General features: G+C 43.0%; 1 protein-coding gene across 1 annotated transcript; it reads right to left on the bottom strand.

Annotated features, from left to right (window-relative positions):
- Window positions 1-11,582: 11,582 nt before the first annotated feature.
- On the bottom strand, window positions 11,583-14,210 carry slitrk5 (SLIT and NTRK like family member 5; the record flags this gene model as incomplete). Its single annotated transcript, XM_079296722.1, has 1 exon — window positions 11,583-14,210. The coding sequence occupies one exon, from the start codon at window positions 14,208-14,210 to the stop codon at window positions 11,583-11,585; it is 2,628 nt and encodes an 875-aa protein (XP_079152848.1).
- Between the last annotated feature and the right edge of the window lie 57,879 nt (window positions 14,211-72,089).

Raw genomic sequence — 72,089 nt, forward strand, 5'->3', positions numbered from 1 at the left:
GGTAGAGCTGCGACACTGGAGCGGGAGCTAGTCTGTCTGCGGCTGTTTACCACGACAGCCCTCTGCCAAGGATTTTCCGAAAGGGACACTAGTTTTAATAAAAAATATTAAATTCTAATCCATTAGCGTGGCTCGCGAGCTCGGGCGGCGCTTTATCAAAGCATTGGAATAGATGCATGTTCCTTCATTATCGCGGCTAGACCATTTCAATGAACAGGGTCTGGTCCTCCTCGCATGCCAGGGTTACGTTGGAAAGCCCCTGCCAATATATGGCTTAAAAAGGTTGTGTCAAGGACATCTGGACCACATGTGCCTCCAGAGCTATGAGGTTATTTTGACGTCCCGAATCAATCATGCCTTGCCTAAATGACGATTCTTTTAATTCATTTTTCATTTTTAGCGTGACATCAATATGCGTAAGGATTATATGGAAGCTCACGTCATGATGAATGTGACAGCCACCGGCTCTCTTTTCATTAATTGCAGGTCAGAACCCCCATTTTGAGAGACAGACTTGATAACTGCAGGCCCGGCTGCTCATTAGTCTCCAGATGTGCCGGTTTACATTTGCACTATCTTTAGAATGAATATTACATTATATAAGTAAGCAGTGCGGAAATGGCCAGAGTGCTTCCTTTTGTACCCTCCGGGCAAATGACCATCAGTCGTGTTTGTTTGCAAGAGTTAGCCCTCAATGTGATGAGCATGGATGAAGAGCAGGACATCGATAACAGGAACTGACGGTGGAGTGGATAATTCGCCTTAAAAAGGAACAAAGGATCAATAAACCCCCTTTGCAAAGAGTTTGTTCACGAGGAAAAGAGGTTCAGGCATCCAGTGCAGGACCATCAGCTTGTACGGGTGACACAAGGACACCAGGGAGCCTCATCTATCAGGTTGGACTCAGAGGCTGATAGAATGGATATACTATAATGGAAGTCCAGGACTTTTCTTTTTTTCATTCTAGGCTGCCCTGCTGATGCAGTGTTGTGCCATCCCAAAGAAAAGTTACTTTGGGAGGCGCGTAGCTCAGATGAAAAAAAAAATAAAAATGACCCAATTTTCAAACAGTTCATGAGTTGATATGAGAATAAGACACTATTTCGCCACATTCATCCTCATTAAGTCTCAATGAAGGAGATGTGGTGGAGGGTATGTTTTTATTCATTTTGAATATGCACTGTCATCTCAGGTCTGTTTGATTTTGGAAAGCATTTGGAGGTTATTTTGATATCTTTTGTGATTGACACCATACCTGACATGATCTAAATTGCCCTGACAAGGTAGATCCCAACCATCTGGAACTCTGAGCAGGTTAAAACAAATGCCATGAATGATTTAGACACACTCCTTCTGACTATCCTACCGTCACTAACTTCCTCACGAACTTAAAAACAAAAAGAATGAAGAAATTAAAGGTGGAACAGCTTGTTTCAATTACTGAGCAACATTATTTGTCATTGTTTTAATTGCATCTTATTGATAATTCATCACCCATGAGGCTGGTTTATACCAAATTAACCCGCTAGCAGTAGGGCGTGAGGTTGATAATATTGATCAATCACTGATTTTGATCTGGGGTACAGCAAGATCCTCTATGGGAAACCTGTGACTTTTCCAATTGCGCTACTATTTGGTTACAATTTCCACATTGCATTTGTGGTTAGTGAGGTGTTCTGCAGGAGTTATTGGTGCATTAGTAAGAATGCCGATCAGATATAGACCCATTCCTTGTCCGAATCTATATAGTTTCCAATCTCCAGTCATTTCTCTCAGGTATTTACTAAATATATCAGTATCTACATTCAACACATCCCCATTTTAAGAGACACTAAATAATACCAGATTTTTTGTCTGTCTACATACAACGTTTCTACTACATCTAAAGCAGCTGTAAACCCTGCTGTAGGAATAATTATCTAGAGGGAATCAGGGGGTGTCATAACAGACTACATGCTGCTTTAGAAGCTATTCCACCTCAGCTGGGAGGAATTTCAAGGCAACATGGGGTAAGTGAGTGTGTTTGTCATATTCAGCATGAAAATGGTCAGAAGTTAAGGCAGTTATAGATTCAACGGCTCCGGCAAGTTTTTGGCAGCGGATGCGAACAACAACTGCTGTGCCCCTTGAGCAAAGAGCTCCCAGTACTGACAGTGTGGTTGTACTGGGAAACTGAGATTGCACACCAGGCTTTTTTTGATGACAAATCAAATGCATTTTCGGTGGGAGGAATCTATGAAAGTAAAGGTTAAACGGCCCATTCCCAACAAAGCATCTCGATGTTTATGACGGTACAATCCCCATTGTTGTTCCGAATGAAAAGGCCTTTTCAACGTCAACCTTTCTTCTCCCGTAGATACAGCGTGATGAGTTCCATTGATGAGCTGTGGCTTCAAAACAACTTGAAAGAAAAATCTCATTATAACGAGATTTTTCTTTCAAGTTGTTTTGAAATCATATATGATTTAAAAAAAGAAAAAGTGAGCTATTGAGACCTTGAATCAAAAACTAGGTCTCCGCGATAACACCCCAGCTACCGCGGGTCTTGTGTTGATAACAGCCTTCCTTGCTTTAATTATTACCACATAAGTATTCTCGGAGGCAGAAATTGATTCTTTGAATTTTCACATTAAGTTTGGAACCTACAGGGACCCCGATTTGATTTCCACAGCATTTAAATATTATCCTCGTTTGAAATCAAGTTTGCATTTGAAAGCTATTAACAGGTTTTGGAAACACACAAATGGATGTTTAAGGCATAGTGGTCTGTAATTATATCGATATTATTTATATTATGTATTATTTATTTTAACACGCTGTGACTGTAAATGTAATCACTTCAGTCAGGTACCTCGACAGGAACAATGGACATTGTGTCTTTGTTGAAAGAGGATGGTACTGATGTTTGTTTGGTTTCAAAAATGTGTATTATTCATGATTATTTGTTAAATCACATTTTCTGATCAATATATCATGAAATACCACTTTAAATATAAACAGTTGTGTCCATATTCCCCTGGGAAAAATGTATTTATAACTCATTTTCAAAGGTGCAGGTGGTGAATAGCAATTTTCTTGACAGTTGCAAATAGTTTGAATGTACTTTTTTTATGATTATTTTCTTGAGTGTCCTTTTAAAATGTTGCTCTTGCTCCATTTTAAATTGGATCCTTCAGCACAAAGGTCGTGCTCTCTTCCACTCACAAAAGAAACTGGCCATCTGTGAACTGGCCATTTGTGGAGCCATTAGCAGTTAACGTTCAGTCAGCAGAAAGAGGAAGAGTAATTTGGGTTCACTTTAGTAATGCACTACAAGTTTAAACGGTCTTGTCTTGCTAATTAATGCAATTAAATCCAGTTTTTACCTACCTCCAGCTCAGGACTAGCATCCACCCTACTTGTGCTGACAGTTAGATTCCCAGCCTGGAACATTTGCTAGCAGCAAAGGTAGTATAAAAATGAGAATGTCAGCCTCAAGAGCAAAAATGGAAAGACCTTTTACTGCTGGCCAATTAAACCCTTCTTTATTTTCTACAGAGGGCATTTTATGTGGAAAAACAAATTCCTGCTAAGGTTATATCTACAGAGGGGGAAATTGTTTGCACCCATGGAAAGCATCTTTTACCACAGGTCACTGTATAAAGCAATTTACAGCGCACAGGCATTTTTTCAAATGGTATCGTTGTAAAGTGTCATGCACAAAAAAAGAGACTTTACAGTGTCCTTCAAAATGTCCCTCACGAAATAAAGCCATTCTTCGCTCAGAGGAGACACGTTGCCGTCTCCAGTTGGTTAGATTGATTCCTCCCTGCTAATGGTTTAATTTTGGCATAATTCAATAACCACATTCTCCCAAGATACCTTCCACATTTATATGGAGTCTATAATAACATCTCGGCAGCGAGATGAGTTGGGAATCTCTGGTGGTTTCATTTAGTGCTAATTCCTCCTGTTAACACACTTTAACATGTCAAATGAGATACGCAGCGCCGACGTGTTCCCACTGTTTGCATCGTGCCTTGCTTTGGACCAGGTGAGTTGGGACGTTACAGGGTAGAAAAGCTGCAAAGTTGCTGCATTAAACGAGTTAATATTTCAAGTAAAAAGCGTTTAACTACTCTGATTTCTGACACAGTGTGGAAAATGGAGCGCGCAATGCCGTGAAAAGGATGCGTGGAAGTGCTAAACGGAGTGGTGATAAAAGCCCTGGAGTAAACTATTATGAATTACCTGTAAACAAACAACCCCAAATAGCAATGCGATGCAATCCAGAACTGGCGGGGAGTTGCCGTTGAACATTGTCACGGATCAAAGCAAAATGCCACATTCTCAACTCTACTCCTGACGCGTCAAATTAATAAAAGTCTGAAAAGCTACAATTAAATAAAGTATTAAGTAAAGCTACGTGAAAATGAAGGTCACTGAAGGAGGTTAAAGAAACTTCATAACTGACATTACTGGCTTGTAAGTGACGGATAATTGCTGCGCAAGGCATCGCTTTTTTGTTTGCTTTTTCAATCCCACCATTCAACCCTTGTTCATTTCACCACACCACTCTTCTCCGTACATGTTGCCTACACACACACACACAGTGCCAAGAGCATCACAAGTAGCTGACGTCAACACTGCTGTAAGAGCGCTGAGAGGCCCCTCCACAGGAGCCATTTTTCAACAAGCACACCCACACTCTGCCAACTTCAGTCCAAACACAAGCAGACTGTCACTCAGTGCACTCTGGGAGGAGGACAGTTGCAAAACAATAGTTTTCCCATCATGGCGAGCCCATTTTGGATGGTTGAACCCAGCGACGAACTTCATCCTCTTCAGCAAGTCAGTACTATTCTGTGGCATTTCCAATAGCCGCATTAGTATGTCTCCCTCAGAGAGAGAGAGAGAGAGAGAGAGCGAGAGCGAGAGCTGCTAAAGTGCATGCACTGCAGAGACGGACCCACAAAGAACGCGCACGAGCCGCCCACGTACGAGCCCTATCTGGCTCTTTCAAACCATCAGCCTTGGAATCACACAGGCTTCTCCAGCGAAACCAATTCTACCAATAACAATAAGGGGTCTAATTGCGAACCAAACTCATGCTCGGTAAACACATTTCCTTTTTACGGAGAATTGGGTGAACCCGAAAGGCAAACAATATGTTACGCTGTGCTTTAAACGCTATTGGACGGCATGACGTCAATCAAACAGCCTGTGGTGAACAAGTCCAAGATGTGCGTCACGTTTGGTGATTGCAGGGCAGATTGATGAAATGATTCATATAAGTGCACATGACTACGTGCACAGCATGGCTCCAAGTGGTCCCTGCACAGATTTGACATGTTCAAATACTTTTACAGCAAAGAAAGCCTGGATTCAAACTTGGGGGCGTTGAGTTTTAAAAAGGCGAGGTCTGATGAACGATGGTGTTGAGTAGCATTGTGGGAAGTGTAGGCTCCAGTCTTTTCAGAGCCTTACCTAGGGATGACAATTTGGGAGATCTCTGCCTCCATTTCAACCACTCTTTGTACAAATCTGTTTTTTCTTCTTTCTTTTTTTTACGTGGACACGTGGTACTGTAAATAGAGTATTGTACATGATGACATTCATATCACACAGAATAATTTACGACTTTCATCTGCATAATTACATCATAATCTACGATTCAGATTGGACCGGGGAGGGGAAGAATCTCGCTCATGCTAAACGGCAGGTTCTTGAAATTTCCATTATTTCCATAAATGGCAGTATGTGAAGGGAGAAATCAGCCACTTTGGGTGGGGGGAGGAGAAGCTCTCTCTCTCTCTCTCTCTCTCTCTCCCCCTCTCACATAATTACATGTTCTATATGTAGTGGTGTGCATAACACCCTATTTAAATAGAAGAACATTTTTTTCAATCACTGCTGTCGGATGAAATGATGGAAGATCAAAAGTTCAACACATGAAAAAGAAATTCCACCGTGTTTTTTTCTGATAATCTTGTGAGCATCATATTTTACCATTTCATCGCAAGAAAAAAAACACTTTGTAATAAAAACAACATAAATGGATGAAAAACATCATAAGACACCGAAAAGGAAAATCTTTTCTTCACTCAAACAAGACACAATTTCCAGATTTAAAACCCAAAAGAACTCATTAATCAATCCAAAATCATATTTAGTCGCCACATTGTGTCAGCATGTGTATCAAAAGAGGGGGAAAATGCCCTCTCACCAATTAAATAAATAGAACAAAAGCCAGCCAGTAGGCATGTTTTTTCAGCAGATGGCCTTCGAGTCTGGATACATACTGCACTTTTATACGCAATGGAATATTTCTTGAAGTTAATTCAACACAGGCTGGACAGTGGGAGGCTGATAGGACCAGAACGTTGATTATGAACGGTAAATTTGGGGATCTAGTTGTGGAACAAAAATAACTGCAGAAACTGATCGCTGCTAAGATGAGAATGAATCATTTTCCTGGACAAATGAAAGCTGAACATGCCCGTCTTTACCCCGCATTGATTGGAAATATCTTCACTATTCATAAACTGTGAGTGCCTTGTGTTTACGTGAGTGCGTGCTTGATTTATACGCATTTTACTGTGATTGAGTCCTTGACTGTCCCTTTAAATGTTAACGGCTTTGCCATGACTTTTCATGGACAACAACACTTCATACATAATGCATTTTGACCACAAAGCAATCCCAGCGACCTCACGCGGCGATTCGCACCAGGAGCAGACGCCTCACCTGCTGCCGGGTGCTACGCCAAGCGTGACAGAAAAGTGATCAGCGAACGTGACAACGCGGGGTAAGAGAAGAGGCGGGCGGGGGGCAAAAAAAACCCGGTTGAGTGCTGATGAACATTTGAGCATTTTCTACATGCCTGAAGGAATTCCATTAACCATTCTGATTAAAGTAATCACTGGAGCCATCGGTGCCTGTCAGATGCCATCCCTGCCCTCTCAATTACCCAGATCTCCTTGAACTCAATTGCTCGCATCATCATGGAGTCTGGGTGGCAGGCTAGAAAGGAGAGCGCGCAGAGGACGAGGCATCTCTGGCAAGGAGGGTTGGGGCGGTAGGTGAGGCGATGCTGGAGCATATGGAACACGTCCACCCCCTCTATTTGTCTCGGTACACATATTAGCCTAATTACCGTTTATTGTTGCCACGTCGGCTGGTGCGGACCAAATGTGGAAAAACTAAGTGCACCGGTTTACAAGACAAATACTCAGCAAGTGACTCTTTGCACGTTCAGTTGAGCTGTATTTACATCTACAGCTGCCACTAACACTTATGTTCATACCTATTCATCTGCAGATTGTTTCCTCGTTTGGTTTTGTTCAACAACATAATACGTTAACGATCATATTAGACAAAGAAGAGAAGCCAACCCTGAAAGTTTAAAAGCTGCAAGGGCCTGAAGGGGGCACCACTTAAACGTGAGGCTTTGTCTTGTACAATGTCTTAAACAGCAGTAAATCAGCCCTTTGCGTGTGTAGCGTCAAGCTGTTTTTATTTACCACAAACACCGAATTCTGCCAGCACCATCTGATGAGCTACAAAGCACAATTCTGAGCAAAATAAACTGTTAACTCAAATCCAGGAAATGTTTAATTAGCCTGGCATGTCCAGCGTCAACCGTTTTTTTGCTGCTTCGAAGTTAAGCTGAAAATAGCAGAGTGATGAGCCAACACTTGGAAGCTTGGACGGCTTTCACGTGTTGTACAATTCCACGATGATTAACTCTCAAATGGTGCGGAAGGAAGAAAACATTGGAACACGAGCTGCCCATTGCCGTCCCCCCCCCCCCCCTGCTACCTCGCCTCTTCATCTGAAAGCAGTTGGAGTATTTCCTTACTTTCCTGAGCTCGGGGGGCCCCAAGCACACACTTGCACGCCGTCTTCTGAACTTTCCCTGTTTTGGCTTAGTCATCGAGCAAAGAGCGAGACTGCTGTGACACATCTGCACCCCCATCACGCCTTGCGTTGCATCAGCCACGCCTCTGATTCAGCACAATGGGTTGAGCCCTAAATCTGGGGGGGGGGGGCTCTTGTGCAGCATGAGGCAACACGAGGCGAGGCATTTCATCTCAGAACTTCTTTTCCGAATACAGATGTTGACCACTGCAGGAATCTCACTGTTTGCTTTGCAGGGCGCGCTGGGATCATTTGAACTGCATCAAATGTGATTGGGGCGAACTAAAGAGAGCTAGGAAGCTTATGAAAGGCTATAAATTGAAGAACCCAAGAAGGCATAATAAACTCTTTGCCCTTCCTTGATGCCTCCATTTGTGTTAAGACCTTAAGAGCCCATTGGCTGATTAAACGCATTATTTCAACTGGCAAGACATCCCCCCCCCCCCCCCCCACCCTTCCTCTCTCTCTGCACACACTACATCCCATTCTGCAGTGCGATGCTTCATGCACCCATTACTCTTGGCCAATGTACTGGCCAATGTTGTGCCGTGTCATAACAGTGATAAATATCCACGCTGGGAGTTTGGGTGAGCAGAATGTACATATACGCACAGATACAGTAATAACAAAACTCATTATGCATGCATGATTCAATGATTATGTAATTGTGCTCAATCCGGGGTTTTTTTTCTTCTTCTCTTACTGGAGTTCTGTGAATTTAGCCAAATCATCCTGAAGAATGTAATATTGTAGGAAATTAAAAGAATCTGACATTTTATACATTTTGTCATTGCACGGATACATTTTTTTTTCCATATTGGCATCAGGAAAAATAAATAAAAATCCACATTGAAAAATGTCAACACTGTGCCATCCCATAGGCCACCAATGCTGGCCAACTGCACACACTTCTTGGCTGTGATTCACATCCCCTGCTACATGTATGACACATCCACAGTTACTTGGTTCCAGGACTCCTTGTCTCCCAAATGGTGCCTTCTGTTCTCATTCTGGGCCTCCATGAAAAGATCCACCAAAAGAAGGACCCTGAGCAGACCGGTTTCATTTTCCATCTTTTTCACTGTAAAAATATAAAAAGGCAGCTGACACACCACTGATATTTATCAAAGATGACTAATTGCAGCTTATCTTATTATAAATCTACAATAATCCCGATAATTCCCTGAAAATGAAGAAACCGATTGACACTGACACAGCCTCTCCAGAGAGATCCCTGCCCGTCTCAGTTAGGGAACATTGAATTCCTAAATGGTGACGCTCGCCGCACACTGAAGATGGTGGCACAGTGCATCCTTTGCATTTTTAAAGACCTAATTTGCATATTGTATTTAAGTGGGTCAATTGAAGAGTATCTTAAAGTCCAACTGAAATGAGGGTGCATTATTTTTCTTTTCTGCTACAGCATGGGGAGACATCTATCCATGATATTTTCTGTTGTCATGATGGAGACCCCCTTTCCCTTTATTTGTCTGCGTCGTTGAAGACCTTATTTTGACACAACCAATCAAATCTTGCAGAGCAGACGGTCACACCACAGCCTGCAACACATTAGCTGTAGCTCTGCCACATTAGCTTTCCTGCTAAAGTCTCCTCATCCAAACACAAACGCACCTTCGCTTTGTTGTTTGTGAACGAGCCACCAAACAAACATCCGCTGGGGGAGATAGCTAATTAGCTGCTCAGCTGCAGAGCATTAAAGAGAACGGAAGCGCACCTGCAAATGCCACATCGGTCCAGTCGGACGCTGAGGTGGATCTGACTCTTTAATACCACTAACTGTCTTCCCGTGACATGTGGGCTACAGGGTATGTTTGTTCACTTTGTGTCTGTTTCCCTAAGGTGCAACACTGCTGTCAATTAAACACGGCGAGGGACACGCCCCTCAGGCCAGCTCAGCCGAAAAAGAGCATTTCTAATGTTTCCCCAAATACCTTTTTTTCATCATTTTAATAATAAAACTGACATTAAAACACACATAAAAAAAAGAAAAAAAACATTTTGACAACGAAAAGGGATGAGTAAATGTGATTTCAGTTGGACTTCAACAAACAATGTAAACAAGCGCATAAAAGATAATAAAAAAACATGCACCATTTTCCAAAATATCGTTTCCTAAGTAAGGAATGCTGCTGAAAGTATTTACTTCTGAAACCAATTGAAAAAAATAATAAGGGATGAGAAATGGCTGGACACCAAGCCCTAAATTCAGAATCCCGCATCGACCTCCTGTCTTAATCAGCGTGCACGTTTATACCCATTGACTTTGTCAAGATTGCTAACATAGCATTTAGTTTCAACTCCAATGATGGTTACATAAATGACCAAATCGTCATCATTTGCCAGGCAGGAACGTGGATGCTGTTGTCATGGTATAATTGCAAAGGGACAGCCTCAGATAATGCTCATTGATTGAGACCCATTGATTCTAATCCGCACTGAGACACTAGCTGCCCCTCTGAGTGAGGCAAATAGACTGTGCCTGTATCGGCTTTGTGAGTCCACAACATAGCAAATTCTTACTGGCCAATGTATTGCTGTTTGATTTCAAAATGAAACAACTTTTAGCCCCAGGGCACCCGTAATCCACACCGTTTTCTTCATTTGTGAATGTGAAAATAAATCGGACCGAACCCAAATGGCCTTTATATTGTCACGAACCAGCCTCAGTTTCCTCATCAGCACATTATATGAACCTGACATCATGTTTATTCGATGACAATAACATAGTTTGGTCAATATAGTGCAATAAGTGCAAAGCAATCAAAACAAATAAAGTTGATAAGGGATAGAGAATCTGCGAACGCTTGTATGAAAATAGGTGTTACATTGATTAAAATATCAGTATTACACAACATAATTAATACTTCAAATATCATTTATGAATTTTGTTTTGTTCTACATATTAAGAATGAATACCCATATTCATTTTTAATACAATAATCTCCTTTATGAGAGCTCATTGAAGGCTAACCCGCCTTCCAATTCCAAAAAGTGCAGAAAGCATACAAAGACACTTTTTTTTTTCATCTTCTTCAAATGACAGTCTTTTTTGAACATTCGGGGTGTGCCACTTTCAAAAAAAGCCACTTTCACAATGCAGAGCTACAGTAAATGAAACTACAAACATAAGCCTTTCCAGAGGATCATGGAGTATGATGACACAGGTAATATTGATGTAGAATCAAAAGTTTTGAAAAGACATGGCAGATTATATCAATAAATACTTACTTACAGACTACAGCAGGAAATAGTCCTACACAGTTTCGATGATCTGCTGTACAGTGTTTTTGTCCAAGAGTGTGGTTTTATAAACATTTCTTTTCTGATTCACAATATACCTTATGTATGGTTATAATCCTGAAAATGAAGCTGTGTAAGATTTACCTGTACACTTACATTTTGTGTGTTATTCAATCTTCACCATAGAAAAATAGATTTTGCATCATCAGTTAAGTAGAGCAATTTTGTTCATCCGTGTTTCAGAAAGCTGTATCCATTCCTGTAATGTCATGTTTCAGAAATAAGAATAAGATTGTTCGGCACACCCCGTTACAACTCCTTTTGCTTGTGTGTGTCGTGCCAAGGCACCCAATAAACTGAGCCACTGTTTCAAGGAGGGTCAAGAGAAAAAAAATGCTTCATCACATTCATGATTCTGTTGCTCAGAACTGGCTGAAGGTGGTCTGTTTCTCAAGAACTTCGAGGTAATCGGGCTCAGACTGCAGTTTAGCTTTCAGCTCCAAATACTCATTTCTGTTGGGCTCAACATAAACAGTACTGGGTGCCGTGCCATAGAGCACTGTTTCTCTTATCCTCTCCGGGTGCAAGAACTGACGTCTGACATCAAAATTTGGGTTGTACGTGTACGACACAGGCCCTGTGTACTTGTACTCTAAATTGCCGCCTGCTGGGATGGACGGGATTGACGGATGGGGGGGCTGCTTATCGTGATCGAGGATGCCTCTGAAGAAATGGTCTGCATCCGGGATAGGGGAGGGGTTCTCACGTGGCTCGATGGTGCTAACACTGTACGCAGGACTCCTCATCGTACTGCTATCCCTCTCATCATCCGGGGTACTCCTGTACGTGACTTTGAGCTCATGGAGGTCACGGTAATCCTCCACTGTGTTGCCTTCTCGTGACCTGTAAATGGGGTTTTTGCACATATGGCCCATGGGGTGGGGGATATACTCATAGACGTGGCCGGCTGGGGCCTTGATTTTGGGGCCGGAGCGGTTGCTGTAGAGGCTGTACTGCAAGTTAAAAGAGCTGACATCCGAATTGTTGGTGCTAGTGCGGTCACTCTGGGACTTTTTGCGCTTTTTCATCACGACTACAAACAGCCCCGCGGCCACGAAGACAGACATGATGAAGACGAGCAGGAGGCTGAGGATGAGGACAGAGAGGGGGACGGTGCTGCTGGGGGTGTTGAACTTCTGCGGCGCGCCCGTGGTCACGACCCTGTCGTCCATGGGCTCGTCCGTGGGGGGCGTCGGAGAGACGTTAGCGTCAGAGTAGTCCGGGCAGAGCTGCTCCGACTGGATGGAGCGCACGTCCATTCCTGTGTGGCGCCGTGGCGTTTCGCACACGATCTCGTTGACCACGGTGCCTGCGCTGAGCTGCTCCAGCCATATCTTCATTCCCACTATGTCACAGGAGCAGTCCCAGGGGTTTTCAAACAGATCCATCTGCAACAGCAGCTTCAGCTGATCTAAAACACCACTCACGGGCAGGTTTTGGAAATGGTTGTTGCGAAGATTGAGTCGAGACAGGGAGAGGCTGGAAAAGATGCCCACGGGTAAAGTTTTCAGAAGGTTGTTGTTGAGGAAGAGCAGCTGGAGATTAGGGAGGTAGCGGAAAGTGCCCGCATCGACATCCTTGATTTTGTTGTACTCTAAATAAAGATACTGCAAGTTCTGCAAACCAAAAAACATTTCTCCTGTAAGCCTGTCCATGAGATTACCATTCAAATACAGCCTACGCAGGTTGGTTAAATCCCCAAAAGCCCGGTCGTGGATCAGACTTATCCTGTTGTTTCCCAGGTGAAGCAAATCCAATCCAACGGCATCCACGAAATCTGATCTCCGCACCACAGGGATGTAATTTCCAGTGAGATACATTTTTTTAGGATTGTATGGCTTGGGTTTTAGATCAGAAATGCTTTCAATCTTTCTCTCTTGGCAGTTGACATTCAGCCCGATCTCGGATATCTGCAGGTTGCACGTGCAGGCAGCTGGACAGTCCAAAGGCACAGGAGATTTGGTCTGAAAAGCAATGATGGGGCCATAATTGTAAGGGTTACCGCCAGGTATTCGGGACGTGGGCTTTAACCTAGTTCTGTTAAATTGCCGTGTGCCCTTAGTCGGCCTAGAGGAGGACCTAAAAACAGCCGAGGAGGTGGCGGAGGCGGTGACAGCAGCAGGTGTGGTATGGTAATATCCATTGGTGCTGCTAGGGGGTGCAGGCCTGATAGTGTCTTCCAAGGGTCTTCTTGGGCAGAGCTCCTGCTTGGACACCTCATCCAGGTCCCTACCGTGGAGCCTGAACGGAGTCGAGCACACCACTTCCCCCACCAGAGCCGTGTAGGCTATACTCTCCAGCCAAGCCTTCAGAGCAATCAGCTCGCAGGAGCAATTCCACGGGTTCTCCTCCAGTTGTAATTCCACGACTTTGTCCATGTGCTCCAAGAGGCCGATGTAGGGGAACATCTTTAACCGGTTCCCCCTCAGGTCCAAGTGCGTAAGGGGGACATTCCGGAAGATATTCGTGGGCAGAGCAGAGAGCAGGTTGTCGTTTAAAATCATCACTGTCAGTTGGTGTAGTTTGCTCAAGGCATTGGGCTCTATATTGTTGATGTAATTATAATCAATCTGAAGGTATTCCAAACTCTCCAGTCCGACAAAGGTGTCGTCCCTCATGAACTCAATCTTGTTGTTATTCAGGTGCAGCCTTTTTAATCCCTGGAGTCCATTGAAGGCACCTGACTCTATCTCCGAGATATCATTGTTCCCCAAGTGCAGGATGGTCACTCCTGTGTAATTGATGAAATCATTGACTGACAGCTTCTTCAGGAGGTTCCCTGTCAGCAGGAGGTGGTACACGGAGAAATGGACCGGGCTGATCTCAGTCAGTCTGATGATGCCCCGGTTCTCGCAGCTCACCGTCAGGATCCCTTCCTTCTCCTCGCACGTACACAGGTTCCGACAGATCTCCCCATAATTGTCATACATCTCGACCAGCCTCAGAGATGATGCAATCAGAAGGATTATTTTGAGGATCCAGATATGCATTTTTCCTGGGAGAGGATGCCCCAGCTCACTCAAGTGCGATATGAGGTGTCATCTAAAAAGGAGGAAAAGAAAAGGACGGGTTCTGTTTTATAGAGCATTGAAAACAAAATCCAACACATGTGACTGTGACAAAATGCAATCACAGTACTGAACAACTGACAGAGCAGACCCTGGTGAACAAGTATCCATAACAAACACACAGGCAAAGACAAGTGGACCCATTAATGTTTGTTCATTATGCAGATGTGTTGTGTCGGGACCGTTGTTTTTTTTTGGGGGGGGGGGGGGGGGGGTTGAGGGCGTCAGAGAAGAAGCGAGCTGGATGAATGTTTAATAAATGCATACTTAAACGATAATATATAATCAAGCAGATGACACAGCTACCCGCGGTGGATGGCCACTGCGCATTTTTGATAGCTCGCCTGAATTCCAATCTATCTTGGGAGGGGACAAAAAAAAACCTTCGCCATCCACCGCGTGCAGCCTGATATATCTGGTCATTTACTTATTCAATCTCTTGAGAATTCGTTCTCACAAAGAAAAAAGATATATATATATATATATATATACATATATATATATACATATATATGCATGTGTATCACATCACTTCGTGTGACGGATGATGTTGCGTTTTTTCCCGATTTAATCATTCACATAAACTAACATTAAAATCCCAAAGATGCAACTCCTGTAACCGTGAAGATTTCTCACTTACCCCACATACCCGACGACTTGGTAACAGTGGGGAAACTGTCGGATCCCTTCTCTCCACCTCCGTCCAAACAACATAAGACCGGGGATTGTATTCGCCTGATTAAACCGATCCCGGGTAAAACGATGACGCCAAATGCAGGCTCTCATAAAGGAATCGTGTGAGAGAAGCACTTCGTGATCATCTTAAAATCCGGCCTGCGATAGAAAATGTGAAAGTCAGCCTACAAGGCGACAGTCGCAGCATTTCATGTGCCCACGGGCGGAAAAAAAAGAAAAAAAGAAACGAGAGGAGTTGATCAAAGGCAAATCAGCAAGCGCTGTTGATCTCGTGGCGGATCTATGATCGAAATTGCATTTTGACGGGGAGTAAATAATTCTATAATCAAGTATTCACGTATGGCATCTGCGATATAGAAGGCTACAGATAGTCCCTCTCTCCCGTTCTCTCCGCCATAGACGCGTGAGTGCGCGCACTCACACACACACGTTCTGTCTGTGTGCGCTCCTTAAAAGAACACAAAAGCCTACACATCGACCCAGTGAATCTCCCTAAATATGCGCGTTTTAACACACGAGAACACGCACGACTGTTACACACGATTGGGGCGCCCGCTTTCATGTCATTCCGTCTCAGACCTGAGTGTGTGTTGCCATAAAGCGAAGAAATACCCATTGCCTCTGGACATAAAATAGATAACTTGGAAGCCTGTGCGTCTATCGCCGCCGGCTATGCCCGTGCGGAGGCAGTGCTGTTTTTCGTAACGAATACAACTGTGATGATATATATGTGAGCATAAAAAAAACTGCAGGTTTTGTATTGCAATAGCAGCCGCAGACAGCTTGCTTAACGGCATCTTAAAAAACGGGATCAACTTCGGCAATGCAACGGGGGTTTGGAACTAGATTTCAGCACCACGGACAGATCCCCCCCGAAATAATGTTAAAGCACATAACGCCTCAGCGCAGACGGGCGTTAGAAAGAGAGAGACAGAAAAAAAACATTGTCCTCTTACCGTGCTGATCCCGGTAAACGGCAAAGCATCCCGAAAATCACGACTGTGCCTGTCTTTTTGCTCCAACCTCAGTGGAAACATGGGTATGGCTGATTTCACCGCCCGCACTCCCGTCGGGTGTCAACAAAATATAAAAAAGAAACACTTAAAGTCAAGTCTCCTCGGTGTTTAGCTCCATAAAGCAGGCATCGAAGAGCACATATACAGTCTCATTCAGGCCAATAACGTGACTGCCCGCGCGGCAAAACGGGCTCCTGTATTCTTCCAGCAGCGACAGAAATTAGCAGCAGCAGCATCTCGGAAAAACAGCCAAAACCAAAGTTCGAACATGGTAAAGAAAAGGGGGCGAAGGAAAACTCGGTAATCCCACATCAGACGAGACTTGCCGCATGCATTTTAACTGTGCCTTTCATCCATGCGCACTGGCGAAGCGGAGGAGAGAGGCACGGATCCCCTTGTCTGCTGCCAGTGGTGCGGCTTACCACTGTATGTATAGATCTGTCCAAGGTCTCTTTTATTTCAATTGCCACACTGTTCAGATCGACCGGAGATCAGCGGATATGTTCCTCCAGACTCTGATGCAGGAATCCGATCCCCCTTTTCTTTTTGCTCCAGCCCTGCATTGCTCATAACATATCCGACAAATATACACACGAGCTTTATCTTCCCACCAACGTTTCAACTTGTGGAACTTGATCTTGGTTGGTGTAAAAAAAGCAGCGCATCCCCTACAGCGATCGGACTTAATATGAAACAATTACCGTAGTATATGGCGGGCGAAATCACTCGTAAAAACGCATAAATCCGCCCCCAATCTCAGGACTGTCACAGCACGGAAATGAAAAGCAATGTAATGCGTGCAATACTCTTTAAGGGGGTATGGTAATGTGGAGGAGGTTGGGGTGTGTGTGTGTGTGTGTGTGTGTGTGTGTGTGTGGAGGGGGGAGTGGTGGGGCTGGAATGGAGAAGAGGGAGGCTGGAAGAAGACCCGTAGAGGGCAGCACAATGATGATGAAAAAGGCAGCTTGCGTTTCCAGGCTGCACTTTGTTATTTGGTGTATTTCAATTCAGCAGCAACAGCCATTTGATTTGTCACTCAGAGCTGTTTGCCTGTTTTCTACCAAGCTGGGGCATCTTATTCCCATTCCTTAGAGAGCTAAGACACAGCTTTTTTCTTTGGGTTTTGAATTCTTCCCAACGAGCCTTTTAATTTCCTCGGAGAGAAGCTGTATATGGCCCGACGCTCATGCCTCTTCATTGTTCAGTCTGGAAAGACATTCCATGAACAGCCTTCAAAATGATTGCAGAACTGCCGGAATACATGTACTTATTATCAGCACGTTGTTCCTACCCTCGCCCCCCTTTATGTGGGGTGACAAACAATCTGAATACCTTCGACACCGCGACTTGCCCGAACAAAAGGAACATCCTCGTTTGAATTGACCGCATCAGCTCACAGTGCTATAGACGACGCCCACGAAGCCGACCTTCAACCTTTAACTCAGCAGCGTAGGTATTAAACATTGGAGACAAATAAGGTCAAGCAAGCACTCATCCGCGCACCTCATATCTCTTTGTGGACGCTTCCAAAACACAAGGATTAAGCCAGTCGTCCCAGAAAAACACACACACTTACAAGAGATCTGCATTGAAAGAAATGAATGTACTGCACGCAGGATTAGGCTTAATCCAGTTTTGCACCAAATACTCTCGCCCGCTAATGCCGCCATGTTGCTGAAAGCTCTCTGTATTCGACCAAATCGTGGCTTATTGTTGAAAGAGCAAATCAAGTGGAAGCCACGGCTGCCCTCTCACTGTGGGACAAGAAAACTTTAGAAGCACTTAACTAAAGCCTGAACAGAAAATCGAATTAAATCTCTTATATGGTGGGGCCGCCATGTCCAAAGAGATGTCCCACTTAGTCAGTATTGTGTGGTAATAAGTCAAATATGCTCTCTTTAGCATGCGCCAAGCGTCAATAAGCGGATGTGGCATCCATGCCGCCTCTCCCAACTCTGGCGCAGAGATGCTTTGAATTATCTTAAAGTCTCTGTAATCGTATTAACAGTGGTCTAGCCTGTGGGGATGGACAAATGGGTATCCGCGGAACTCCGGCTAGGATACAGACATGGGATGCATGCAGGGTGTGTGCTCCCTCCCTCTGCAAGGGAATGTGGCTGGCTCCCCTGAGAGACATCGTGGCATCAAAGGGAGGAGAGTTAGCTTGGTGTACTGCTGATGGGAGAGGTACATACCCTCGATAAAGTAACATCTGGGTAATGAGGGCGTGTTTTACAGCTATAACTTGTATAAAAGTGTGTCTGTACAGGGGAATGTTTTCACGTGCACCCTTTTTTCTGTGCACACAAACATGAATCTCTCCCTCGCAAAGGCTAATGGGTTCCTCCAAACACAAAAGCTATTATCATAGATCAGCTGCATTTAACATGTCATATTATAATCAGGTCTGGCACAAATTATGAAGTAATTAAATGCAAATAAAAGTTCATGCCACGTAACATGCATCTTTGCATGAACCTGTCTTGATGTATTTCTTTTAACCATGTTGAGAAGGATTTCAGTATTAGCATAATAGCTATGAAGGGATGCTACGTTAGGGTCAAGCAGTTGATATCCGTTCCATTTCTAACATATTTGAGCTTTATTTTCTGTTTAATTTGGCTCCAGTTTGCCGGCACATTGGCAATGGTTCGTTACTGTTGGCACGGCAACCGCTGGTGTGACTCTGCCAGACAAGCATTATGAATGTGAACAAAGGTTTAGTCCAGGTACTGCAGTTAGAGAGAGCTCCATCTTCACAAAATATGCTTCTCGGGAGGCAAGTAATAAACTCCATCTCTGACACTGAGAAATAAAAATGTGTTTGAACTCTATTCAAAGCACGGAAGTGAACTATGAACATGGGATTCTTGTGAGCACATGCACAATTCAATATTAATATGCTTTTGTGGAATGAATTCATCGGAGTTGTGTTGTCGGAGATATTAAAGACAAATGATTGTGGGAGACAGGCTGGGAGCCAGAAGCAGTGGGCAGGGGGAATAATTAAATGTGTCTAAAAGAAAACATCTCAGTGGGGACATACAATGCAGCGCCGCACCATTGGTTGGTTTCGCAATTTGTTTGACAATGCTGTGTTTGTGAACAAATCTTCCAGGAACTTAATGGAATTTTACAATTCTGCTTGATAAATTAATTGGGGCTTAGTGTGTAAGCGTGATTTCTTTTACTCAACCTTTATCCATGTAAGGTCAGCTTAAACAAAAAAACAACCTCTTAATCCTGTCAGACCTGGAATCTGATTTCCAACGATCAAGTATCGTGGCTTTATGGAACGATATTCCATATTCATGGTGATAGAAAAGCTATAATCTAAAGGCCTCAACTGTTCTACTTGTTTCTAAATCATCATGCAGAACTTGTGAGATCTCATCTGGCTGATAAAAAGATGCAGTGGCGGATTACGGAACGTTTCTCTGTGAGAAATTGCTTTACATCAACAATGACTAAACCCTGGATGCACCACTTGGCCCTGTAATGGAATGAAGGCTAATGAGAAAACCAAGAACGGATGCTTTGGGAAAGTGAAAGCGTTCTATTGCTAATTCACTCCACCAATCATGCCACCAAATGGATTTGGTTTTTTCAGTGCCACATCGAATGCAACTCGCATGAAAGCAATACACAGCATGTATTTCATTGTGGGAACTCTATTTAACATATGCAAAGAAATATGAATAATCTGTGACTTAGAATGCCTCTCTACCTCCTTGTAAATAATAGTGACTGATCTTACAGGCAGTCCTTGAACATTATCAGATTTGATAAAAAGCTTCATGCAGCAGGAGCAGCAGATTGTTTGAGATAATTAAAGGTGATATTCAGCACTTTCATTCACCAAGGCTGTAAAGAGTAGAACCATACGAAGCTGTTATAAACAGAAAAAAAAGATGTGGTCGTGGATGGTTACACATTGAGTGGAAAGGGCTATTAGAGCCTCAACAGGAAGTCGCCAACATGTATCACATCTCGACAGAGTAAGATGTTATTTATAAGCCTAATCTGTCTAACTTTTACAACACCAGTACAGTTACTCAACCTGGAATATTTGCAATGGTTATAAAAGCTGTCTGAAATGGAGTGATCTTTACCTGCCTGGACAGCATCACTAGTATTGTTTTTACCGTGTGAATCTGTGTATGTCATAGTGGAAATGTGTGTGTAGCAGAACTACCACAGAGGCAGTTTTGAGTACTTTGCCAGGTGTTTTTTGTCAACGCGATAGCGTCACCACGAAGCGAGATGCAGACACGAAACTTATAGGTGTGTAGTTGTAGCCTATGGTCCAATTTGGCGTAACAAAACTATAGCGGTCTCTAGTTGAGATCAAAACGAAGGCCAGGTTGGAAGATGGTTGTGATCTGAGCAAGGATGCCAGAAGTAAGGGGGTAGGCAATGGAGAAAGGGCCAATACACACTTTACGCCTTTGGGGCTGCGTTTGGTGTGATGCTATTGAAAGATAATATTATATAGTTTATAATGTAAAATAAGACAAAAATAAATCCAAGTCTTTGTATGACTTTTTTGCGGCAACCCTATCATGACACTTTAAATCCACATTGTTAGCTTTTTCCATGATGCTACCTGTCGAAAGGCCTCTAATCAAAAAGCACCAGAGCTAAAGCCTGTGCATTCATCACAGCTCCGGATGATGTAGCGCTCCGGTGTGAGTTCCCGCCAAAGAGCGAGAGCACACAGCTGCTCTGACTGCCGTGATTGATGGTCAAAGCATGACGAGGAGTTGCAGAGGGAGCCCTTCCCTTTTGTTTCTCACCACGGCTGGGCTTGGGCCTGTGCGAGCGGGGCATTTAAAAATGTTGAACCTGTAACATGCAAACTTAACCAGGGGCTTTAATGATCCGAGCTTGCTGACATGCGCAAAGTGCATCCTTGCTGTATCAGGAGGATGATGGGATTGACTTATTAGCTCCCTGCGCAGAGGAACAAAAGCACTGAACCATAACCAAGCCAAGTCCATTCATTTGACTGTATAGTCAGCAACCATGAAGGCTTTTAAGGTTATGAGTGCACTTTAGGCTTGATGCACAGGCAACAAAGTATACTTTTGCAAGTTTAACTGACCAATCTGTGAGTTAATCATTCTGTCACGAAATCAATCATTAGGAAGCGGAATCCATGTCAGTGCTTTTAAGACGGCTCATTATTTAGCCGCACTCTCTAAGGGCGGATACAAGTAACACGATCCGCATAAAAGAGCTTGGATTTCACTCTCAACTCCAAAGCACTTATTGCACAGCGGTGTACTGCCTGTCGAGAACTACCTTGGACCGAGTCTTTTGTAAGTTGTTGCAATTACAAAAAATCCGAGAGGGAAAATACCACCAAGTAAATTCATTTGAATATGGACTGTATTTTTAATAACAGCAGAGCAAAGGTATCCTGCCGTGCAGTGAGAATGATCTCCTTAAAGCCAGGCATGCAAACAGACAATGAAACTATAATGTCGGCAGAGCATATTTTACAGATTGCGGCTCGATCGGAGGTCCAAATCATAAATGTACATAAATGTCAAAAGGGCTGTGATTTTCTGTTTTTTATACATCTAGCGGGTAAAATAAAGTATTGAACACGTCACCATTTTTCTCAGTTAATATATTTCTAAAAGGTGCTATTGACATGACATTTTAACCAGATGTCGGTAACAACCCAAGTAATCCATACACACAAAGAAAACCAAACAAATACGTTTAGGAATTGAGTTATGTGTAATAAAATGGAATGACACAGGGAAAAAGTGTTGAACACATGAAGAAAGGGAGGTGCAAAAAGCCAAGACACCAGCTGAAATCTATCAGTAATTCGAAAGCAATCCCCAACTCATGGCCAATACAAAGGTGTCCGATTACCAAGGTGTCGCACAAGAAACATCTCATGATATACCGCTGGGAAGTTAATGGGACACCAGTTTCCAACACATCCTTACATCTAAATACGACTCAATGTTTGAATTCATCGAGAAGCTTTCATACGAGGCATACCATCGGCAGGAAACACATTCTACAAATACATTCTACTCACAAAACCATAACTTGGAGTTTTTGTACACATTCAACAAAAGGTCAGAAACAATTCTAATTCGTTAGCTAAACAGGTGCTAGTCAGCAGGGGTTTTTTTTAGGATTTGGACAGAGCCAGGCTAGTTGTTTCCCCCTGCCTCCAGTCTTTATGTTAAGCTAAGCTAATCTGCTGCTGATTCTAGCTGTATATTAAGCGTGCAGATATGAGAGCGATATCAATATTGTTATTTAAGTATAAAGCTAATAAGGCCATTTGTCAGAATATTGAACTATTCCTTTAAGCAGGGAGAATAGGATTATCCGGGACAAGGTAGCTGTAGAACAAATTTACCAAAGTTACTATGTCAATAAATAAGTAAAACCCAAAGAGAGTAAAGTCAAATGGTTTAAGGAAGGCTTAATGGTGTATTCTCTCCAAACCATGTCAATGAGTGTGCCAGAAAAACAAAACACACACGGCATCAGTGAGAATTCTCCCAATCAAGTCACAAGTGCAAAGCTCTACTCTGAAGAGCTTCCACGAAATCTAAAAGGAGCGCTGCCACTTCAAGGAAGCCCTTCAGGGTAGAAAACAACAGGTGCAAGAGGTGGATGTGAGGTCACATGTGGATCTATGGAAGCTGGCAGCCTCTTTTTTTTACACCCATTTATCTAAACAAGCACTGACTGGGACTTTTCTCTTTTTTTACACAGAACCACATGCATGTGACCGAGTGAGAGAAAAAGCAGGGACGGCAGTTGAAAAGGAATTCTAATGCTTTTTAGAGCACGAGATAAACTTTGTCGTGCTGCTTCTGTGCATCACGGGCAAAGTTCATTGATACACATTGTGTGCCATGCGATGCTTGAATAAGATTTTACTTTTCTTTTTTCAGCTCTAGCTAATCATTTTGACTGCACTTTCTTCCATTTCAAATTAAAAATCTGCTGCTGGATTCTAATCTTTGAGCGAACAAGCAAGGGGAAGACGGGGCGAGGCTTGCCAAGCCAATTAGGCTGGCAATAATGGATTTGCAAGTCACTAGAGGAACCATTTGCCCTCTATTTAAATAATCTAGATAATTACAGTATATTCAAAAAAATTGGAATGAGAATATCAGCATGTACAGATCAATTCAGCTAGTCGGTTTCTTTTATACGTCTCGAATCAGAAGTCAGCCGAAAATGACAGACGGCTTTTGGTTCGGAGCGCTCTCTGCCTCGACGTGTCAGCATCCTAGACAGTTCCCTCTAACAGGGAGACAGCAGAAAGGGAAGTGTTGGCTCCAACCTTCTGACACAAACTCAAAAACAACATTTCCCCTGCAATTAGCATTGTTTAGCTGCTCGACTGGCGCGACTTCGACAACAAAAGCACGTCTTTTTGCTTTGGAAACCGAAGAAGCTTCAGGTGCTAAAACCCGGTTCCTTCACGCTTTGATGATCAAGCTGCTTGATGTTCCATCAAATGCCACCTTTGTCACTTGTTCTACCTTCGGGTTAGATCTCTCAAGCCATATTAAAGCTTCTGTCTGCGCTATCCTCGTTTTTTAAATTTGTCCTTGTGCCGGTTTTACAGACACAGTGAGGAGTACTGGAGGCGTCGCAGCAGCAAGTGAAGGTTGAAAGATTGTGCGGTGGCTGGGAAGGGCCCGACAGTCTGGGCACTGGATCAGTCAGTGGATTTGGGGACTGGCGGCTGGTGGCTAAAGCTGTCCCCTAGGTGCTCCGAGAGAGCACCTTGCTTTCGTACTGAAACCAAGCTTGTGTGTGTGTGTGTGTGTGTGTGTGTGTGTGTGTGTGTGTGCTTCGGTCTGGGCATGTATCTGGAATCAGGACTTTGTCTAGCCCCTGGTGGACTCCCTGATGGCCTAGATGGAGAGCCGAAACAAGCCGGAGACTCCCATGGCCTAGAAAAATAGATTTCACACAGTCAGTGCTGTAGTGACAAGATTACACGAATACAGCATTACATTAATACGTGTGCTTGAAACATGCTTAAATTACACGTTTATAACACTTTGGCCTTGTACTTCTGAATTGTAATCCCTTCAAAGCTGATGAAAAAACACAAAGACCACTATTTTGCACACTAAACAAAAGAAATAAGAGAAATTGAGACACTAATAGCATAATTTCAGTTGAATTTCACTGGCAAAACTGTCTACAGAAGACAAACTTCATATTTTTCATGCATGTTTCTTTGCCCAGAATGCCCACACAGAAGGCCACAGTCTCTCCTGCTCTATTGACAGTAAGAGCAAGATATGCCTCCTCATGTTTGCTTCACCTGCTTTGGTCTACTTCCCTGTCAGAATTGTGTGAATGAATCCCTGTATGTGTGCTTGTGTGCTGGCATTAGAGCACTCGTGTTTGGTTTTTGCACCTTTTGTGAATCAGACGAATGGATTTGCAGCACTTGGAATCAGCATTCTTTCAGCTTGAACTGGAAATACTGGTACAGAATATAAATATCAACGCATCTCTCCCTGAATCGTTCCATTTACGTTGATTAAATGCATAAACAAGAAATCACAACAGCCTTAGCATATTTGTTTTTCTCTCAACGACAATAAACAACCGGCCAAAAAAAAAGAAAAAAGAAAGAAAATGATAAAAATCATCCGAATAAGAATTCTCCGTTCTGCAGCAACAGACAGTTTGTTTGACAGATGTGATGAATAATTACTCTTCAGCAAACAATGACATAGTCCGGTGCGGTTAATGTTAACATCAGCGACGAAGAAACCGCGTGAGTCATGCTCGTGTTGTTTCCAAGTGGTTGTGAGGTCTCCATCAGCATACATCACACTTCCCTCCACCGGACGTGCCTCCACAATCTCACTCGTCAAGAGTCACTCGTCACAAGAAGAACGGGGTAATGTGCCTCATAAGTCAGCGTCGATTTCAATCATTCAGGAAAAGATCTAAGGGGGGGGGAGAGACCCCTCAGATGCTTCCAAACACTGCTGCATTATTTATAGCACTGAGACTGCAGGAACGTTACTCGACGCAAATGGAAGTGTGTCACAAAAGGAAGCTTTTGTTCTTGGTTGGGGGGAATGTTTAAATTCACCCAGGTACACAGCAACTCTGCACCATTGTCAATTATTTATTCAGCACGATTCTTTCCACTGTGTGGTGTTCCCAGTTTGGTGTGGAAGACTTTGCCCGTGATTGGAATAAGTGCTATTTTGAATTCAGTATGAGTATTTTTACATTGCAGTTGTTGCTACTCTTACTGAAGTAAAAGTACATTAACATTATCTGCAAAATGTGGAAAAATAATCAAAAGTAAAAGTACTCGTTTGGCAAAATGTGTCTTTTAAAATATGTCACCGGGTCTCTGTAATACATATATTACATAAGTGGGTTATTTTTAAGTAGGTTTTTGGGAACCGTAAGCCTTTATTACAGACAATGGAGAGGCATCGGGAAATAAGGGTGAGAGGTGTAAAGCTCCCTGGCCAGACTGATCAGGTTTAATCGACCACAAAAAGCTCAAACACCTGTGTGGGTGTGCAGGGACTTTAATCTCCAATAAAAAAAACTGTTGATAATGTCTCTTTCTAATGGTTCACAGATTCATCAAAGAACGTCCTCCCTCTCTGGCCAAATTTGATGAATTCCTTATTATTTTGGGATCTCCCAAAATCCATTATTAAGCGTCTCTCTTTGTGCTCCCTCGCCATGCCTGCATTCCCTCAGAGAGAGCAGCAGTAACTGGACTTAGTGAATGCACAGCATATGTCCATTGGGGAGAGCGACATCTTGGACACACTACAGACGAACTATGTAGCTTTCAGTCCCCGTTGACGGGTCACAATCAGTCCAGAGCAGCTGTTTATTCTGGAAGCTAGGTGGAGGACGGGGCTGTCATTGCGTTCCAAAGCCAGTAGCTGGTTCGACTATTTGCTGTCACACACGATGTGTGTTCTGACAAAGAGGCAGACAAATACAATGACCCCTGGATCGCTAGTTGGCAGCAAAAGAGATCAAATTGCACTTCTAAAGGGGAGAGTATGGTCGGAGTCAGTGGGGGTTTGTAGTAGCCGCCGGTTGGATTCTGGGAGCTTTGGTAGGCCAGCATGCAACAGACTGGAAACCAAAGGGAGCTGATGTAAAGTTTTGTGTTTGGCCCTGCTGTTGTTATTCCCCTAAACTCATTTTAGCATGAGAAGATTTGGTTCATGAGACAGTAACTTTTCCCGTTGGGATGTTAGATTTTCCTGTATATCCAATTCAATAACATTAAAAGTTATTTCGGGGTGGCATGTAGCCTTACGGTGATAAGATATATATATATATATATATATATCTTATCACCGTCTGAGCACAGACTAAATACCAGGCGAAGTGGAGGATAACGAGGCACAGGTGAAACAAATCAGAGTGAGGCAAGCAATCAAGCAGCCTGGAAACACCTGTCGCCTCCACCTCTATATGTTCCAGTGGTGTGAGCTGAGACTCGTGATTCCTCCCCCCCCATTCAAAAGATACATTTTCCAACCTTCCCTGCACGCTACTGTTGTTGTCCACAACAGTTGCCACAGGTAGGAGAAAGTACCACTTAGCCATATGTCTCTTTATTGAAATTGAGAAAAAAAAGAAGGAAATGCATCCGTTGCCCGTTTTGGACCCACTGTCAGTCTCGATCACTGCCGTTTTGTCTCTCTCCCTGGTAATAAAGAGGGGTTAAAGAGAGAGTGAAAGGATGGGAGGAGAAGGTGTTTCCTCCTCCCAGTGGTAATTACATATTGATCCAAGTCACCGAAGATCTAAACGGTGACACTGCGTTTCGTTTTATCTTAAAAAGGAACTTGTCTGTTTTCTTTCTTAGTCCCCTTAATTTCTGGCTGCGAGTGTGTGAGGGGAAATGATATTCAGCTAATTACATTTTCATGGAGCCGTCCCTCTTCCCTTGTCTCCCGCTTTCAGGTCTCTGTTGTTATGGACTTTACAATTACTTGATAATTAAATGGTGGAGGTCTTTCTACTCTCTACTGTTTGCAAAGTCCTTTATTCGTTCTATGAGGGAGACTTTTTAAATTACCCAGCCACTCCGCTCTCTCTCTCTCGCTGTCTTTCAGACTTCACTCGCTGTCTGTCCAATGATCCAGAACAGCCTTCAGTGCCCCCCCCCACACACACACACCCGCTGATGAATTAAAAGTGTTCCTTTGGCATTTGAGGACTTGGTGGAGGATTCAAAGGGAGGCTAATAAAAAAAGAAAAAAATCTTTGAGAAAAGCGACAGAAAGAGCCCCTCCATGGAGTGCGCTTGTCGAGCTAAACTGAATATTTTTTTTCAAGATGCCAGACGATATTAACACAATGTTAACGGCAATGGCATCTCAAGGCCACCAGCATTCATGGTACAACTTTAAAAGCTTAAATGGTGCAAAATAAAACACATAACGTTGAGGTTATTAAGCATTCACGTGGTGTGGCTTTATGTTGTGTTCCGAGAGCTGCTGACCGTTTCCATCCAGTTTTATCTGGTGAGGACGAGAGAGACAAAATGAAAGAAAAGTTCTTTTTTAAATTCAGTTTTTTTTTTCTGCCAACAAAACCTGCCCTGCTTGACCCTCGGTTATTGTAAAATTTCAATTATATGTTTTATCTCACACATTTATTTCACAACACTCTCCAGGGTCTGACTCACTCTGAGTTTTCTTTCCCATCGAGCTGACTGAGGTGTTGCATCACAAAGCCATGGAGGGAAAGCATTTGAGAGAATAGGAGGAAGTCCGAGCAATAAAGGCCGCGTAGGTAAGCGGTAGAGTGGAGTGCACAACAAATAAAGGACTTTCTTCGATTGCTGTTTAGCTATACCGTCAGTGACACTCAACACTTCCTCCACAGATGTTTCAAATGATGAAATTCCTGAAATATAAATTTCTCCGAGGCCATTATTGGAGTACCAGCTTATATTTAAGAGCTTGAATTACTGCATATTGTACCCGTTATGGTGTGAATACTAAAGCTCTATTTCATTCAAATGTACCTTATCTAATTCTTTATCTTTCCATTGCCCTCGCCGAGCCCTAAGCCTTCTTTCCATCTCTCTCGTTTTTTACACACTCCATCTCAATCTTCTTTTTTGCTTGAACCCCATCACCCTTCATTCTAAAAAAAATTGATTGAATATCCTTGTGATACTGTCTCATATCATTCTACCTTCACTGTTCCGCTCAGCACCTCGTCTATCATTTCCAGGACTCGAGGGCCAAAATGAGCCATATTCACTAATATTAAAGTCAATGAAACTGCATAATTCCCCCAAAATTGGAATTTCTTTGTATCACAGGGGCCCCGAAATTGCAGGAGCAGCCAATCTTCTGACATATAAATTGCGAGAATATATTTTTACGAGACAAGACATCATTCACTGATTGGTTGAAGTTACTTCCAGGAGAACCTTTCCAAATTGGTGGCCAGCGCATGCTGTAGATAATCTGTCTCATCTGGTCTGTGCTAGCTCATAGGAAATTGACCATCTTCCCACTGTTCTTTCATCATTCAAAACGTTGAAAGTATGAGATTGGTCATTAAGGTACTTTAGTTTCTTATAAACGTTACATGGATTGACAAATCAACCGTCTTTGCCTTGATGCCTTTAGACTTTTGGGCAGACAGTGTTCAAGGCAGATTCTATTCATTCGCTTTATTTGCTTGTTCCCAAAAGGAAAGCTAATGCATGTCAACAAGACTTCAGATGAGACTAGATGCCAGCTGTATTCTTGATTGCATTGCATCATCATCCAATAAGAAATTAGTTGAAAACACTACAGTACACCTGTTATATACCATTGAAAGCGCTCACAACTTTTCAGAGGCTCACTTTGGCAGCTTGTCATCAGTAAAGACCAAGAGATGCTTGACAGTTAATGAGGTCTAATGCGACTTTTAATTTTCCCACAAAGACCAGATGGAGAATCATTGGACCGATGCAAGATAATCAAAAGCACTTTTGATTTATTGGAAAGTGGCCTAAGTGACAAAAAGCCTTCTCCAAAAAGACGCAAAAAAGCAGCACGATGATGGTGCTTTGAGGGAAATGGCGGTCATAAGCGATGTGTACACAGTAGATTGCCTTAATACTGGCTAGCAATTGTATTAAATTAACCAAAGACATGCAATGACAGGTTTTCACTTCACACAACTTGTAAAGCTGCTTTAAATTAAGTTCCCCTCTCAGATAGCCAGTTCATGCCAGTGCAACAGTTGCATAACAAGAGCAAATGTATCGAGAAGACATTCTATTCTTTTTTGGTACTTCTCTGATATATACATGAACAACCCCCAAGCCCCAGAGTAATTGCTAGATTTGATATGAATGTCATTTCAACCTCCGAGGTGTCATAATTCTGCAGAGATACTTTGTGTGCCTCAGAAAACCAACACAGGACGAAGTGTCGTCCTCAGAGGGTGAATTATGGCACAATAGAGCAACTGCTCAGAAGTACCATAATTCAGCTATTGAGAACAAAGACGACACCTCAGAAGTTAGCATGACATTTTTTTATCAAAGCGTGGCAATTTCTGTGAACTTCTGGTCCGTGGTAAGGAACACCGGACACAGCATCATGGACGCAAGTTAGATGAAGCGTTCTCTTGTCAGATATGGCATTCTTCAGCAAAGCATACTGTAAATCGATGCAACCCCAGTCAAGTATAAGGGGTTGAACATGTTCTAAAGCTTTGATAACTTATCCTAGACAATGGCCCGTGCTTTAGCTGCATACTCAGCACAAGCATGCCCTAAGCACATGCATAAGAAAAGAGTCAAGTAAGCCTTCTTTGAGCCAGCATGGCCCACTGGGCAGGAGGGCAATCTTTCTTTTGTTTCTGCACCATGAGCTAGTTCGGCATACCCTGCAACTCTGGATAAGAGAGTGGAGAAAGTTAAAGAACCCCCGACGGATTCTCAACAAAATGAGCAGGTTGAGCGTGTCTCCAGCACCGCCGCGGCCGTGGAAGGGTTACGAGCATTTCGGAGATCATGTGCCATTTCGGAAAGCCGAGGAGGGCTGGTGCTAAATGTGCCTCTGCCAGGCGGATCAGTGCAGAGCCAGGAGATCTATGCTCGGTGCCATTGAGCAGTGATCTGCCCTCTCTGGCCTAACCCCCCTTCCCCTCGCCTTGATAAATGAGCATAAAGTACTGCATAATATATTGGAAAATATTATATGACCACTGCACCATTCTATAAATTAAAAAGGAAGGAGTGAAACAAGATGGGCAGCGTACAAAATAAAAGACTGGGACTCAACTTCTGTAGAAGTCGGCTCAATCAGTAGAATATGCCTCTTGCAGGTTGCAGCTAAGTGAGTAAAATGTGAGCAGTTGCGTCATGGTGTTTTGTGTCTTTGTAAAGGATTTAATTATCTCTGAGGGGGTCAGCAATGTTAATCCCATCTGGACTGGCTGTGTCTCTGTTTTCCACTCTCTAGCTATGAGTACATTGAAGGTGGGTGGGAAGTTGGTCGTTCATTCACTTCCATCATTTTCTGTATAAGTGGATGTTATATTTGGCACTATTTATGAAGACTGGGTCCAAATTCCCGTATGGCAAACATAATAACCCTTTGAGGATTCCGTCTTAAGAGATTTCCGCCATTCTTCTCATCCGTCTTCCACCCCATGCTCCAAGGTACATGCTCAGTTGCATCGTAACACATTTAAATGCAGGTTCCCAATGAAGCCAATCACACGGCCTCAAGTCAGCCAGAGGGGAATGCTCTTCCACCCAAATGAGGCATGTATGTTCGCAAACCTTCCGGAAAGGCCATTCTGGCACACGCAGATAAGGGAATTGATGAAACTCTGTGAGGTAATGGGCATGAGAAGTACTAATCCATCCCAAATACTATATGCACCACCATAAAGTTCCTCCCAGTTTCCCATCAGCATCCTCAAATGCAGTTAATTATGCCCGCTGCGAAATATTGATTGACTTTAAATCCTTCATTTACTCAGTGCAGCTCTTGCAAGCTGACCAGAAAGCAAAATATATTACTCTGCAAGTCTTGCATACAGCCTAAATCTGTCAAAGGTTTGATAAGGGCCTCCTTGTATTTTGTCTTCTTTTTTTGGTGTCTTTCTCCCCACCAACCCTTGTCTGAGGAGGGCTCTAAAATAAGAAATCCCTTTCTGCAGATGTAATTAATCACGGTGGGAGAACAGGCCGTGTAATTATTTAGGTTACCACAGAGCTCTCCAAACCTCCTCCACATCAGCCCCCTCCTCATTCACTCTACATCGAAGCGAGGCTATTAGGAGACACATAACCAAACACGTCAGTATGTTTGCTGAGCCCTGTTTTGTTCGAAGGAAAAATGCATGGCCACCATGCAGACACATCGTGAAAGACTTAAACATGCATGCCCACTGAGACAGGAGGCGACAAAAGCTGTTTTATGTGTTTTCTAGCAGGATATGTCTTTGCCTTTCTGCATTACAACCTTCCCATGGTATTCTCTCCATCAGGAATGCATTGCCATTTGTTCTACGAAAGGAAAAGAAAGACCCATGTATTGAGGATTTCATGCAACTTGATGAGTGTGATGACGATAGTGATGACGATGATCGCTGACGTCTGGTGCTGAAAATAACAAGTATCCGTCCAGAGAACATTTTTCTCTTTCACACAAGGAAAAAAAAGGGTTGGCAAACAGGGGCAGGATATTTGACGAGCATAAGTGAAAAAGGGAGGCGGGATCTTCTTTCTATACACCCTCCCCCTTGCTGATGAAGAGTTCAGCATCAGTTCACCAAAAAGATTACTACGGAATGGCGAACACACCCTTTGGAACGGTCCTGGCCGATTCAGAATTAGCCCGATTAGAGGGGACTCTTAGCTAAAATCCCGCTGTAGACGAGTCCAGCAGCCCATAGAAAGTTACTATAGTGCAGTGTCAGTGACTAAGCAGCCAGAAAAGGGGGAGGCAGGCCAGCGATGTGAGCACTGCCAATTGGAGAACACGGGTGTCCAAATGAGAGATGGCAGCACTTGTCAGGATCGTGTTTGAGCCATGTTTTCTAAAGAGAGGGGAGATGGATGGAATACTTCCAGCCTGGTGTGATGCCCCAAACAGAGGGAGCAGGAACATGAGTGTCTAAACCAGGCAGAGGACCACAACGTGCATCTAGCCAATTCTCCTGATGTGCTGCGTTATTACGGAGGTCTCAAAGTATGATTGAGGGTGATAGGAATGTCATTCGTTTTGCAGGTATTTGGTCACAAACCGAAGTCATTTTGACCGGATGGTGGCGCTGATGGCAAAAGTCAGGGGATCATTAAAGTAACCAGGAATCAGCCTCTGGGAACCGTCAAAGCGTGTACCGAATTGTGTGCCAACACATAGTAGTTGTCAAGACTTAAATGTTAACCTGTTGTTAGCGCAAGAGGAAAAGTGAGTCTATTTCATCCTCTTGAGGACCGTAGAAAATGTGATTACATTCGTAGAGCCATTAGAATCGTTAAAAACAATTCAACATTTCATCTAAGAGGAACAATAATTTGATACACTTTCCAAACCCAGCATTTTTGTTGAGAAGGTCAAAATGAAAGAAGCCCGAGCAGTTTTATTGAGTGAAAATGTCTCGAGTGGTTGGGTGATTTGCTGAATATCAATCAAATTACAGAGGGAAGCTCAAAGAATGAATAGATGTTTGTATACTGCCATGATTTCAAGATCTTATCAGTGTGTGGGTAATTTTGATAAATGCTGTGTACATTAGGCTGTGTTCCTTTGGTGTTATCATGCCTGTGTGCTATGGAAACAGAGATGCAGCCCCATCCACCCCAGCCCAGTCTTTCATTTCTCTCCCACACACCGTCTCTGCTGCAGCGCCGACTCTGAAGTGACGAATACTTTCAAAGTCCCTGTAGCCAGAGGAAAGACTGTCAAGCTAAATTATACATCGCAAAGATCTTTCATCATCGTGCATGTTGTCATTTGCCTTCCCTCAGCAAATGACACAACTTTGCAATCGAAAGTAAACCGTTGAGGACATAAGAAAAACAGTTCTGCTGTAATTTACATAAACCCCCACAATATGTCCGTTAGTTTCAACTCATTCTCAACTATTACACAAACCTTTCACAATACAAAAAAAGCGATATACAAAATACATATACATATACATATATATAGCTGCTCCATCATAATGACTATCTACTGCAAGCCAATGAGGAGTTTCACAGTGGCCTTGCCGACGTGCACCTTATCAAACCTTATTTGTATCCAAATCTTTTCATCAACTTAAATGATTAAAAACCAGCAACATTGAAGCAAAGACCTGCTCTACTCTGCTCCTCTGTTCTGCTGATTGTGCACTGGATAATTGTCCCATTTCAAAACTTTCAAGGCAGCAAACTATTCTGCCACACTTGGAGCGTGAGCAAAGCTATTCAAGGGTTACAGCCCTGTAAAGAGCGTTTAGACACTGTGTACCTAACTCGACTTGAAGGCACGAATGACTCCTTTTCAATCTGGATAATACCCTGGAGAATAATTCAACTTGGCCAACTCGACCTCTACTGGTACCTGAGCAAACTACTGTGATATTTGATTGCTGTATTGTCCATGCAGCACTTGAGTTACTTTCGCATTTTGCATTCATCTTCCTTTTACTTGAAAGGTTGAATTCTGTTTTGTTCTTTGTTCTTTTATATGGCAACGGCAACTCAGCCAATAACACTTAGAAGTACTTATATTTATGCATGACTCGACCACCTTGGAATTGCAATTTGACACAAACTCATATGTACTTCAACCACAATTTCATTGTCCACATTTGAATACTTAAGCAACACTACTGGGAGAATACAGAATAATATAAAAACCTTAAAAAAATTACAAGAAGAAGAAGAATGGACTCGCTCTTCAATTGCAAAAAAAAAGTTTATTTGCAGAATAATTGATCTGGCCTCTAAAGAATTGTGAAACAAAACCCTGAACTCCATTTTTTTGCAGCCAGGCAACAATGATTTTCCACTCCACTGTCTCTTGATTTTAATTTAAACCTGCCAATGCATTATTATGATTACTCGAATCAATAGGAACTCCTGAGGGCTATGTTTAACAGTGCTTTGTTGAGCATTAAATGGAAAGTGTTGTGTCCTCTTCTGCAACATGTGTGAACTTGTAGGGGACATTGACAATATCCACCCTCAACAGGGATTCAAATCTGACATCTAATGGTGATAATGTCGCGCTCTTGCCAAGTGACTCACACTGAGTAACAGAGGGTGATGTAGCGGCCTTCATATCTGTGATAATTAAGATTAATTTAACTTTGGCAAGGGCAAGGTGTCTCGCTTGAGCCAAAAGAACTGTCTGTAGACAATATAAATCGTCACAAAACATACATGCAGTCATCGCATGAGTAGGAGAATTGCAGGAATGCAACTGTTCAGCTTGTCATCGAGGCAGTTTGATAGACTGGGCTTTCAGGCACGATCAATACATTTCATCCAGCCGGCGCCATGTATCAGCCTTCCTGGTCATGTAAGCCATGCAAGGGAAACGGGCAATGTTATTTTTAAGGCCTTGGCCTCGGCGTCGGCGGATTATTTTACAGGTGAGCAAGCAGAGGTTGGAACATGAGATTTAAGGTCATCACAAAGAGTGCACACTCATTCCTGCAATAAAATCGCACTGCTGAAATTGAAACAAGATTGTAGATAGATCTCCGGGGAGGGAGGGAGGGAGGGAGGTGCGGTATGAATACAACGTTACAATTCCAGATATGGAATGAAGAGTGGTTAGAGAGATGAATCTAGAAAGATCGGTTTTGCTGTTCCATTTCATTCACTTTCTTTGCTCGATTGACTTTGACTCAAGTCATCTTTAACCGGCAAGTCTTAAAATAGGCTTCACAGTGAGCTGAAGGAAACCTGAACCTGGAATCAGAAGGACAATGTACGGAAGTTTCAACTGTCCATCATGGAACCTTCAAAAGCACTCTCACACTTAAATGGAAGCTCCTGCTGGTTGCTATTGTCAACTTTTGGCATGTGAGGTCTTTATTATAAATTCATTTCAAAAGGGCTTAAGAGGTCCAAAGCAGTTGGGATTTTTTTTTTTCATGTTTTCAAATGACAATTTCTTTCTTTTAAAGTTCATCCCGGAGTGACTATTAGATTATAACCTGTATAGTTCTCTTTTGTCAAGCATGTGAATTGCTGGCCGGATATGGTGGTCTAATCAACGGCGTTGGGCTAGCTGTGTGTGTTTGGGGCAGCCCCAGCCACTGTAACTGACAGGGAACCAAAGACTCTTTGGCAGGTCCACTCACCCATTCACAGCAGTTCTCAGACATTCGACAGCCTGGGAAACAGAATAGCTGTATTGCCTTCTGATGATAAGAACCAAATCACAACAGACGGTGCAGAAAGGCTGATTGTGCTTTTTCTTTTTGGGGGGGATTTTTACGATAATTTTCTTCCTGTACATTTTCTCTTTTGTATCACACTCTGTGTGCATTCTAGGAATAAAGGCAGACGGGAAAGTAGTCGACAGAAGCTGTTTTCTACTTGGAAAAGGACACTTTGTGCTCTCTTCTGATTCCTCTGCCACTCTCAACAAATGTTCATTTATATACTGTAACAAAGTGCTCCCACCATCTTCTAATTATGAGGCCAATTCATCCTCAATATCGAGAAAAACAAAACGACTTTAAAAGCAATAAAAAAGCTTGTGGTAGAAAAGAGCAACACTGTGTTAGACAGAGTGTTGGAAAATTGATTTATCTCATGTCTCAGTTGGATTACATTGAATTGCTCGATTTAGAAAGAACAGAGAGAAAAGGAGAGAGAAGGGTGAGTATTATTAGAGAAGGGCTTCTGCTGAGATTTATCGCTCCCCTCTAAAACACTGCCACTGAGTTTTCTCTGTACAGACAGAGAGATTTTGCTCGTTCATAGAATCTCCCCCCCCCCCCCCTTTTAATGCTCCCGCTCTTTCTGATTATGGCATCTACATTCGAACGGAATACTAATCGAGCAAGTAAATGGTAACACGTTACTCGGATTGAAGTTCAAGACCTCGACGAATTTGATTTCGCACCCGCGTGGAACAGAGTATAAGAAGTGCAACAGCTCATATGCGGAATTAAAACAGACACACCGGTTATGGATGCACCGCATGCATGTGTGTTATTTTCTGAAGGCGTATATATGCATTTGAGGTGTGCATCGTTTTAAAGGCCAGCTGCTTATGAGCAAAATGTAAATAATTGCCAAAGGCAGCTAAATGCACATACTGAAGATTTACTCCGTGACTTTAAAGCTTCTAAGTAGGCTGTTTTACTCCCAGAGACCTCGCCTAATAAGGCACCACATGTTTTTCTTCCACAGATCATGATTATTACTTCAAGACATGATGACCAACACCATGCTGGCCCTAAGAGCTCACATTATTCTGCCTGTGCATTCATTTTGACGCTGGTCAATGTACAATTTATTACACATTGCCTAATACCAATGTTAGATATTATGTGTGTCAAAAAAAAGCATTGCTGCCAGAGAACAGTGCTCTATAGACGCCTCCTCAAACACTCTGGGCTGACACATTTATGCAGTCAGTTTATTGAGAGACTCACCAGCCGAGGCCAAAATCTATCAGCATTTGGCTTGTAGGTGGTGTTCATTTGAATTCTCACTTTGCATCATTCCAAAACTTGGAATACTAATCACTGAGCACAGTCCACATGGCATTTACCACTACCTCTTCCTCATAGTGCCATTTGGTGACAAGTGATTCATTGTTTTCGACAGCACATTTAAAGGTCTCCAGTAATCTGTGAGGTGACCCCCCTCGGATGGTAACTTTATGGTTATTCTTGGATAGTGTTTGACATTAGATCTTTACATTAGATTCCTTGCACCGTAAAATAGAGGAAGACGAAGACATGTAAAGGACGTTCCCAGTGCAGGGGACATTCTCTCCCGTTCATGTTACCCCCTCTGGGTGTTGGCCCTGCGGATATCAAAATGCCATCCACAGCACTTCAGCAAGCCTCACTCTGATGCCAGAGGAGGATTTTTAATGATGAATTGACCTGTAAAATCCGAAGGATGTGAATTGTGATCGAGTCATTTGGAACAATGATTGCCTTGAGGAATGAAAAGAAGCACAAAGACATTCTCTTATGCCTGGAGAGGGCCCTGGGTATATTGCAGCAACCTTAAATCAGCTGGCAAAACATGCAAAAGTCTTGAGGACAGAAGCTAGGAATAGATATACCATCCGTAAACTTATGGTATCAGAAATTTACACGGCCACATTTTAGCTTTTCATTACACTACTTATTTTATTCTTTTTAGCCAAGGTCCTTGATGGGCAGGATCCTGTTTGTGTCTGCTTTTGCAAAATAGCTTAATGTGGTGAAGCCAAACAATTAACTGGAGAAAATATGTAGGAAAATACATATTGTGTTGATTTAGCTGAGTCGGACATTGGTGGTTATATACGAGCCAGAGCACACTGAGCAGGAAAATGTATGCGAAGGCCAAGTCGGCAGCAACAGTTTAACAGTCAGTTAGTGAGAGTGGGCGAGGAGGACATAAACCCACATGTTTATCGTCAGCTTCAACACAGCAACACTGCTGGAACGAAGGATAACGTTATATTAAAAGGTTAATTTAGCACTTTTCAGATGTAGCTCAATGTGGTTTACAAAACAAATGCAACATAATAAAATAAGGGCAGCTAGACAATAAAATGAGACAATAAAGACAGTAGATGCTAAAATAAATCTGTGGAATAAAAACAGAGACCATTAACACTATTAGAAATGAGAGAATTAGTAAATTAATATGAAATTGATTGAGTATAAGCCAGATTCAATTTCAAGGTCTTTAGTTTTTGTTCAAAAATGTGGACAGAGTCCACATTGTTTATGTGAAGTATAATTTAACTCTGAACTAAATGTATGAGAAAAAGGAGGGGACCACGACAGCTTCCCTGAGCAACACCCAGAGGCTGCTGCAATGAATACGCTCAGAGGCGATGTCGAGGGGCAAACGGCAAAATCCCCACTTCCTACCAAGCTAGCTTACATTATTAGCTTCCCTTCTGAAAATTGTATCATGTAGCTTGATTCAATTTCAGTGTTTTTATAAAATATGAAATAATTGATTCATACTTTAACTTTTTGGAAAGCCATTATGGAAAGAAAAGAAGACACACGTGAAGGCTTTTGGTATCGCAGCTTGCTCAAAAGTTGGGTGCTTACTATTGCTGTAAAGATGTAAAATAGCTGAGTCATAGTTGCATGTAGCTAGCAAACAATGCAGGACAAGTAAGCGCACAAGATGCATATTTTAGCAAATGCAGCTGACCGTGACTGAAATGCTCCTTTTAATAACACCGTATCCACTTCCAGTCTGGAAAATGTGTTTAATTGCTCAAGTTATCCATTCCAAAACACGGCCTATCAGCTGTCGACAGAGACACCTTGCTTTTAACAGGATAAATCCTGGTTGTTTCAGCTCTGATTTGGAGAGAGGCTTTAAGCTGCCAGAGATTTGAAAAGCACACAGGTGTGATTGTGTTGTGTTTAAGGCTCACTCGTCGCTCGAGCGAAAGAGACAAAGCTGGTGTTGGCACACACACACCTTCCCACTCAGAGTGCCCTCCAAGGCTTTGCCGGTTAGCACATTCAGGCCTCACTGTTCCCATATCTGTGTTGGCCCCCCTGTGTGAGTGACAACAATAGCTGCTTCATGTCCTGGCTGCTAGCAGTGGTAATGGTTGGGCTGGAGCAACTGGTCCCTCACTGGTTGATAGGATACATTATCCACACTTGCCTTTTAAACTGGTCGGATCAACACCAAGCATGAATGGAGCATTTTTGGTTATTTTTGGCTTTACAGATGTTGAATATGTTGCCGTTCATCTGGGTTGTTTAAATGTAAGTGGGTAAGGATGAAAACGAGGCAGCTCCCAGATCAATTGAGACAATGGGATAAAGTCCATCTGCAAAATAATACAAATCTATACACTTGTTTTGCTTTGTACCACTTCGGGTTTGGAGTTTGGTTTTATTAAATATATCAGTACCATGAAAATAGGCAGGGTGTACCACTTGAGTAATGTGACCAATTGAGTAATTGTTTTACACTGATCCAGCACAACACTTCAAAAATCTGCAAAGACCCTTTAAAATTAGCAGTCAATATGTCAAAATGTAAGGATGTGTCAAGTAACTGCGGTCTGCAGAGATAAGTGCCTCTCTCTTAATGGACTGAATTGTCTTTATTCAAGCTAGGAATGGCAAAGTACTTTGAAAACCGTTTTCTTGTTGAATCAATCAATGAATGAAATGCTCAGACAAAAACTGAAATAGATATATCTGACGCAGGACTGTAATTAAGCCTAACAACCTACCTGTGCACACTCTGCCCATGCACTCACAGTGTCAAACTGCTAGATCGGTATTGTTCCTTAAACCGCACGAAAAATGATTTTAATGTGACGTGTGCTTTTTCAAGTACATATGACGCAGTGGGAAATTAAATATGACTGATTCGAAAAGTGTTCATTGTTATTTCCCTATTATGATAGCTCCAAAGGCACTATTATTAAATAACATTAGTCTGCCTGAGCAATGTCATCGTAACTGTGCAAATGACTGCCTTATGCTCCGTGGAATATTATGACAACTCAAACAATTCAACCGATCGGGTTGTCTTGACACCCACACAATTGTCCTGCATTAGCTGTGATTGGATGATGACTTCAGCAGTAGAAATATGCCCTGATTAAGATTGTCAAGACAACATTAAAATAATAACTCAGAGAGCCACCAGCAATGTTGTCAAACTAAAAAATCATATACAAAGGTCGCTGCGTATCATCACATTCGTTGCGCAAGACAACCTGTTGCGGATTCTGTAAATGACTTTCTAAAAATGTTTCCATGACAACTCCACAATGGTGACCATGCAAAGATCCAGTTGAGGGAGACATTACAGTTAAGGGCATTGTAGACCCTAACAGAAAAACCAGTTCTGAAAGCTGCATTACTCTCCTCTATATCTCTGTTCAGGTTTTACATCAAGGGGAAATTACGCAGTCCGTGTCCTCGGGCCCTTCTTTTCTGAACCTCATTTGTGTTTTTTGATGGCAAACTTTCTGAGCTCATTTGTGTGCCCTTAAGGTAAGCCATGAGCACAGTGGCTTTGAACCCCAGCAGCATAACTACAAATTAGACACAGCAAATTATCCCTGAGCAAAAGTCTGCACTCTTTCATATTTTGTCATTATCTTCATAGACGGGTGCAATCAAAACTGTTCAATCAAAATGCAATCTCGTCCCCCCCATCTTTGAGTTTTCTTTGATTTCTGAACATTTTACTTTCCCATCTAATCTCTCCACCATTCCCAAGCTAAACGTCAAGAACTTGTCAGAAGCACATCAGCACCGCAGTTTGAAAATTGCTAATCTTCATGGTAACATAACGACGTTTCTTTTTTCTCTTCACCTACAGTATGGTGAACGTTTCGGCAATGCCTGTTCCTTTGCAGACAGCGAGATAAGTGCACTTCTGCTGCCCTTTTTTTCGCTCCCTGTAAATATATCTGGGGCATCTGTTTGAACACACTCCCCCATTGGGTGACAACTAAGTCTCATAGATAAGTTATAAAGTGTGTGGCTGGGTGTCAGAGAGCTTTCAGGATGTGATAAAATGATATCAACAAAAACAGGCTCTCGAAAAAATGTTTATGTTAACAGTATTAAAAGATTCAAATATTCTCATCCAGCACAAACTTGCTGTGATGCCCGAGCCTCAAAGTTAGGGCAGTCATTGGACCAAAACATGGGCAAAAATAGCTGATGTTTAAGCGTTGATGTTGACATAGAAGGCATAGAACTTTTTCCGGGTCGCTGATCAAATCAAATACTGTACTCCTACTGCAAGTGTTTTATTGCTGTTATTATTCCAGGCTGTGGATTTGCTGAGCATGCTGTTTTGGACCGAGATCCAGTCTTTTGGCCTTGGTAGCTGAATTGCCTTGCATTTGCCGGTACTTTGCTTGCCATCGCTGCATGAATTGTCCAAATGTCAGTGGGTGGACAGTTTTGCCTCAGAAGGGTACGCCATAAAAGACGGGAAACCTCAGCACCTTGCAAAGTCATTTCTGAGTCACTGATCAACAGTCGTTTCAACCATGCTATTAATTAGGTAGTGGAATCCAGTTTAGAGCATCAATATTACATTTGTACTTTTGTTTGAAGCTTCAATTTTCAAAATGGTTCGTCTTTTGGTCAAGGCGGAGGTGAAGCTGGGACAGATATATTCCAAAACAGATTTGCTACAACGGTTGTCATATTATGTTGGCATATTGGCAGACATTTCAGGCAAGTTTCATGTATTTCTGGCTACATTTGGACAGTGTGCACGGACCCTAGTGGACATCAGCAGATGACAAATTGACTTCACGCGAACCCCTCACAGCTATACAGATGCAGTATTGTTTGCACATTAGCCTTCAGACCTCTCAATGCCACCATTTCGTAGGACGAGACCTTCCAAGATGTCGGCCTCTCAAGTGGGACGCAGCCTAAGAGTTATTCTGGCTCCATTTGGTTGGTTATTTTCAACATGGCTGCAGAAAATGGCTTACTGTCTCTGAGAAGACTGAAAGACGTGGAAACTATTGCTAACCAGCTGATAATGTCAGTGTATGCTGATTATGTTGGTCGGAAGCTGATGCCTGTGTGCTAAATGCAAATTGGAGCCATTCGGCGCACGCATGATGAACATTAGCTGTTATTGCTCGTGCAGAGTTGAGATTGCAGATGAAATGAGATTTGTTGTGTTTATGTATCCGGTTGTGTGTGTGTCTCGGTGTGAGTAATTCCCTGAATGAAATTACCCCGGGAACTCCTGGGTTAAATGTATCTCCGAAATGACATGTATTTCCGTGACTCGCGCTTAACAGCTTGTTTTTTTCTGTTGTAAATGTAGAAATTATGCATCAAAATGAGTAGAATCGGTGATGCACTGCCCCATTACGCTTTAGAAAAATATCATCTTGGTGAGTCTAGACTGAGTCAAAACATTCCAAGAATGGATTACTGGCTTCCTATTATCATTTGCCGTGTTATATTTGTGAATTGTTAAAACATATCCAATTTGTGCAATTTAAAACATTGTCAGTGTCAGTTGTGTGTCCCTGTTATCACCTATTGTGTCATTTTTTTTTTTTTTGGACAAGAATGTGGGCAAGTCCTGCATGCAAATCAGCGCTGCCCGACGAGCTGTTATCAATACACCCATTAGCTGTGCTTGAGCTGTGAAATCAGTGAGACACATGAAGGCAGTCGGTTTTCACTGCGAACAGCTATCACATCTCACTGGAATAAAGACAAAACCTATGAATTATCTGCATAATCCTAAAGAAAGAGAGAGGCGGTGGCTGCACAATCCACATTCTAAAAACAATCTTTGGATATAAATAAATGAAACCACTGGGAATTTAAGTATTGTCTTCTAATCTGTGCATTTTGGAAGATCATTTATTCATTGTAGCTGCAGTTACTGCACATAAAAACTAAATATATTCACAAGTTTTGCCACATTGATTTTGTCCCGAGGCCAAACTGCAATAATTGATTGGACTGATATATTATCACATAGAGGCTTAGGCCTCATATATTTTCAGTTATGAATCATAAAATCATATAGGTATTAAACTGTTGTCCAGCAAATCTGACATGTTTTGGGTTTTCTGGTAATGAAGTTCTGAATGTTGAATATAGATTAAAATATATATATATATATATTATGTAAAATATGCAGGAATTAGTTATTAAACAACATATGTGCGCATTTTTTTCAAATCCCCTGCACCAAAATGGATCAGTTATAAATGAGTCCATCCATTTTAATGGAAACAAAATTGCTGCACAAATCTTAATTTCACATCTGAATCAGTTTGACAATTTCAGCCGACACACCACAGCTGCATGGTGTGAAACTTGAATGATCCTCTGATATCCAACACTTTTAAATGTGTGATATAGAAATATAAGAAGTGTTCATATACACACAGTATGCATCTGTGTGTGTGTGTGTGGGTATACTGTGTGTTTTGTGTGGTCACGAAAGCAGGCCGACGTGCTGAATGTGGCAATCCAGGAAATGCCGTTTCAATTCAGATCTCGCTCCCCCGCTGAGCAATTCAAACAGGCCACAATGGAATGTGCATGCCCTCATGGCTTCATGATATAGACAGCAAATGCTGTGTGAATGTAACAGCAGGTGCTTTCAAAGCAGCCTGTAAATGCCATGGAAATGTTTCTTAAATGGAGCTATTGTGTCCGAAAAAGCAATTTTCTTATTTATTTTTCGTGGCTTGTCACCTCTTTCAGAGAAGCAGATAGGAAAAATGTATGAACTAATTCCTTTATATAAAGATGCAAGATAGAGGCAAGACCAGTCTTCCACTGAACACTATTCAAAAAGCCGAAATAAGAAATATTTCACAAGGCGTCAAAACGCTCTGTTTACAAGGGAAGACATCATTTTAAACATTCAAAAAGACCTAACCAAGATTTAAAGGCTGTCCTGCCAAGTATTACAAAAGGTGGCGGAGGAAAGTGAACTTTTGTTAGAATGCCTTTGAGCAAGACACTAAACTCGCAGCTGCTGCTTTGTTTTTGCTTGTCGAAGATTGTGGTTTTGGTTTGAGAGTGGGAAGTAAAAACGAGTCAATGCATTTTAATTTAAAACCAAAAAAGACACTTGATGGTGTATTTGCTTTCACAACAATTGCTGTGGTCTTGCCTCATTTGCAGCAGCTCTCATTGAGTAACACGATTTTCAGATACTAGATTTGAAGCTTGTATTTTCGGGATGATCTTTGTTGCCAGTTTAGGATGAGATGAAAAAAAAGAGACAACAAGCGACACAGGTTGTGAGCCCATAAAGTCACCAATATGTGGTATTCACCTTACCCCACCAGAGCCAGTAGTGTTTTCCCATTCCATTAAACCTTGCATGGCCCCTTGCCAATGGATACATTCTTATCTGACACACACACACACACACACACACCAATGGGAAGGTCAAGCATAAGGTGACCTAGCTGAGCAATAGGATGAAATTACAGTTCCTACACAGCCGTTGGCCCCGTGCCTGGTTCAAAGCGATTGTCCCTGACATTGTGCATTTGTGCGCGCTTGTGTGTCTATATGAGCGAGATAGCCTGCGAGGGGTCGGAGTCGGAGAGAAAAGTGGGAGAGTTTCACCTGCGTCGACTGTAAAGTAAATGAATTATTTTCCCATGGAGGGGGGGGGGAGAAAAAGGAGATGCTGAAATTAATCTGAGGAGCCAGCTGTCTTTGTGCCCTGTGCACTTCGCTGATGATGTGTTCCACTGTCTGAAAGAGGATGGGATGAGGAAGTGAGAGCCTCACTCCTAATGCTATCCGCACAAAATGATGTGCGCCGAGGACGCTGGTTCAGACGGGCAGAAGGCCAAATAATCACACTTGCCTCAGATAACTATGTTTGAATTAAAAGGAAGAAGAAGGCGAGGATTTGTTTGTGTTTGCGATAGCATCGCAGCGGAACATCATTTCTTTTTTTTTTCCAGCACTCACTGAATTCGAAGTGCAATGATGAGGCAATAATGTGTTGCCAATGGAAGACATTCATAGTGGTGATTTGCACACTGAAACATGGCCTAAAGATAAGAAAAACGCACACATTCACTTAGATAGACTGTCTGCAGTGTTCCTTTCAAACTACACCGCGTACGTGGCAAACTAGCAAAGAAAAAATATGTCTCCTGAGCAAAGAAAAAGGAAGAGACGGTTTGACAAAAATGCAAGATGTAGAAGTAAAAAAAACCAACTAATTAACATGCTGAAACCATACCTGGGTAGAGTCCGGATACAATCTGTTCCGCTCTCTCCTGCCAGAGAGGAAGAAAGAACCTCCCTGTCGCTGTCCGGTGCTGAATCTATTGAACCTCGGGCGGCCGCTGCGCTGTCCAGTGCTGCTCCCACTGAGACACACGCTGCTTCAGCATTGACTGATATTCAGCTATTGTTGAGGATGCTGTTGGTCCAACGACGATTGAAAGATCCTACATTGTTTTTTTTCACATTTGATTCGGTCTCAGCGCGAGGATGTGCTCAGTTTGATGCTGACTCGGACCTATGTGTGTGCAATATGACATTGATGTCAAAGTCATAATGTAAAGACAACCCCATGTCTATTTGTGTGTGGCATACATGCTTAGATTTCAGATGATGTATTCTATTCATACTCGATACTCAATATGCTATGTGTACTTGCTAGCAGACATATTCAAAGACAGAACATTCCCACACAGCTCAGGTTAAGTTCCTTATTTTATTATTTATGTCTCAAATTTTTTGAATAGTCAGTATTAAGTCCATTCTAAGCAATCACAGGTGAATTGTGAGAACTTGGCAGAGTTGAATTTATCTTTTTGCAATGGCCCCTACATTTAATACCGCTAAAAACAAACTCATTTCTCATGACTCTCTGCTGAATTCCATTATGAACCGAAAGCAGAAAAACTGCAGGGATCGATTTTGCTGTCTGCTGAACTAACTGGCAGGGGGTTTGTTCCGGAGGCAATTTTTTTGCTCCATGTCTTCCAAAATACATATTCATGGCTACCTGGAGCTTCACCGGGAGTATAAAGTGATTGGTGTGAATACAAATGTAAGGATTTCAATTTTCACAGTAATAAAAAAATCTCCTGCCATCAAATGTGCAATCGATTCACACAAACAATCTCCTCAACGAGAAAGGATCGGTTGATTTTTGTCTGTCATATCTGACCTCTGCTGTCATTCCCTCCCCATACAGCAGTTGTCCCCAGTGTGGCCCCGCCTTTCAACACGCCCTGATCTCCACACCCACCTGCACCAGATTCCCTCGTCAGTTCCCTGGTACATATACCAGCCCCTTTGGCTTCATTATGTTCGTGGAGGGAGTCTGTTTGGAGGTTTTGCCAGTTTTGCGGCACCCATCTTCGACTTGTTCTCCACTTGCTTTGGTTTCTGACCAAATACCAACGAAACCAATCATATCTACTCGATACTACTTATTTGCTGATGTTGGCATGATTTTTGGGGAATATTACCTAACTTGCAGCCTGATTAAATTGTCATATTGAGGATGATGTTAGCGATTTGCATGGCTGTAACCTCTTGGCCTTGTTTTGATGTGTGGCAGACCTGTTTTTTATTTTCTTATCCCAAACCACAGCAAGCTTATAAGTGTCTATTTTAAGTCCAGCAATTTAAGTCCCAATTTGAACATGTCCACTCTGTGCATTGGCCAAAATGGAGCGCAAAATAACTATCAATGCCAAGAGGAAGTAGTGTTGACTGCGCTATCCAAATCCATTTCATGGGGACATTTGACTACTTGACAGGTAAAATCCCACACAGCTCAATTCTATATTCCATGTACTTTTATCCAGTTTCATTTACCCTGAAGGCACATTGGTCAGGCTGTGGTGCAGCAAAAACATTAATGACAGTTTTGGTTCTTGTTTCCATGTGGGTGTCGCACTCTGCATACCAAATAGATTGTTTTGAACAATCTGCACAAAACGTCCGGTATCTCCCTCCCTGCTTTTATTGCCGCGCATCTGATATCATCTGTCAGACTCATGCAAATGGCCAAACATTGGAGAGATTCCTTTTTTTTTTAAATTCAATTCTCAGAAACCAATAACGGCGTGCGAGAATGTGTGCTTGTTGGCTGCTGTAGGATTCGTCCAATTAACACTTGTTATACCACTAATGTGCTTTATGAAGTCGGTGGCGGCAATAAAAGTGTTAGTATTCCACACCACAAGCACAATACTTTGTTTGGAAATAATGACTGGCCTTCGTCACAAGTGGATGATTTTTAATCTCGGAGCGCTATTGTCGCTCGAGTAGGTCCACTTGAATGGTAAATTAGAACCAGAAAGCAGTAGCATTTCTCTCTTGTACCCCTTGGTCCCAGGCTTGGCGACTTCCTTGGCCACTTCCTTGGCTCCGTGTGAGCGTTTTGAGAAGAATATTCCCTTTTTTTTTTGAAACAGACATTTTTCTTTCCCATTTAATTGCCTAGCAATTTTGATTCTTGACATTTTAACAGCTTTCCATATTTGGGACCTCGATGTTTATACTCTCTTCTGTCGACTCCCCATGTGGCTTTTGCTCAGCAATCAACAAGTCTCTTTGTTCGTATTGAGTTGTATCTGTATGAATCCAGGTTACAGCAGCGAAATCGATGCAGCCGCAATAAGCAGTGTTTGGTGAAGCATGGACGATGGTACAGAGCGCTCTCCTAAACGCACTTGGTTGGGAGCCAACTGTCTCTTTTTTTTTAAAGACCTGCAGCTCGTTTGCTCCTTTTTTTCTAAACCTTGTTTTTGCGGCGCGCCAAACACAATGCAGGCTCTTTCCCTCATTCTCTGAGGGACATTTCAACCTATTAGCTGACCTCCCTGAGTAGCAGTTATTCCATATGAATACTAGATATCTTGTAGAAGGTGGTTTTCTCTCCACCGCTATTTTCCAAGCCGTTTGATCAATTATTTCCGGAGAAGATGAGAAAACGTCATCTGATCTTAGAATAGCTTTCTTTTTTTTATTTCTGGAAAGGCGCATATAGATGCAGGAATGGGTTTTTGGTGCCTGAAATAAGGCAACCAGTGCAATGCTAACTCCAAATTGGCCTACAAAAATACATCATCCCTGCAGCACTCTACGGATCTCTTTCAGGAAAGTGTTGAATATTTATTTAAAGACATGATCGTGTGCAACAAAACCATTCAAGGTGGAACACTCAGTGAATTAGCACATCCATCAAACCTGAAAGATTCCTAAGAACTCAACCTTGACAACCCAGCATTAGCACATCCATTCAAATGCATAATTTGACCCGTTTACCAAACCAAGGACCTCCAGCAATCAATTTTATCATTCAGGAATAAAGGCAGGCAAAGTGGAACGTCAATATATTATATTATATTATATATATATATTATATATTTTTCAGAGATGAGAAAGTGGAGGAAAAACAGATTTTCAAAAGTCAGAGAACGGGGCATAGGGATGGGGTTGTTGACAACAGCTGGCAGACAACGATGCATCTCCTGAAAGTCTTCATCTCAAGGCTGATGGATGATGGCAAGAGATGGAGGGGGTCTGAGCGGCAGCCGTTCTCCATTTGTATCTCATCGGTTCACCTCTGCACTTTTGGGCACAGGAGAAATATTACACCACGTGCACTACATCTCTGCTGTATCTTAACTTTGGAGAAAAACATTTTGGATGTGTGATGTATCGGAAGATTGTCACACTCCCCCACTGAGAACAAGGAATTATGTTACAAAATTGTGTATTTTGCTAATGGCTTTATTGGAAACTTTCATGGAAATATCCATTAGGGAACCAACTGAGCCTCCTCATTGAAACCTGTCATGGAAACCATCACAAATCGTAACAACTCAAAAAAAGGATACTTCACACACATCGCACATACACACAACAGACTGAAGATAAAAATACAAAAACATCTATAGGCAATGGGCAGTCATGGACCTTTTTTAAAGGATACACTGCGCAATGTATTTATTATTACACTGCTACCGACACACACAGGAATGCTCAGAAACAACAGTGTAAATAAGAGTGCTCTTTGACGCGTGTGAAGTACAGCATTTCTTTGTGCTTTTGAGTCAGCAGGGTTGTCAAAACCGAATTGTCTTTCACACTCATTCCGTCGTACTTTGAGTGAAAGATGGATCGCTGCTGGGGGAACTCGTCTGAGAAATGCAGCCGACTGTTTGGGGGGCCTGTGTACTGTAACTGCTCGCACACTGCGTTTGAATCTCAATGAAACAGCAGGGTGTTCCAAGGATGGAAATTCTCTAAATGACTTGAGAGGATATGCTGGTGACTCCTCGCTGAATTTGACAATCTCTACTTGTGATGTTTATGTTTAAATATTTAAAGGTTAAAATGCCATTGCTAAACCAAATCAAAAATGAAAAAAACATTTTTTTCACATTCATGATAAACTGTATACCGCTTTGATCTGGGAGTATGGCAACATTGCTCCACAAAGCCAATGCTATGTCGAATTGTGTCATGCTCAAACTGTTGAACTTCTAATTAGAAGGAAGCACGTTGAACTATTTCCCTACGTGGGTTGAGTTACAAACAAACGGAACAAGTTAACGGATAGAAACCGGCTGGAATGTGCAGGGTTCAGTTGGAACAGCTAGTGAGACACACAGTGGCTCCCATCCTGGTAGGGAGAGGGGCGTGGCAGATACCCGCACTTATGCTATGCTACGCAGCAGGAGGGATGTGCAACTTCTCCGTCTCACCCGCCTTCTTCCTCGTTCTTTAATTAGCAACGACCTTAAACAAACGGTCCTTGCTGTCACCGAGCAGTCTTTTAAGAATGAAGCCAGGGTTTGCCTCACTAGCTTCATAGTGCAGTAAGGCAACCCCCATCCATGGCAGGGGATGTGTAATGGTGAAGGACTGTGCCACTAATGGCATTACATTAGCCCGAGTGGTGCTGTATTATGTCACTGCAGTTAATGGCTAACTGGGAAGTTCGAACCGCAGTTTTCCATCTTTTCTCCTCTCTCAATGGGTCCACGTTTAATCCCCCAAAGTTGCTTTAGCTGGCTTTTATAAATTATCGACACACACTTGTGGCCGCTGTGTGCCGTGAATGGATCTGTGTGCTTTGAGAGCTCTGGAGGTGGATTATAGTTCACTTAAGATGCTCTTTGTGGAGGTGGTGTTGCTTTATGCAAACTTAGTTTCGAGCAGTAGAGGCGTCCTTTGTGCACACTCAGTCAGCGAGACATATATTGTTTGCTTTTCACATGCAATTACTATATGTGGACAGCTCACAACATGATGAAATATGTCCTTTTTTCCCCCTTGTATATGGATATATACGGCTCAACTGTTCAAACACAACATTCCTGGACACCCTTTGACTGAGGTAGCATGTCAGTCTTCATCCTCTCGGGTACCCATGGATGTCTCATCCAATAGAGATATTTCAGTCTGGACCAAAGTGGTGGACCGACCCACAGATTGCCATCCCCTGAACCTCACTGCTAGCGTGGCTAACAACTACACCCTTCAGTTAGCATTTAGCTGACATAAATATAATTTCATCTCGTAAAAGTCATTTAATGCCTTCTCGCTTATTTGTATCTTCTTTGACACACCTCACCTTGAACTCAAGTCATGTAAGTGATTCATAGACTTGTTTTCCAAAGTTCCCACAGAGTGGATAAAAGGTGTCTTTCTTTTGGCTGCTCAGCTTACTGCCGAGCTGCAAACAGCCCTCGAGCTCCACCAGAAACACGGTTACGTTCAGTTAGAGGTGGCTAAGGTTGGAGCGGTTCCAATCCTGGCAAGGTAGGCCGAGGTAGTGTTTGTATTCAGCCTTTGAGGTTGCGCCACAAGAGAGATGGAACTTTTGATTCTTTTAATATACATATCTCTTCAAGGTATAAAAAAGCGTTGCATGCGCAACATGTGATAAGCTTTTGACCTGTGCCAGGTATAAAGACTCCCCTCATTGGCTCTCTATCGGTCTTATCTGCAGGCCTCACACGCCGAAGAGTGTAGTGTTGTCTTGTGTTTGTCCCCCACGCTTCTTTGTGCTTGTAATTACCTCTCCACCCTGACCCCTTAACACCTCAAAGAAAAAACTTAAAAACTCAAAGACACCTGTGTGTGTGTGCATGTGCCGGAGTCCTCTGGGACTTTTGGCGCGCTAGATAAATAATGATGAATTACAGATTGATTACCCAGGAGTGAAAGCTCTGGTATAAACGTATTATAGAAAAGCTGTGTGTGTGTGTGTGTGTGTGTGTGTGTGTGTGTGTGTGTGTGTGTGTGTGTGTGTGTGTGTGTGTGTGTGTGTGTGTGTGTGTGTGTGTGTGTGTGTGTGTGTGTAGGAGACCGCCCTCAGCTCTTGCTTTGCTTATAATTAAGGAAGTCATATTTCTGGCTCATAAACGTAAAGGATTGACAGCATGGGTTTTTAAACCATATTGATTGGGTACAGTGTTGCGCTCAGGGCGAGGCAGCAGCTTTACCGAGCGTCAACATTTTAGCTGTGTACTTCACATAAGACACATTGAGTGGGTGGTCGAATTGATGTTACTTTTACCGCCCTTGCACAGCAATAACCCACTTTGACCAGCGTTTTTGTAAAAATGAGAAATGTGTTGTTTTTATGTCCAGACACATTGGTGAATTGCACAATCGAGCTCTCGGGAGTCTTTTGACAGCAGCAAGGGGGGGGGGGGGCAAGTTTAAGTAGAAGAGGCGATTCATGAGAAATGCCCTCTCTGGCGGCACGCTGCTTTAGCTGCCCCAGTTTTGTATGGACTGGGGTTGGCTGATTTCTAATCTCTGATTCGGACCGACGACGGATAAGCCTTTGGGAACATGGTGCTATATCCCTGGTGTTCCGGTGCAGCTAGCGGATATTCGTGCCAAGAAATCCTTTTCCGTGCACTGCTTATTGTTTACAGTTTGATTCAGCAACTTGAAATATGAGACTGGAGTTGACCGAAAACGTCTACAACTGCAGTGTTTCACAAGTAGCCAGTTCACAAGCTCATTTCCAACCAGTAAAATGCTAAATCATCGTCGGATGGTAGCTGGTGGCTTCCCAGATTGCTTGTTAGTCTACAAACGGAAACCAGAACGCTTCCGATGCTAAAATCCTGTCCCCGTTGCCTCTTGTCCCTGTTTATAGAGATCAGCTGATGGAAAATCTAAGCAAAATCAAATAGTTGGGACAGAGTTTCTCCCCGATTTGAGGTGAGGTATCTGCGGGTTTTGTCCACAAGTGAGAGACAAGACTGATGTAATTGTCCACTGTATTGGACTGGCATGGTGAAGGAGGGAGGAGAACAGGGTGAGGGTCAGAGTGAGAAGCTCGGGCAACTAGAACTCCATGTTGAAAAAAGCCAGTTGAGGGGATTTGGACGTCTGATTAGGATGCCTCCCAGACAGCTCCTTCTGGGAGTATTCTTTGAACTCTCAACCAGGAGAAGACCGCCGAGCCAACCCAGAACACACTGGAGGGATTACATGTCCTATCTGGGCTGGGTAAAGCCTCGGGATCCCTCTGGAGGACGTGGCTGGGCAGCAGGACTTTGCCTCGCCTGCTGCAACCGCTGATGAAGACGGATGGAAAACACACTCTCTCTTTGAGCTGCCTCTGAACTTTGTCCAGGAGGCTTTTTTTTGGATCTGATTGGTCTCTCGTAATATCAAACGGGTTTTTTTTTTCTTATTTGACATTTCCAAGTTAACGTGCACTGTTAAGCAGTTGGTATTTTATCTCTCACTCGTTTGAATGAATGACAGTGTGCTTTTGTTTTGGTGCTGTATTTGTATAATATGAGTGTCTCATCCCACATGGTACACAATGCTCCAATGTCCATCAAAAGCAATTCATGACATTCATTTTATTATTATTGAGTAATTTGGTTTGGCTACTGATTTGACACTGCTGTTTTTTTCTTGTTCATGCCTCCAGTTGGCTCCATCTGCTGTCAAGTCATTGGGGCACCATTATCTACACCATTGGAACATGTGGAACACAGTGCTCTCACCATAGGGAGCAGATGCTGTAAAATGGCCTCGTCTTCGAGGGGTGTAATGTGATCAAGCAGAGCAATCATCAGAGCGCACATGGCTCCCTGGGAGGCAGTTCACGTATTGCAGATTCACCATCACGTTTAACAGTGGGTTGAAGAGATCCTTTGACTTTCTAAAAACGAACACGTCTCGCCGAAACATTTAAAACCTCCGTTGTGCAGAACTCCTGGATGCGCACCTCTAATCCAACTGCATCTTGGATACAAGTGGTTTCCCCATATGGCAGCTTCATAAACATCTGTTCGTAAGACTTAGACAATCAGAGAAGTATTGCATGAGGTATTATCATTTGGCAATTTGTGCTGTTTACAAATCATGCTATTCAAGTTTTCTGTCCCTGGGTGCACTTTGGCACATAACACCATGCCAGCAATTTGTTCATGCTTGGCATATGCTTCATTTTTTGTTCTGTTCCTTTTTGCCAAATCAAAATAACAAAAATCGGCTTTTTGTAGCCAGTGCACCTGTACATTGGGCATTTGAAAGTCTTGCTTTGAAAAGCAAACCCATACTGCTGACTGCCATTCACATTCATTACTCTCCTGTGCATTTAGTGATTTACTTCCTTAAAAGTTGAAAATACCTCTTTCATCTGCAGTGCCTTAATTGTGTCCACTTATACTGTGTGTTTGTGGGTGTGCCGTAACATTTACATTCATGCCCCTCGTGCTCAATAAGGCAAAGAGTCAATTTCCTTCAATAAATGCTGTTATTCACTGAAGTCAACTATTTCATTCTTTATAGGACAGTGGGCAGTCCAGCCTCCCTCAAGCATTCTCTTTTCATTGAAACAGTACAAATCACACTTGGGGAAACGTTGATGGAGAAATATAAAACCGAGGCAAGAGGCAATATCTTCTCTGAACAGAATGCTACACAGGCTTGTGTTGCAGATGCCCCAGGGCCCACGCTGACAAAAGACCAGAGACCCATGAGAACCTTACAAACTCCCTGGGACTTCATGATCACCACCTATCTGATGTTGTCTGTGATTACTTCCTAACTTATTGCAATGATTGATAGCTCGACTGAAAACAGAGAATATCGCTCCGACTTTTTAGGCTGTTCTTATCCATTCTACCCTCCTGATATGGAGTCTCCAAAGGGACAATATTATATAACATGGGTCATTATTCTTTTGAGTGTCTTTGCAACACAAAAAAATGTTGAGTACAGCACTTAAATGTATTTTTAAATCAGTATAAAATGTCAAGGATTTCATAAAGATGATGTACATAGTCATTTCCCGATGCCCCTCCAATTGTAACTGCAACGGCGCATCATTCATATCCTGCGGGAATACTCGGATTGACCCCGTTTGAACCACACAAGTTATGGATGTGGCATATTCTGAACCTATTACAAAGTGCCGTACAGTAAGACAGTCAACTTCCATGAGTTTCAGTTTTGCGATGAAACAATAAGTATACAAAAGGCAAAAGAGGTTAAACATTGAATTGCAATTCAAACAAAGGCTTTGTGATGAAATGATGAGTGAGTAATATAAGATTTTTTTGCAGGTATGGATTTTCAAAACTGAGCTGGACTTAATGAATGATTAATGATTGATTCCGCACGGGCTGAAAACGAAGACCTTCACCCAGCCCATACCAGCATGAGGCCAACTTATAATTCCAGATTTGAGACCTGATTCAGCCTCATCTCTGTTTTTTTCGTGATATCATTTATTAGCTGCCTTCAGTTTACCAAGATAATACTCCTCTGACTCCATTCCAGTCCGGAGGTTAACCCAACTAAACCTGACCGGCCTGGAAGGTGACAGAACACGAGTCCATGTGCACAGTACGTAGTGTAATGGAGTGACTCTTACTGTTTGATGGAGTGCAAGAGAATAGCGAGGACAGTGAGGCTGCCCTCCTGCTGCTCCGGCAGACCAGAGTAAAGAGGGGTGACGGATCTCGGCACCTGACCCTGCGCTGCCTTGCTAGCATTAGCAGCTTTTCCACAGCCTCTTGACCGTGTGAGGTGAGAACCCGAGAGCTCCTGTTAAGCTTCTTCAGCGATGGTTGAACTTTGTGGTGTTGTTGTAGCCCGCCACACTTGCTGCATGCTGACTTATTAAGAGAGCTGTCCAGAATGTGCCGGCGTAGAGGGAAGCAGTGCTGTAAGACAGGCGACGAGGAACACGGTGATGATATGGAATTATTAATTTGCACAATTTAACATTCTGTTTTAACTGCACAATTAACAGCGTCATTAGGTCTGAGTAAATTCAAAATGTAATTACAATGAATTGGTTCATTAACTGAATCAAGGTTGTTATGTCAATTAGCTCAAAATAGGTTAAATAGTTATATAACATAATTAATATAGAAGGTTTATCAAACTGATTTCATAAGAATAATTGATCGACCCGGACCGGAAATTACACTTTGAGCTTGGATACCTGTTTTCCTCAGCATTGGCAAATAACTCTGCACATTTACGTTAATACTGCAAACGGTGTCGGCAGCAACGGCTCGCTGTCTGGAAGGACTTTTGTTCAGCTGATGCTGTGGAATGTTGATTCATATTTTGAGTGTAAAGAAAAAGAAAAACAAAGAACCATCCTCGCACAAACCCAGGACTGTTCTTGGTGTAATGTAATAAACTGCAGAGGCTGCATGAGGAAGCATCGGTGTGGCTCATTGACGTGTTTCTAAAAGTTTTTCCACAACAATGGAGTTCTATGGCACGGAGGAATAAGATCCGGCAGAGTTTTGCATCACAGGCAATATTTGTTTGTAGGATCTATTGTTGTTGACGATGGGAACATTGTAGAATACCGCCGGCCTCATCCGTTAAGCTCAAATGTATCCAAACCTCCCTTTTAATTGGTCGGCTTTTCATCGAGGAGGGCACAAGCCCCGTTCTGACTCTTTACTCATACTTTGCGACTTCAGACTACAGCCCTCCACAAATATAATTCATTATCTGCAATTTACATTCTCTAATACAGCTGCGTTGTTGGTTGTTAGCCAAGTGCAGTGCTGAATGGTTTTGGGTGCAGAATCCGTGACACCGCGGGAGAAATCAAGTGGAATAAAACAAATGTCCTTTGTCTGTATGTTTTTTTTCTCATCCAGACTCAGAGTAGGTCCATGCCAGCTGAACAGGAACATATCAGTGTCTGCTTTTTCTCAGAACGATTGCAAAGAGCACAGCGTTTAGAGCTTTTTTTTTACCTCTGAATACAGGCTTCCATCTCACTGGCCAATTTAACTTCCATTGTTAATTTGGCACTCGGCTGAGACTTCCTTGCCCGCGATGATTTGAGATTAGCCGTGACAGTTATGCTAATGCCTCTCCCCCCTCTTGGCGCTGGTTCTTTTTTTTGCCTCGACTTAGACTATCAGTCAGAAAAAGACTGTTTCATTGAATTAATTGGGGGGGGGGGGTAAAACAAATTCTACTGCACTGCAGAGCAACAGTAAAGAAAGTTTTGACAAACAGCCTCACACCCATGTCCACACGCTCTGGCCGGTGGACTGAAAAGCAAGGTGCAAAACATCGTGTGTCAACTCACCGGAAGGCCGGTATTCACATTTGACATTCGTTGCAGGTTTCCATGGGGATAAATGAACACATTTCCTCACATGCCCCTGCAATCTCTCTCCCTCTCTCTCTTTATACATGCACACACACTGTCGCATGACTCTATCCCCAGGGACACAGCCACTGCCTTGAAGTCTGCTGCGCCACCAATCGCAATCTTCCAAGGCTCCGAGAACAGAACGACTGCACCCTGCTGTATCTAAACATCACTGCCACCGTGTGTGTGTGTGTGTGTGACAGAGTCTGTGTGTCTTCGTCACACAGACTCTGTCACAGATTGGAGCTGAGGAATGATTCATTATTTTCCCTGGATGTTTTTTGGGGGGGTTGGTTCTTCTCATTAACATCGCTTACGACATCGTGGACAACGCAAAACCGGCTTCGCCCGCAGCACCGGAGACGAGGCGTGTTTACACCACGTGCCACGTATCATATGTAGCTGCGATGAGGCTTGGCTGACATCATCTCCCGCGATCGGATCCCAACAGGAGAGATTCTTGTGAAGCGGGATGAGAGGAGAGTGACGGAGTGAAAGGAATCAGACGGTCACACATAGGTGGTGGATGTAGCTCAGTCCGTGCCAGTCCTCAGGGGCGTGGCTTGGGGAACCGAAGGGTCGCTGCACGGACTAAGGTGCCCTTGAGGTGTGCACGCTCTGCCAGACAAATATAAACCCCTCCGACCTGCGCATGCCCCATCTTTCCTACTCCAGCCCCCCCCCCCTTTCTCTCTCTCCTCGGGAGACAGTGCAGTGGCTGATTGTCATCGTTAGCAGGGTTGGAGGTACTTGTCAGAGGTCACATTAGGAGTTTCCTATGAGCTCTCCTTCGCCTCGCCAGTCACAAAGAAGCACAGCTAGGGGGTCGGCAGTAAACTCATCTTATTGAAGGAACACGCCAGTGAAGGTCAACGACCCCCACAGGGAAGCTGAGATATCTTTCCATGTCCTTATAAAAGCCCGGTGCGCTCGTCAGAGGCCTCGGATCGCATCGCCCCCAAAGAACGGAATGGGAAGGCATCAGCACAAACATCACCCTATTTTCGCAGCGCAGCCATTCTGAGCCGTCGCCATTGTGCAGGATAACACCAGAGACACCTGAAGTGCGTACGAAATAATCCAACCTGTCCTTCAAAGCGTTACTTGCCCACTGAAAGCCGAACATCACTTGGCAACGGAAGATTAAAAAGCAACAGAGGGAGAGAAAAACAACAGCTTGATATTGGAGATCATGTGACTGTGGGCCTTCCACTGAATAAATGAATTGAGATGAATCTTCTCTGCTTAGCATATTAGAAAGAAACACACGGAAGTATAAAGGGCGCTTGCAGGCTCATTTTATCGAGCTTGTAGTACCAGTCGGCTGTGAAGGCCAAAACCCCCCAAAAAAAGGAAAATAGCAGTGGATGGTTTTGTATCATCTTTAAATAGTTTCATCAGTGCATGCTGGAGGCATATATGATCATGACATTGTGAACATAAGCCACGAGAAACACATCAACACCAGCCTTTATGTGCGCACACATCCTAAATGTGTGTGTTTTCAGTTTTGTATGTGTGTGTGTGTGAGGGAGCTCCTAACATGGTTTCGGAGTGCATCGCTCTAGATAGATGTCCTCAGAATGAGGGGGGGGGGGGGGGGGTGTGAGTGTTTTACAGCCAAAGCTGGGCATGTCAAGGAGATTAATGCGCCGCTATTGTCTCCGGCTCTCATCAGAACACTTTTATCTGCAGAAAATGACAGAGCTTGCACTTTTCATTATGTACGTTAGCTGACGAGCTGCGCTCCGCACCCCCCCCCCCCCCCCCCCTCCACCCGCTTCCTCTTTAAAAAAAAAAAAGAAGAATTGCTTTTGGGGGTGAATGCGAAATTTGCGTGTGCGTGCGTGGGACGGCGTGTTTGTGTGTCGGAGGCAAAGAGAGGGGGCGGGAGATTGCGAGAGAGCTTGAGTGTGTTTGCAGTACATTTTCTGCATGACCGTGTGTGTGTGTGTATCCGGGCCTCATTTGTATGCCCTACTTGTCATTCTTGACTTCTGAATAACATTTGACACAATGATTGATGTTTTTATATCTTGCAAACACAGATATGGAGAATATGGATTCCTCTGCAGACGGCATTGATTGTTTAAAGTGTGTCTTTCTTCTTCCCGCCAAAGTCCCTCAAGCCCAGCAGCTAGAAGTGTGTGTGTGTGGGTAAAATTACTGGCTAACACTCGATGAAAGTGCTGGAAAAGCTTGTTTACATCCAACTCATACAGAGAAGTAGGAGTTTCTTGCGTCTGCCTCTATTTGACAGTATAATCAAGTGTGTTTCCCACCAAGTACATCATTCAGACTCTATAATGTTGACTCGTTTGGACAAAAGAACACCTTCTGAACTCAATCTGATGCGCTCATCTAGTAAGTATGCTTTTTAAAGTGTTAGTTACTGGAATTAAACCAAATTCTCAAAATCACGTACATTATGTTGGAATAGTATTAAAGGCTGTTTTCAGAGATGATCAAGTGACCCATTTTTTTTTCTCAATGCAGACAATATGCCTCACACCAAAGTAGGAGCCAAAACACAACTCATTAATTAAAACTTGAAAATATGCTGCTTTTAGATGCTGCAAACAAAGTGCATGGTCGAGTGGAGGCGGACTAGTCGGTGGGATGGCGTTTAGTAGTCCCATAACCGCCTTTTTTAAGACATTTAAAAGCTTCAAAATTCACAAGTGGGGTATTTACTGACATATTTCATATTGTATAACAGAACATTCAAATCTCTTATGCCTGTGTTAACCAAAGACCTTATTTCAGGCATTTAACCAACAACCCATTGATACAACCTGAAACCGAAAGCACAAAACAATGACAACTCATTTCGTCATAACAGAAAGTACTGGCCACCATGACGCTGAGCGTTGACGCGTACTTCTTTTACACCCTCAGTAAACATACTTGTGAAGTGATAAATGAAAAATTCTGCCGGCTACAAGGTAAAAAGTCCAAAAATGCCCTTTTGTTCCCCCTTTTTGGTAGCTGCAGACTTCGGAGGCTTCTGTGACTGATACTAAGGCAATAAAGCAATCTGTGTGTGCATCGCCGTTCGTCGAAAATGAGATCAAGGAGCCACATAGGGACACGAACAAAGCATTCAGCAGTCGTCAGCCTCTACACCCATTTGATCAAAGGTTTTGAGATTTAACAGCAGAGAAGTTTGATGCTGCTCCGCCAATTTCAATCAATCTCTTTGACAGCGATCATCACGCTTCAGTCTCGGCCAGTGAACTTTTAAAAGGCACCCCTTCAGAAGTGCTCAATTTGTTATTTACTCTAAAAACCATAAAACTCTCTGGTGTATCATCGTGTAGCCTCGCCACATTGCTTATCTCGGAGAGGATCTGGTGTGTGTTTTGCGTCAGACCAAAGACATCCTTTTCCGTGCTCCCCCTCGAGCATTAAACCTGCAGTGGAATGCATCACTTTCCCGTAGAGACTGGCATTTCAGTTAATGCTGTGCTGAGGCCGGTAATAGATTAATTTAAGTAATTATTTAGAGACGGAGAGGGAGGGAGCGAGGCACAGAGGAGTGGACTCGGGATGTAAATCCATTGGAGATTACATGTTGCTCGACAAAACCTTAAGGAATGCAATCTACGGCTACGGCGGCGGGAGACGGATCGGCACCGTTATGAGGAAAACGACGAGGGGGGAGGAAGGCTGATCTGTGCTAAACGCATTCACCGTCCGTGGCCCAGAAAGAGTGCACATCACATATATTAGGAGTCTCAACACTGACACGCAAACAGCGCCATTGCGGCCATTTTGAATAGCAGCGACCGTAGCAGGTAGCGAGGCCCGGACTTGATTCGATTTCACACTGACAGTGCATACGTCTTCCTCCAGCTCCCTTCAGAGTGACTTCGGAGAGCGTGGAAATTGAATTGGGCAGGGGAGCGCACCAAACCATGTTCTCATGGACAGTGGGAGGGTCTGAGTGGGAGGCAAATGTAGACACTTGACTTTTAGAAGCATCAAATACCGAGTTGGAATGTTTGCAGAGGTTGTATTTTTTGGTATCCACCATCATTTGGATTGAAATATAAAATATTGAAGAAGACAAGTCAGCAGATCTGTTAAAGAAAACAGTCACCTGTCCCTGCATCAACATTTGACGGTCAGTCATTGCCTGAAAGAGGGACTATTTTTCACCGAAGAACAGCTGCTGAGAGGTTTGCCGTTTTCTCTGACAGATGGTTTACTGACAGACACTTGGAACATTTGGCAATGCTGTGTGCATCCTGACACCTCGAGTCCCTTTAACTGCTCGACATACATCAATGTTTACCTCCAAACACGTGTAGTTCACTTCCCAGTAGTGCTGCTGAGCTCTGAATAAGTGCATTGGGAAGACGAATACAGCAGGCAGTTAATCCTTCTTAGCTTATTACACTGAACTGGGACACGCAATGTCAGCCAGTCATTTAATTCCAATTTTCCACTGCCTGTCATGGGTTGTATAATAATTAATCGTCTGTGCCAATTAGTCCACACAAACTGCTGAGTAGAGGCAATAAATAGATGCATTGCATTGTGTTCTCTCTCTGTCTCACTGCATCCTATTTACCAGCAGAGAGAGTGGTATTTTTTCGGTTCCATTTCTTATTTACACATCGGGAGGATGTGATTGGACGCAGCCCAACGGCACCGCGCTGTAATCAGAGCAGAGACGTGTGTTGAGGTTGATCAGACCGATGGACGCCGCGAGGGTCCTCATGCGGCGCGGACATGGCTAATCAGGAGGACGAGGAGGGATCCCAGCCGGCCGGTTTGGACCAGCCTGGACAGAACAGATTTATAAAGTGACCAGGTTGACTTGCTGTGTGTGACCACCGCAGGTGGCCCATATGGCGGACTGTCATTTCCTCTGTGTGTCCAGGCCCGGCACACACACACACACACACAGCCACATGCGCTGCAGCCACCACGTCCTTCCAAACACACTGGATCAGACAGGTTTTTTTTCTGCAGTGTGGAACAAAATGAGAAATACAGGAAGTGGACACGACCTGGCAATACAATCAAAGAAGGTGCCACATAGTCTGAATTACCTGCCGGCTTGTTTGCGCAGTAATAATGCAGATGATGTAGAAGACTCATCTGAGTGAAAATAATCGATACAAAATGTGAGCCGATAAATGTGGTGCACCTCTCACACAGTTATCATTGTATTAAAGATGAATATACCTGTCATTTTTGATAGGGGGTCAATTATTGATGCTGGTACTTTCTTGTGTTTGTACTGCATCATTTTTGGCAATTTCTCGCCGCAGCTTCACCAAGGTAAAAGACCTTTTGATCAATGTGACGCCGCTCGTATCTTTTCTTCAAGCTCCAACACAAATGCATTGCAAAATGTAAGCTTTGTGTTTTAGCTCTGCGGTCCGCAAGGTCATCTTTTCACACGCCATCAGCAACACGTGAAAGGGAATACACAAAGTCAATACGATGTACTTTATCTCACCCGCTCATCTGTCGCCGCATGGATTGTTCTCAGCCTTGATCGACCCAAAACTGGTTTAATGCATTTGGTTCAAAAGAGAAACAAAAGTAGCATGCAGAGCAGGAATGTCAGTAATTGAAAATAGGGAAATTGATTGAATAGACGAGCTTTACAAGGGCACGTATTTCACGGCTGTCCGGATTTGCGGCTTCGGAAGAGCCATTGAACCCTGAAATGGGATTCTTTTTTTATACAGAGCATTTCAGATACTCGTTCGACAACGTGCACAAGCTGGAGTTACATCCATCGCTAAATGCAGAAATGCAAACGAGGCAACCGCTTCAGCAATGCAATTGCTGAAGCGAAGGCACTGAATTCAGCAACATGAATGCGTATTTGTGATGCTGCCTTGTTGCAGGGGAATTCACATATTGTCCCTTCTGGACGGTACATTCGTGCACATCTAACGGCCCTCTGAAAGATTTCCATGGCAATTCATAAAGTAGCACATGCAGCACATTTCTTTCTTGCTGATGTACCGCACTGCACATCAGCCTGATACTGAAGCGTTGTATCAACCCGGCTCGATCACAGAGAGGTTGCATGGAACGAGTGCATCTAATCCCCAAATGCCAATTGGATCCACTTGAAGACACAAGGCCAGCTAGTCATTCATCGTCATCCCAAAAAAAGCACATTGCGCTCCCGCCACCACTGCCGATATCTCCATGGGGAGAGAGAGAACTGGCCATATTAAGATTCCGGATGTCAGCGACCGTCCCTCATAGGAGGGGAGTTCGGTTTGGGTCTTTCGGGGGCGGTAACTGGATCGCAGCCGCTTCAGTCTTTTCAGAGGTGCCGCTGGATTCGGAGCGACCGCCGGGACCTAAATAACACAAATAGGCCCTTCTCCCTCAGCTTACAAGAAGGTACGCCTTTAGTTGCAATATAAGATTCCAAGAAGGTAAAGGGTGCGCTGCAGCTCTTTTGTGATGCATAATACAGATCTGTCTCCTTTATCTCAACGCTATTTTTGTCATCTTTTGATCAGAGCTGCTTAAAGACGAGCACGCACAGATGCATTGTGGCGAGAATGACACAGCGGTATATACTGTAGAGTAGGCAGCTCTGGATGAAAGCTTTCTTTTTTGGAATTTTTCAAGCAAAACATCGAAATAAAAGATAGAATGTTCAAGCAGGTTCATTAACGATGAATCCTTTTTGATGTTTTTCGACAAGAATAGGCACAGCGCCCTGCCCGGGGCTGCCCGACACAGCTGCCGATAACTTGGGGGTCCCCGCTTTTGGGATGGGGGAACAAATAAGACGGGGAAATTCATGAGATTTCCTGTCTTTGGAGTTATTCACAGAGGATTGATGGAGCGTGATCAGAAAGTAGACTCTACTTTGGATCTAAAACTTTTCAGGGGAAAGTTCAGTAAAACTCAAAGTGTGATTGTTCTTACAGATCGTCGCTGTCGGGCAGGATTTGTTTTTGTTTTTGTTAAATCAATGCTTTTAGTCACTCTGTGGGTTTTACAAACATTAGGCTCATGGAAGACAGTCTTCTCCTGACAAGTAACACTTTTTGACAAATGAGGCTTGCTGCTATCTAAACAATTTCAGGGAAAGTAGTGCCAGGGGCCACATTTTGTAGTTTGAGTGTGATGCAATGAGAACCATGCTTCCCACGTCGCAAAATGACATGAATATCCCCTGACAACATCTTGGAGAGAGTAAACCTCTTTGTCAGACTCACAGCACAATCTTAGTATTACAGTGTTTTCTTGTGTCAGTACAAAACCAGTTGCATAATGCAAACAAAGTGTGTCTCTGTCTTAGTGCGTGAATCCTGTGGCGGCTGCTCCGCACACACCTGTGGCTTATTTGTGTCTGGGACTCGGGTCAAAATCTCCAGTTAATCAGACAGAAGTAATTAAGAATTGTTTGCCCAGATGGAGAGCTCATACCCCCCAAAGTGTTACCTGCACCGCGTCACGCCGCATGCTGAGAAATTCCATCACAAATTAAATCTCAGTTTAGTTTGTGATATCTCATTTCCTCCGACTCATCTTATCGCCTGTTCCCACTGACGAAGTTGCCTCAGAGCGGCGATAAAAAGCAGAGAGAGAGAGAAGCGCTGCGATCCGGCTCCTGACAGATGAATTCAGGGGGGGGGGGCATGTTTTTCTGCTAACGTGCTGGCTAGGCATGTGATAATGTCTGTGGTAGTGGGGAGAGAGAGACTTGCACGTGTACTTGCTGGATGTGCTGAATGGAACACAAGCAAAAGACAAATATAACAGTGGTGTCATTACTGTAGAATAAATGATGGCTGAATATTCCTTTGAATGTAATCATCTGCCTCCTGCAGAGAAGAAAATGATTGCAAAAACAGTAATTAGAGGGAAAATACGTGTGTCTGGACAAAGGGTGGTGTATTGAAATCTGATGACCTGCGTGGTAGCGGCTCAGCAAACTCTTTTTAACTGCCCGGCCATGACAGAATTACGCCGTCCTTGATCATCAGGTTGGGATTCATTGGTTCCGCACTCAAAGTGCTGCTAAAAAATCAAAGAGAACAAATTTGTTAATTCTGTGGAACGGATCGCAAAAAGCAGAAAGCTTTTCCCAAACAGAAATGCTTTTATAAATGCAAATTTAGTTTGTTTTTGATGACTTCTGAAAGTTTTTTTTTTTTCCAGGGGCACTACAGCAATGTAACACAACAAGATCAGCTCACTTGTCATGATGAAACCTTATCATTATAACCCTGATAAAGTCACGGTGATCTCATCAGTATTATCTTGGCTGGGACTCTGCAAATGTAACAGCATTACAAACTGGAGTTGTGGAGTTTTAAAGGCATTTACTCGGCAGGGAGAGTCTTGACAGGACATGACATGACTGGCAATTGAGTTGCATTATGGGAAGTGTAAAATCCTGTGTGGAGCGTGACTCGCATTAGGGGCTAAAAGCAGCAATATTTTTGCCTCTGCTGCTTAAAATTATTTCAATTTTTTTTATTTTTTGTCTCATGATTCCAGCAACTGTATGAAAGTGCCCATTCTAAATTGGTGGAATAGCCCTTTAAATTCCTCACCGTCAGAATTTCGATGCTGGGTGTCTTTAGTTAACGCTAGACCAGACTAACATAAGCTCCTTTTCATGATTTGTGAGTTTATTTAACGTTTGAATTTTGATTTAATACCTGTTGGAGATGTTAAAAAGAACAACCTCATTCCACAAAGTACGATTCAAACTCACTGTTTCTGCTCTGGAGCCTCATCTCTATCTCTCTCTGCCCTTCATCCAGATATTATTGAGCATTTGGTAACTCCTGTTTCTATGGCAACATGAGTGGAGTCGTCCTGTGGACGGTGGGGGGATGGAGCGAGAGAACCAGCGGGTAAGTGTCTGAGTGCGCAGGCAGTTTGAGGAGTTTGCTTTCTGTCTTTCGAAAGCAGTCAATCCTCTGCTTAACTTCCCCTCCTTTATTCTCCAATTCCCTTTTCACCCCAAAAAGTGCTCTCACGTTAGGCAAGTCAACGACAAGTGTCTCTACACCAACGACATTAATAAGCTACTCGAAATTACCTTGATTTTTGTAGCACTTCAAAACGCAACTTTGAGAGAAACCTCTCCCAAGATAATTATTCAATTAAAGAACGAAGGCACTTTATCAATTTAACAGCTGGTTCCCTGATGTGCTATGACAGTCCAAATATGACCTAAAAACTGGTTTGGCTCTCAAAAGTGGGGCAGGAGGAAGAGAGAAGCAAACCGCCAGTCAAATGAAAGCCACGAGGCATTTACGGCTTAAAAGGTGAGTCGCGATTTTCTTCAAGATGCAACAAAAAAGCTGCGTTGCAAAACAATCTGGACACCACACACAGGAGTTTCTCACCGAGTGTTGACGTTAGATCACAGAAAGCTTGCGGCGCCGCACATTTTTTTTTCTCGCTTTCTTCCCGTCCCCAAATAACATGACACACTTACACATGCCTCCGCGAGCTTAACTGTCCCCGAGCTTTTGGCAGCGCACACTGCTAGTTCCTTATTTCTAAAGGGAATTATTCATAATCAAGTTTCATTCTCCTGAGTGGTGGCGCGCTCATTACGCCGTGCGGAAAATAGTCTCATATACAGGTTCACACATGGCAAGGTACGACGATAATAATAGCGCCATGAGGAGTCCAGGTATCGTCTCTACTGAGCAACAACCCTGACATTTGAGAAGCAGTGACTCACATCCACTCCATGCCGCACACAGACCTTTTTAAAAACACACAAATTTGGCGAATGCTATCACATCAAAACATTTCATGACTGCCTTGAACAGCAAGTGCCAAGGCCTCGGTGCCAAGCACCTACCCGGAGTGTGCGGTACCTTTTTCAAAATAGCGCAGCAGTGATGTAGATTCAGCGTTAAGAGGTGTTTCGTGAAATCCTTGACAGCTGAATTTTCACTCTGACTGAGCTGAATGCATTTGCCTGAGCCTGAAGAGCCTCAAGAGCACGACAGCAACGCGAATGCCGGTTGATGACACATCAGTGCTTCATGGCTGCCCAGTGACTTTTAAGAAACACGCTGGCAAAAGCCTGACTGTATGTAGCAGATTGTGACGCATTTGTTTCATTCGTCTTTGCTTTATTTGACTGTAGTTTTACACCAGAAAAATTAGGATAACATTGAGTTAATAAAGTGAGTATGAAAGATCAAAGTGGAGTCGGGAATGCTGGTTTGCAGCAGACCTCAGCAGCAAGCAGGTCAGGGTTTGCACAGCTACGGTAAGCCCCGAGGCTCAAACATCAGCCACTTTCCACACTACTTTAGGTAAGTCAACATTCGTCAGGCCCCATTTGCACCTGCCATTAACATGTAATCTGAATCGGGATAATGACAAACTTAGAAAAAAAGCATCCTAACTGTTAGTTAAGAAACCATTCAATTTGCTGAAATAACTCCACTGTTTCACAAATGGAAGCAAGTGTTCTGCAACAGCTCGTGAGCTGGCCAAGTGCGGCTCCCCTGCAAACGTGGAAGAAGAGGTCATTCGGGATCCTTGCCGTCATGCCGTTTCGAAGGCAGATCTTTAGAGAACTACCAAAGTGGAAGCAGTCGCAGCCTTGCAGGACAATAGGAGAAAGATGACGCTGATGGCGGCGCTAATGGCCATAGATGATGCAGACGGTAAAGACCTTCTCTTTGTGTTTCCTTGGAGCCAGAACTACAGGCAAACAAAGGACAGACAAGATAGTGGATAAGAAAGAGAAAAATAACTCAGTGGTCCTCATTTATTATAATATTACGTGGCACTCAAACCACCTTCTGGCCTCGACAGTGTTTATATGTCTGTTAATGATTGGGAGGAGTCATGAGTTGTGAAATACAGCCATTCTTCTCGCTTTGACATCATTTTGCAATTCGTGTATTTTGGTTCCTGATGGAAACGGTGCATCGTATTAGGTTATGGCACAATGTGGTTTTTTTTTTTTTGTCAGAGATTCAAAACAGCACGAGTGAGTCAGGCTTAAAATCTTAAAATGTTCATCCACTTTCTTGCCAATTGTGGCGGCAGCTAATTCCTTAAGTAGTTTAACATCTACCAGCTGGCCATGACCAACGCTTCCCACCGCATAATGCTTACTCACAATATAAAGAGCCCGCTATTATTTACCGGACGGATTAATCACTTTGTTTCGTAACAAGCGCAACTTTCCTTGTTTCCTCACAGAGTTGTGCGAGTCGCATTACAGCAGTGGGGTTATTCGTGACACACTGCGATAAATCCCTGGATGATATGTGTTGATCCTCTTATCCCCGCTCTTGTTAGTCCCCCTCATCTCCCTCCTCTGCTGCAAATCAAAAATGTTTGCAGCATCAATTTAGAGATTTTGCAAAGTGAATGTCTTGCAATATGTGTAGAATTGCAATACTGAAAAAAAGAAATATTGTCGGTTCAGGAGATCAGCATAGCATCCCAGTCCTAACCTCCATCTACGCTTTCGGTCTTTCTTCTAATGTGCAATGAGCTGAAACGTCTTCACTCAGAACATCCTGTGTGTTTGCTGCCGCCGTACCCAAAATAGTTGTTGTTCTCCTCAGCATGTGATTGTCATGGCTTTGAATCATATCCTTTGCTCCTCCAAAAAACAGAAGGCGCAGCAGCGTCTAAAAGCACCCCCACCCCCCTTAACTCAAACATCAAGCAGGCAGCAGTGTCCTACATTTTGAATCTCTCACACCAATGCGTGAGAGTAGGGGCGGTGGGCACTGACGGGCCTAAGATGAACCAGTTACCACACACACGACAAATACAAATGCACATATTTGAAACCCACCATCATACACAATGGCCATCTTGTTTAATTAGGGTTTTGCTCACAGAAGTGGCTTTTTTCAAGGAATATTACAGACATGCATTTGATTGTTTTTCAGTCAATGGGAGATTCAATTGTGGTACATGACAATAAAGTGAAATAAGGGAATATAAAATCTTGGAATGCGTCCCCTATAGTGACGTACTACCTCATGTAGCGTCACTGTGTTTATATCACAACTCAAGAAGTGGGACGTCGCTACAGTGTGCACAAAACAAACCCCATTGAAGACATCAATCATGCACCAGTTGCTCGGAGCGGAAATTATAGGGAACGCTATTGAAAATGTGGCCTATAATTATGTTAAATATGAACAATTTGTGTTTTTTCATTGGTGGAAATGTTCAACGTACTGTCCACTTTTCCTCATTATGTTGATCACAACCTATTCTCTAATTTGTTGCATATTGTGACAACGAGTCGGAGCCGGAGGAGTGATTTGTTGTTATGTCTAGGGGTACTGGCTAGTGCATTCTGTTGCAAGACCTACCAGACAGGGCTAGTGCGGCATTCCGTGAGCCTTGTTCAGGTCCGGATTCAGTGTTTGTGATGAAAGATGGACAGTAGATTCGATTTACAACAGAGACACTACAGCAATCACAACACACACAAAAAAAACGAAACATACCTCTTTGCCAAATGTTTGAAAATGAAAATGGATTGTCCTTTCTGGGCTACTGTAGAAGCATGGCAGTTTTCAGGGGATTATCCACAACCTACCAACAATAGAATCCTCTAAATGCAGCACACCATGCCTTTAATACATTCAGCTTGTGTGAGAGGCGGCCCTTTAATTGTACACGTAATCATTTAATTCAAACTTAAAGAGCAAATCACTCAAATTGAAAGGCAGAATTGCAATCTGATAATCCAACACATTTAACATTCTGATAAGAATAATCCCTTGCTGTTAAGCCCATCTTATTTTTATTTTTAAATTTTTTAAATTTTATTTTATTCTGTGAATGTAATTTATTGACCCTAGGGTCACATTTTGTTTTTTAAATTTCTGCTGTTAAGCACTTTGTGATGTCATGTCTGTGAAAAGCGCTCTATAAATAAATTTCATTCATTCATTCATTCATGAACGCAACCTGTTATTTCTCTTCAGCTTTATGGTCTTAATAAAAACAGATTCCTGGTCGTAACAGGCCGCCATCTTTGACAGCATAAATGTACTCTACGGGCTGCACCAGGGTCGACTTGGACCATAATGGCAAATCGATATCTCGCAAGTCTCACCCACTTGAGCTGTGCTCACTCCCCTCTTTTTTTTCCTCCTCTATAAATGTGTCTTCTTATGCAAACAAGTGATCTCTCAAATCCCAAAGCCAAAAACAAGTTAATTATTCCCGGGGAACACTGATGATCTTTTAAAGCACACAGGAGCAGACAGCAATATGATTGATGCTGCCCATGCAGCGGTGCTCGTCTCCCACGTAATGGAGATTTCAAATGAATCTGTTTGTTTGCTGTCCAATAAATTCACTTGCAAAGGGGGGAGCTGTGAGAGTTGCGGTGTTCTGGCACGATACAGTAAGGATGATCAAAATAAATTCCGCGCAATCTCTCTTTGATTTAATCCCCTCTAATTCTTAGTGAGCCTTGAGAATACAGGATAGATGGGTGGACGGACGGAACACCATTTCCTTTAATGCAGATTAGTGAATATAATCGTAATGATGAGGGCAATAGCAGTAATTACAAGTAGCAGTTGAGGGCCAGAGTTCCATGCAGGAAGAATGTCATCTCTGGCAGCTACAATTTAAAACTGACACTCAAAACTTGTTAAACCAATTAGCACATCCAGTTCTGTCCAAAGCCAACTTGAAAGACTGGTTGACAGAGCCAATGACGGAGACGAGCTAATGGCCATAACTGTTCAGAGACGGTCCACGCCTCTCGGGTCAGTGCTCTCAGTGTACACAGAGCACTGAAAGCGTGCAATTATCTATTTCCAGGGACAAACTTTTGCTTTAATCAATCAAGTGTTTTTTTCTGAAAGTGAGCGCGTTGGCATCGGCAGGGGAAACTTTCTCCTCTCCAAAGCTCAGATCTCAGGCGATCGATTCAACCGTCCGAGCTCGGCGGCAGGAACCTCGTAGCAACAGTCGGTTGTGTTCACCGATGCACCTTGACTGACTCCTCCAGCTCTGTCGCAGTCGTGCAGGTTTTGAATGGCGCGCATTAATGGCTCGCATTAAAACTCTCCCTCTGTGGGGCTTTCGCACCGCAGACATTTCTCTGATTTCTTTGCTTAACTGTTGCCAGAATGAAGAATGAGGATAAGTTGAAGCCCATAGACTATGCACATCACACATAATGACACTTCATTTCCACCAAAAGAGGACACAGGGGGTACCATTTCAGAAACTTTCCCTCTTTCCATTTTGTCTGAATATATTTTCTCTATGAGTCCATGTTGGTTTCATTCAGTATTTTAAGTCCAAAACTATTTTTTTTTCTGATCCTTCACTGGCTTCCCACCTTCCAGGAAGCAACCTTAGAACCCAGCAGCTCTCTGTGAGGGGGACCAAAATCATTTTCTCGTTTCTGTATTTATATGCACATATTTGTTTTTAGAGATTTTCCAGAAAGTAGCCACATCCACGCTCAGTTGTAGTTTGTTTGAAATTCAAAACATCATCAGATTATCTTGTATTGTATTGTTGTTTATCATTAGTAGACAGCAATGGCATGACCTTTGTGTCCTAAACTACAGCTCTGCGGTGGGCTAATTGTAATTGGTAGACAGTTTTTTTTTTAGATAATATAACCAGTGTCCTCAGCATATGGGTAATGTCAAGGCAAAAAAAACTAAAGACCCAATGAACAAGTTGTTGATCAAAGCTCCGAGAACAAAAAGCCGCCGGCAGTACGAACTGTATCTCCAGTAAATAAGCTCCTTGAATCAGCTCTGGCTCATTATTTTTCCTAAAAAAAAAAGAAGATTTGGCTCTTCTTCCTTGCTCTGAAAAATGTTCTTTGGATGAATTAATGAACATTTAATGATTTGAAAAAGAATGAGAGGGAACAACTGGACTTTAAGTGTTTGCTACAGCTGGCATGTTTTTTTGGAGGTGAAACAACCCAGTTTTAAAAGCCATGTGCAGTGAATACTTTGTAGGACTCTGAAACCGCTGTAAACGTGTCCACAGTGTTCACAATGAATCCCCAAAAGACATGTATCCATTGAGCCAGATGGAGACAGCTGTTACACAGCATCAAGTAGTCTCCAGGAGCGTCCATTAAAGAGCTGTCCAATTAGGCTTTACTCCGGGTTCCATCTAATATTGCCCATCAGTGCCACGAGCTGCTACTTACCACTCATTTCCAAGACGCTCTTCATCTGCCGCACATTTGGTCATCACTGAGGCTAAGGACCATTTATTACATTTCATGAAGACTTTTAATATACTGCAGAATCCATTTCACCTTTTCAGTAATGACTCGTGAGATGGTCGAGAAGGCTTGACTCATTTCCACTGGATAATAGATTTTATCCATTTCGTCCTCTCGTTTTGGTGTTCTCTGACAGGATGACGGAGGGACGGAGAGAAGGAAGGATTCAGGTAATCAGTTCGTGATTTGGTCACATCCATTTACGCAAAGTACGCATGTTGCAACTTTTGCATGCCGTTTGAAATTCGCCTCCCTGCCTGGGACAAGAATAAAAAAAAAAAACATACTCTATTGAGGTACAATAAATGATGCTGTCTGCCATTCATTTTCGAAAAATTCCATTTTGTGTCACAATTTGCAAACAAACAGGAACCAACAATGACATCAGACGACATCTGTGATTGTTTTCACCGAATCTACCTTCCTCCACCTCTTATCATTCAGCCTGCCTCTGCTTACCTCGTTTTTCTCTCTCTCTCTCTCTATCACTCAGTCGT

This window comes from Melanostigma gelatinosum (genome assembly GCF_949748355.1).
Source record: "Melanostigma gelatinosum genome assembly, chromosome: 24".
Lineage (NCBI taxonomy): Eukaryota > Metazoa > Chordata > Actinopteri > Perciformes > Zoarcidae > Melanostigma > Melanostigma gelatinosum.